At 42.6% G+C, this 72,089-nt stretch overlaps 1 protein-coding gene and 1 long non-coding RNA gene across 3 annotated transcripts; one reads left to right on the forward strand and one right to left on the reverse strand.

Moving 5' to 3' along the window:
- Window positions 1-5,437: 5,437 nt before the first annotated feature.
- LOC142358897 (uncharacterized) lies at window positions 5,438-10,360 on the reverse strand. The gene is made up of 3 exons (XR_012761933.1): window positions 10,180-10,360; window positions 8,928-9,045; window positions 5,438-8,624 (listed from the first exon to the last, which is right to left on the reverse strand). It is a non-coding gene; the product is annotated as an uncharacterized LOC142358897 (long non-coding RNA).
- On the forward strand, window positions 10,329-24,666 carry RIOK2 (RIO kinase 2). Of its 2 annotated transcripts, none has more exons than XM_075411444.1 (10): window positions 10,329-10,405; window positions 11,682-11,820; window positions 12,707-12,823; window positions 13,789-13,964; window positions 15,577-15,665; window positions 16,519-16,710; window positions 17,139-17,231; window positions 18,161-18,697; window positions 19,661-19,757; window positions 24,342-24,666. In XM_075411444.1, the coding sequence occupies exons 2-10, from the start codon at window positions 11,688-11,690 to the stop codon at window positions 24,501-24,503; spliced, it is 1,596 nt and encodes a 531-aa protein (XP_075267559.1). In that variant the 5' UTR covers window positions 10,329-10,405; window positions 11,682-11,687; the 3' UTR covers window positions 24,504-24,666. The 2 variants fall into 2 exon arrangements, with proteins under 2 accessions (XP_075267559.1, XP_009940338.1); XM_009942036.2 differs by lacking the exon at window positions 10,329-10,405 and adding an exon at window positions 10,703-10,880.
- Window positions 24,667-72,089: the final 47,423 nt, after the last annotated feature.

Raw genomic sequence — 72,089 nt, forward strand, 5'->3', positions numbered from 1 at the left:
GGTCTTAGTGGTCTCACAGCTGCCCCCGAAGGCAAGTGCTTAACTTCCTTGCCTACTTGACATAGGTGGGTTTCAAGAGCTGAAACACTGCCTCCAAAGGGTTTTGCTGGTTTTCCACACTCCCTTATCAAGATGAGGGAGCTCCCAAAGCACAATGCCTGATTTAGGAGTTTGCTTAATTCGTGCGTCTTTGTGTCTGGTTCTCAAGACAGATGTTTGAGACAATTCCCTCCCCCGGCCTGGGGATGTTTGTGACAACTGTCCAACTCGGCCTGGGGCTGCACAGTTGGCACATCTGGAAAAAAATTATTGCATCATATTTCATGATGATAAAATGTTGTAAAGTGAAAATGAACTTCAGGACATAATTATTCCAAAGTGTAGAGAAACATCACCAGAAACACGGGAGATACATATGCATGAAAGTAATAAACAAAATAGGATGTGACAGGCATGATTTGAGTGATACAAGAATTTTGACCTAACAAATGCTCTGCAAAAGCTTTTTAAAATTCAGATCTGTTATTCACTGAACTTCAATATACGCAGTTTCGAATTGTAAATCACCCATAGCACAGACGGCACATGAAGTGTCAGAATAAGCAAGCCACTACCACATTCCTCCAGAGACTGATGACATCTAGTTGCCTTTGACACAACCCCAGCATCCTTCTCTCTAAATTGGAGAGATATGGATTTGACGGGTGGACTGCTTGGTGGATGAGGAATTGTTTGGATGGTCACATCCAGAGGGTAGTGGTCAACAACTTCATGTCCAGATGGAGACTGGTGACAAGTGGTGTCCCCCAGGTGTCTGTATTGGGACCAATACTGTTTAATATTGTCATCAATAACACAGACAGTGGGATCAAGTGCACCTTCATCAAGTTTGCCAACAACACCAAGCTGAGTGGTGAGCTTGACACACCTGAGGGACAGGATGCCATGCAGACATCCGGACAAGCTCAAGAAGTGGGCCATGTGAAATTCACGAGGTTCAAAAAGGCCAAGTGCAGGGTCCTGCACCAGAGTCGGGGCAAGCTCCTGTATCAATACAGGTGGGAGGATGAAGGGATTGAGGGCAGCCCTGCTGAGAAGGACTTGGGGGTACTGACAGATGAAAAGCTGGACATGAGCCGACAGTGTGTGCTCGCAGCCCAGAAGGCCAACCGCACCCTGGGCTGCACCACAAGCAGTGTGGCCAGCAGGTTGAGTGAGGTGATTCTGCCCCCCTGCTCTGCTCTGCTCTGGTGAGACCCCACCTGGAGTCCTGTGCCCAGCTCTAGAGTCCTTAGCACAGGAAAGACATGGAGCCGGTCCACAGGAGGGCCACAAAAATCACCCAAGGGCTGGAACATCTCTCCTACGAGGAAGGCTGAGAGAGTTGGGGCTGTCAGTCTGCATAAGGGAAGGTCCAAGGACATCTTATTACAGCCTTTCAGTACCTCAAGGGAGCTTGTAAGAAAGATGGAGAGAGACTTTTTAGCAGGGACTGTAGCAATAAGACAAGGGGTAAAAATTTTAAACTAAAAGAGGGCAGATTTAGACTAGATACAAAGAAGAAATTTTTTTACAGTGAGGGTAGTGAAACACTGGAACACATTGCCCAGCAAGGTGGTAGATGCCACATCCCTGGAAACATTCAAAGTCAGGTTGGACAGAGCTCTGAGCAACTTGATCTAGCTGAAGAGTCCTTGCAGAGTGGATGGGGGTTGGATTAGAAGACCTTTAAAGGTCCCTTCCAATCCAAACTGTTCTATGATTCTATGATCCTTCTGCCTCCTGCAAAAAGTCTCACTTATGTGTTGGCTTGCTTTCATCTGATCTGTGAATTTCTTCTGTCTTATGCAACTTGTGCCAATGACAATATCTTCAGTATTTTTTTTGGAAAATGCCAGGCATACCTTCACAGTACTGTGTAAAAACAAAAGGACACAAACCCCAGCCTCTGTCCATAGTGTTATTCTCTGTAGAGTCTGGGAACGAACAAATGAAGATTAAAGATTCAGAGACAGGCTACTATTATTTCTACCTTTGTGTTATAGCAACCACTTGCATGTTGTGGTCAAAGTTTGCCATATAAGATGCTACAATAGATCAAAGATAGAGTGGGTGCTGCAAGTATATTATATTAATCTTGGACTTAAGCTACATTTTTAAAGAGCAAAGATCTTTGTCTCTTTCCAAACTCTTTCCAAAGAGTTGTATGAAGTAAAAAATATCAATAGAAACCTTTCTCTGTTCAATGTTCAGAAAACATTTTGACAAAGTGCAGAAAGATGCTCAACAGAATGGAAGTACAAATGTAGAAATAACATTTTCTTATTTTTGACTTGGAAATTCTGACCACTTATTGCAATTTAAAATTTTCTACATTTTCATAGCAAACATGTAAGACTGTCACAGGTTGGTTGGTCAGATTTCTTTCTGATCCACAGTAATGCAAGATTCTGTGTATCAGTTGCCTAAGGAAACGGATTTAAAAATTTAAATACTAATTTTATGCATTTATCATTCACATAATCTAATGAGGAATCTACTATAATAAATTTTGAAAGAGTAATTGGGTAAAATTATTCTCCTGTCAACAGAATAGCTACAGTTCACAAATGGTGAGTCTTTTGAAATACAGTGGTAAGCAGAGACAGAGAAATGGTAATATCAAGTGGACTGTCACCAACAATAACTGTTACAATATGACAAAGTATTTGTTTTGTATCTGCAATTATGTTATTTTGCAATTTTTTCTATGAGATTTAAACAATCTAAACAGTATATTAGTATCCGTACTTTTCTCTGGAGGTCTGTGTGGAAATTTTGAACAACCCACTCAGATCCAAAGTCAGGAATACAGATCTCTGTAGATGTCTTTCTACGAGTCATTTGCAAACATGATTCCCTAAAGTAAAATGACTTAATGGTGAGTTCTCATATCCTTGATAATGTTTTTATTTCTAGACTGGAAGGTAACACCACCACTATCAGGATGCTGAGTGATTCCCTAATGCAGGAACGTGAAAGACTACTTCAGAAGGGCACTTCCATACTTGCAGACATATAAGCTCTCCAGTCCAGACGCATCTTGGGGTATAAAAAAAATTTAACTGGATATAAATTTTACTCCCCAAGGAAGCACAGGAGAAACTGTCAAACACTCCTTCAACCAACAATTCACTGAGCTCCAATGCTCCATAATTCTCAGTGGAATTCTGTATTTTAATGAGGATTATTAGAGCAAATAATCCTAGCACCCATTTCCAAGTATATTAAGGACAAGATGATTGGAAGTAATCAGCATGGACTTACAAAAGGGTAATCATGCTTGAACAGACAGCCTCATACAATGAGATGACTGACTCATTGGATAAGAGAAAGCAGTGGATGTTGTTTATCTGCACTTTGGCAAGACTTTTGACACTATTGCTCATAACATCCTCACAGACAGACTGATGAAGTACAGGCTGCATATTGAACAGTGGGGTGGATCAAAAAACAGCTAAGATGCTGGACGTAAAGGACTATAATTAGCAGCACAAAGTCCATCTGCGGGTCCTGCAGTAGTGGTGTACCCCATACTGGGGCAATACTGTTTAATAACTTCATTAATGACATGGATTCTGGGACAGAGTGCACCCTCCACAAGTTTGCAGATGCTATAACCAGACGGGTGTGCTGCCATCCAGAGTGAGCTCAATATGCTGGAGAAATGTGCAAACAGAAACCTCACGAAGCTCAACAAAGGGAAATGCCCTTTATTCTTGCCTCTGTGGACAAACACCACCATGCACTAGTGTCGCATTAAAGGCGGGTAAGGGGAGTCTGATAAGCGGCAAAAGGAAAGCCCTCCACTTGAGTCACGAGGTTCAGAGCAGACTTCCTTGCATTCTAAACTCAGATAGGAGTCTAGGTGCGGCTGGATCAACTCCTAGTCCCACACTTGGTCAACAGTTTATGTCTAAATGTTTAAGTGTGTAGCCACTTCTCAGATTCAACTTGCCTGTCAGAGCCCCTCCAAGGACTTCCACTGAAACAGTTTTGCAAAGTTGAAACAATAGGTAACTTGTTCAAGCAACAGGTATCACAGATTTGGGACTGCTGTTGATAAATGCACTGTCTACAAAAAGTGAGCTCAAGGTAATGGTTTAGCGCTTTAGTCAACAATGTGTTCCTGGGGATACGTCTGACAAAGTCAGAGGCGTGACTCTTACCAAAAAGGCGTCCCTTCTTGGGAGGGTAAGAGAGGTTCAGGCTTATCAACCTGTCCGTCAGGTAAAGTTCTCGCTTGGCTCCTCCTCCCAAAGAGAGTTTTCAAGTGCCAGTTTTTATATGTTTTAAAATCTTTTTGTGAGGTGGGACTAGGTCAATTATTATGTGTCGATTGGCTTTTGGCATGGAATGTTGTGTCCTCAGAAGCCGTACTCAGCACTTTGACACACCTATGGAGCAGGCATCTTGGTATGCGCTTCCAGGGGTCATCTGTTCTTTATCCAAAGCAATCTCTGGCTGCACAGCTTCCACTGTGCCCCACAGATCACTTGGTTTATCGTGATGGGCTATCCCCCCCTACTTTTGTCTGATAAGATAAGCACAAGCTAATTGCTCCCTTCATTAACTCTTTGGCTCTTGACACCTGAGTCCAAGCATGTCTTTCATTTGGCATTGACAAGTCCAGCAAGACCATCAATAACATTATCGGGAACTTTCACTCCACATAATGTATTGCTTCTTTGTGTGTACTAATTTTTCTAATTTAAAATCTACCTGCTTCCTTTGCAGTAACCTTATACTTTGTCTTCTGACGGTGTTCTCTAAAGAAAAATGTTTCTTCACTGAAACAGTGGTCAGACATTGCAATAGGCTGCCCAGGGAGGTGGTTGAGTCACCATCCCTGGAGGTGTTTAAAAAAACGTGTAGATGTGGCACTTCGAGATATGGTTTAGTAGGCATGCTGGTATTGGGCTGATGGTTGGACTTGATGATCTTACAGGTCTTTTCCAACCTATGACTCTCTGATTTTCTACCAGTCATTAACAGTAATGCAAACAACCCAAGACCACCTTCTTTGTAACACAGAGTACTAATATCCATCCTAGAACATAATACTTCTTCGCTATTTCCTCTTTTGCCATTTCTTTACCATCCCAGTAATTATTCTCAGAAGAGATCTTTCCCAGTTAAAGGACTGACCACCCTTGGGCCACTGCACCACTTCCCTTTCTCAAGATCAGATACATTACAAATGAAAGTACTGCCTCCACCTATAAATAAGGAATCTGACTGAAGAACGTAAAGTGTTCATTGGTTGTTTCAAGGCACATAAAGCATATTATTTCAAATTGTCTTGAAGCAACTGGACATAAGTAGGGACTTTCTTCCAAAACTTTTTCAGGAAAAAAAAAGCTTCCATGCTGTCAAACTCACATTAATACATCTCTTATCAATCATTCTTTTTATTTCTGTATCTATATTATGGTACCAATGTTTACTGTTCTGTAGTTTTATATGATACTGCTTCTCACCCAAATGCAAAGATACATTAGGTTTTTAATAAATCTTCAAAGTGTCCACTTCTTCAGAACACTGGAACAACACGACACCAAAACCAGTGCATCAGTGTTTTGAGCTTCAGTGCTTTCATTCTCAGTGCTTTCCTTTCTCACATCCTATTTCCATCATATGACCTTTTGGAAGTCAGTATTCTCACAGAAATACGCAGTTCTTCTTTCAAGTTATCTTGCTGAGAACGACAGAACAAAAAAATTCCATGTGGAAATTTAAATCTCCCTTTCACTTGAGTATCTGGGTTCCTCAGTGCAGCTGTATTTCTAAATCCTTAATTTCTCGATGTTTCCCCTTTTGAAATCAAGAGCATTAAAGACTTATTCCAGTTTATCCATTAAAGTCAAAACACATCAACACAGGACGATAAGATCTAAAGGTATTCTGCTTTTGTGTAACATTCTCCTTTATCACCAAAATAAGGTTAGTCATTGAAAAGAAATTAATTAGTGAAGATACTGGTCAAATGTCAGTATCTAGGCTCTAGCACTATTAACTAGCATTTTTTCCCCCATAATCCCTGTCCAGAAATCTGAAATGTTCAATATTACTAGAGTGCACAGCATTATTTTTTTTCCTTTGATGCTTCTAGGGAGATGTAGTTTCCAAAAACTACCCTGTCAGAACTTTCTTACTCTCCTTTCCAGACTCCACTGAACCCAGAGTATCATATTATGACCACACATTTTAGCTTTATTTCTGTTTTCCTCAAACATCACCTTACATTTCTGTAATTACTGATGTTAGTTAACCTATAAAATGGGGGTTCACACAGTTAAAAGTTTTCTAACTTGTTATTAGATTTCCTGAAATACCACACAAATATTTCAGTAGTGGCCTGTTGACCACAACTGATCAACAACAAAATTCATTCTTTAGCAGAATGACTATTGTAGTTACTACTATCATCAGTATTTTTAATTTCCTTTCCCTTTGCCATTTCTCCTATTACTCTTATTACTTCACCCTTTACCATTTTCTCATTTCTTTTATTTTTCTCTTATGTGCTCAAGTGGAGTTAAAAGATGACGTCTTCTTCCAAAGTCTCATTTTTTACTTCTTTGTTTACTGTCTTTCCAATCTCAATTCACAGGTGACAGTTATTTTCAATAGAGTATACCTATGAAGAAGAGTTATTTTTTCTGTGAATGCCACTCAGTGGTCAAGCATCCTAAAATAATTTTTAAGAGGATTAAAATAATTCCACCCATATAATCCCAGACCCCTTACTACCCTAAGGATCTTTCCTAATCTTGGGTAACTACAAATCAGAGAAGATAACTATCAGTTGTCCCAAGCATCAATTTGAGTATATAAAATATATGCATGTGTAGTGACCCACTGTTACTACCTTACCTTCTCCCCTACATGCATACGCACAGGCACACTCTTACACAATTCTCTTTTTAAAATGAGGTTGTGCCAGGAAAAGGAGAACTGCATTCTAAAGATGGGAAATTCTGATTCTCAAGTATTTTAAGACAGTGATGCTTAATTTCTCTCATATACAATTATTATAATTTTCAGTCCCAGGCAAATTTTTCAGCTAATGAAAGGAATGCCAATGACAAAAGACAGACACAACTTTCACACTTTTCAGTTTTTACCTTTCTGTAATTAAAATTAATTAAAAAAATTAAAAGTTGATATACAAAATTATTTAACTTTGTTAAATCTAGTATAAGCCTCCCAAATTATTATTTTTTTAAATGTAGCTTTCAAATGCTTTCAACAAAGCATTAAGGATAACACAATTTTGTTACTTTAAAATTAGTCAAGGTGATTCTCAAGACATTCTGTATTGTTCTTACGTACAAATTGAAAAGCAGGAATTTTGAGCCTCATATTAAAATACTTAATTACAGGATGAAATCATACTTAGTAACTATATCTGTGGGTTATCACAATGCAAATATATATTTAAAGTTATTATTACATCATATAAAATGCACTGGTTTATTACAATATATGACAATCCATATTACAAAAGATCAGGATCTAGGTAAAACAAAAGGAAAAGGCATGAAACTGCTTATATGACTTATATCACTTCAGGGCCTCAAGCAACCAAGGCCCTGAACCTGTGCTAAAGCCCTCAATGCAACTGACTTTCGGGACATGGTTCAGTAGGCATGGTGGTGTTGGGCTGATGGTTGGACCTGATGATCTTAGAGGTCTTTTCCAACTTTCATGATTCTATGACTTAAAAGGCTTCTGAGGTCTGTCACAATTGGATCTCACTCCAAACCATTTCGTTCTTAACATTCACCTTCCCAGGCTTTAGTCTTCTTGAGTGCTACAATTAGCAACAGCACCTACAGCTTGGGCATCCCAGCTCAATGTCATGCGCGGCCAGCACGTCGAGAGAGGTTCTCCTTCCCCTCTACTCTGCCCTAGTGAGGCCCCATCTGGAGTACTCTGTCCAGTTCTGGGCTCCCCAGTTCAAAAAAGATGAGGAGCTTCTGGAGAGAGTCCAGCAGAGGGCTACAAAGATGATTAGCGGACCGGAGCATCCCTCCTACAAGGAAAGACTGAGGGAGCTGGGCTTATTTAGCCTGGAGAAGGCTGAGAGGGGACCTTATAAATGCCTATAAATATCTTAAGGGTGGGTGTCAAGAGGATGGGGCCAGACTCTTTTCAGTGGTGCCCAGCAACAGGGCAAGGGGCAACGGGCACAAACTGAAACACAGGAAGTTCCAGCTGAACACGAGGAAGAACTTCTTTAGTGTGAGGGTGATGGAGCACTGAAACAGGTTGCCCATGGAGGTTGTGGATTCTCCTTCTCTGGAGATTTTCAAGACCCGCCTGGACGAGGTCCTGTATAGCCTGCTCTAGGTGACCTTGCTGTCGCAGAAGGGTTGGACTAGATGACACACAGAGGTCCCTTCCAACCCCGACCATTCTGTGACTCTGTAATTTTGTGATCAAGCAGTGAACACACACTCTTCCCATCCTGCTTTGGAATATTTTGCATAATAATTCTGGTAGACACGCACAGTTTGGGGACATCTTTCTGAAGAATCATTGAAGATCTTCATGCGACAAAAGATTCCATAGACAGTATTCTGCGGTAAAATAATTTAAAATCACTTCAGCTGATAAATACAATTAGGAAAATTAAATGCATCTGAACTGTTACATCAAGTTTGTAATAAATAAAATATCCATTTCACTTATTTATTATGGCCTTCTACCATTTTTAACATTCTATACGCTGTAAAAAGTATTGAAAATGAGAAAAATAGGCACTTTTTTTAAACTGTTATCAAAACACTACCCATGAGATATACAATCCAAAGGAGCTTAAATTGGCATCATATCTTCACAAAATGAATGCTGAAGGATTATGATTCCATATCTATACTTACAATCTTTTTTGCCTGAGGTCTGGAGAAAAAGTAATGATAATAGAGCTTTGGACTTTGAATATAATCCATTGTTACTGATGGGCAAGGAAAAATTCCTCTCATTTCCTCCAGCCCACCACTGGAAATAAAGGAAATATTTAATATTATTCAAGGTGAAAATCATTACAACCCTTTATGAAAGCCAGTGTGCCTTTAAAATATCTAAAACATGTTGCTGTGCTTATTTCAAGCTATACTGTATATAGGCTGGAGTAAGAAAAGCATCTGCAGAATTAAGCAACAGAGCACACAAATACATTTTCAGTGTACTATTTATTTACCACAAACACAAATAACTCATAATTCAATAGTTATAAAATGAACACAGAAGACCTACGTGAAGGAAAAATAATCAAGTGCATAAGACGGTAGCCAGAATCGGGACTTTAAACTGTAAATTTCCGGTGCAACCCCGGCAGCCGCCTCATTCTGCATGTGCCTAATCCCCACCTACAAACTCGGATTTTTTTTTGGATAACTGGACGAAAGTTCATATATTTTCAGTGTTGGAAACAAACAAGCCAAACGGTACTTTTACAAAAAAAACCTGTATGATATAGCTGACCTTTTCATTGTCTTGATCTAATGACCAACTATCCACAACAACAACATCATCTGCCTGAAAGAGGTTTTTGGGTTTTTTTATTAACTACTGCACATCTTATAGCAATGTTTAGGTTCTGAAAGTCTAAAAAAAAAAAAAATAGCATCAAGGATTTACTGGTTTAGATCAACAGAAAGACACCATTTCCACCAAAGACCTTAAGAAAGAAATTGGAAAAAAGAGTAGACAGAAAGTTCACCAGAAATATTTTCATTGTAAGTAGTTGTATTACAAAGCAATTGAGGAATGGGTGTCTAATTTTTCATCGCTGCTACAGGATAAAATTAATTAACCTCTCCCCGCTGCAGTCTAATACACAATGCAAAATACTTGCAAGCAATGCAGTAAAAGCATTTCCTCTCCCTGTCAGTAACTGTGAGTTTACACTACCGCCTCTTTGTCAAAGCGGTTGGGGAAGTGGGGGGAGAACCATCCCCACCTCCCCAGTGAACAAGCCTGAAGTTTTTTATCCCATCAGTATTTCTACTTCTTTCAGCCTGCTATCACATATGATAAAAAAAAAGAATTCACGGAAGGTGCTGCACGTCACCGCCCACGGTCGCAACACACCACCGCCCCCGGTCCGCGGCCTCAACCCCGGCCCCCTACCTCGCTCGGCGCGCGGCGATAAGGCGCAGGCGTAAAAAGACCTTCCCTCCGCACCCCCCGGTCCACAGGCGCTTCACGTTCCGGCCATGCCCGGGTTCTGCGCCGGCGCAGTCCAGGTTTGCGACCGCCCGAAGGGTAGACGGGAGCGTCTGGCGGGGGGGGGTGCTGGAGTCCCTCTGTAGTTCGAGCTCGCGGCGCCCCGCCGGTCTAACGGAGCACGGGTGGGGTGAGCTGGCTGCTTGGTTCGCGTGTCTCAAGAGGTTTCTTCTGGGGAGTCGGTCTTGGCAGATGCATATGCCGTCCAACTAACTCATTGGCATTAGGGAGAGAGGTCAAGCTAATCTCGCAGTATGGATTGTGCTGTTTCGATGTTCAGTCGATTAATGACTCGGTGACGAATGAAGTACACAAAGATCCGGGCGAGGAGATCAGTGCTTACGCAGCTGCCAGGACCCAAACATGCAGCAGCCGCGGCCCCGGAGGCGCTTGCCCCGGCAGTGTCGAGATCTCTGCGCATGCGTTGGAATGATGTCATGGTCATGGGACTTTTCCGCAGGGGTAGAGGGGCCTAGTTGTCCTGCCCTCCGAAACAAGCGGGCTCTTGGCGCTGCTAGCGTGCAGCGGCCGCAGCAGTCATGGGGAAGCTTAACGTGGTGATGCTGCGGTACCTCTGCAGGGAGCACTTCAGGGTCCTGACAGCGGTGAGCCGGTGGGGAGGCCTGGCTGGGGGGGACGGACGAGTAGGGGGAGGAGGGGAGGCCTGCCTAGTTTAGCCCAGCCCTGCGCACGGAGTTCCGCGTGGCTAGTTAGCTAAGTGGGGTGGCACAGGTTCTGCGCACGGATGGGAGGCTGGGTAGGTTGTGTCGCAAACAGCAGCGGAAAAAAGGTTGCAGGGGCACGGGGCCTGCTGCTGTTCTCGCTGCATCATGGTCCAGTGTTAGTGCTTCCTGGTGGGGAGGGCCTAGGTCGTGCCGTTGATCAGCCGGCAGCCGGAGGGATCGTTAGCTGCGGGGCGGTTGCTGGGGCTGCCCAGGTGGAGGCTGCCCAGTAAGGTATCGTTACTAGTTTATTCACAAATATTTATTGCTTTTGGAGCAAAGGTTTACCAAGTGTGTGGCATGCTGGCTTGGCTAGTTGCATGGTAAGCACAGGCTGCACTAGTTTGCTTATCTGGCTGCACTGACAGCAGGAGTACTAGTGGAAAGGCAAACTGAGCCATGAGTGGGAGAAAAGAGTCTGATTTCATAAATGTAAAACAGCTCCTTCATACGCTGAAGGACTGAAATCTAATCAGCCATCCATCATCTGTCCAGTACTGTAAAAGTTTCGAGGCTGAATTATGCAATGGATATCAAGGGGCAGGGGTGAATATTAAAAAGTCTGGTTAAGTCATTAAAAAAAAAAAGCATCTGTGAAAAGTTATTTTAGTTTCAAGTGGGACCTGGTACTATTTCTTTGCTGAACACAGGGGCTAACAAATCTGTTTTTATTTACTCTTTTAGGTGGAAATGGGCATGAAGAACCATGAAGTAGTTCCTGCTAGCTTAATTGCTTCCATTGCCAGCCTTAAACATGGTGGTTGTAATAAAATTTTGAGAGAGTTGGTGAAGCACAAACTTATAGCTTATGAACGAACTAAAAGTGAGTTTGATTTTTTTTTGTTGGGCTCCCTCTCTCATTCAGTCCCCAGTGCCTCACAGTGGTACTTGCAGAAGTACCACAGCTTGGCACATATGAGCATCCAAAGCGCTTGCTAGCCTTCCCTTCTCTTGGACCTACCCTGGGAATATGGATTTGTGCAGTACCAAAGGTTGTAGCTGACTGCTGAGCTGCCTGTGCAGAATAGAAATGATCAGTTAAGTTTCTTTTTTGCTCAGTCACGAAAGTCGTAAAAAAATAAAAGAATCATCAATTAAGGCAATATTCAAATGCATACAGGAATCAAACCAAATGAGTTGCAATCTTATAGTACATAAACTGGAGCAGAATGCAAAAGCCATGTATATTTCACTCCCTCAGTAACAGCTACTGAAGTGGTTTTTGTTCACTGTGAAGTAGTCGTTGTGCAGGCCTTTTCCCATTTCCTTAATCCGTTTGGTTGCATCTGGCTTTGCAAACATACAGTAGGAGTCTACAGGAAGTTCCAGTCCTTTTTGGCTCAGTTCTTCAGAGCACTAAGGGTCACTTTAGATCATCACAACAATCCCAGATCCGTGCTGTGTCTGCTATATGTTTATCTTCCAACATGCTACATGGGCTTTCCCAGGCTATTTAAAGTACTGCCATTGCGTCTATTAGAGATGGGCTAATGGCATGTCTGTCTTTTGCCCAGTTGCCATTTTTCATAAAACTTGGAGGAATTTAAACATTTTACCGTTCTGTCAAAGTGACCTGATAGTAGCCAATGGGCAAAATACTACTTGAGTGTTGTGTACTGTAAGCTGAAACAAGGCTAAGTTGAGATTTATTTTAAATGTAATGTATACATAATGAGAAATGAAATGTTTTCTATTTTATTTTTACCTAGCTGTCCAGGGATATCGGTTAACTAATGCAGGATATGATTACCTTGCTTTGAAAACTCTGTCTTCCCGACAAGTCATAAATTCTGTTGGAAACCAAATCGGTGTTGGCAAAGAATCAGGTAATTTAAAAAAAAAATATTAAAATAGGTTTTTTTAAGCAAACACAGCTGTAATGTTACAAATGTTTTGCTGGAAACTATGTAAGTTTTCCTCTGGATAGTCACATCAGTTAATCTGATAAACACCAAGATTTATGGGTCACTAGTCAAAATGCTATGTGAGGCTTCTGGCTGCATTTGGATATTTCTTCACAAGAGTGTCATTCTACTTTTGACCATTTTGTCTGATTCTTGGTTAGTCGGTTAAAAAGGTACTTTGCAGGCAGATGCTGTTTGTCTTGTGCTTTGTGAAGAGTTTTGAACCATTTTAACAGAAAGAGAATTTCAGCTTCTTCATCCCACTTAAAAATAAGGTAGTAAAGTAAAATAGGCTCAAAACTATTGGTGCGCAATCTTGGTTCCTCTTACGTTCATGGAGATTGTAATTTGACACAGCACATAACTTATGTAATTGAAGAATGAGAAGGGGCTTATTGGGGACAAATGGTAGAAATGAAATTTAGGCAGTTTGTTAACGCTGTTTAAATTAAGAAACTGGTCCCTTTGGTTGTCTGTCCGCTCAACAAAGAGAAGATGGCCCTTCCAGAGTGTGGTTAAGAACACCAGCACCTGCCCTAGATTTCTCTCAAGGATAGGTTGTATTTGTTCTTTTCGGTACAGATAGCCTGGGGGTGTTAACCTCAGTATAGGAACCGTAAAATCTCCTACTCTACAAGGTGTTTCAGATCACATTGATATTTCTTCGAATGGGATACCATGATCTCTTTAACAACAATTTTTTCTTGTTCAGATCTTTAATATACAATGTGTAAATTTGTCTGTCTTTACTCTCTGTAGTAGAACTTGCCATGCCAGAAACAGTGTGACAAGTGAACTAACAAAGTTATCACTGCACTTTTTAAATCAGATACTAGCTTGTTACATGTAATTTATTTCTTAGATCTATGCTATTTTGTGTCTTCTAGATATTTATATTGTTGCAAATGAAGAGGAGCAACAGTTTGCATTGAAACTGCATAGGCTTGGGAGAACTTCATTTCGCAGTCTGAAAAATAAACGTGACTACCACAAGCACAGACATAACGTGTCATGGCTGTATTTATCCCGGCTAGCAGCAATGAAGGAGTTTGCCTATATGAAGGTAGGTGGCCATTCACACAAGATTAGCAACAGTGTGATAAACTGGAAGATACTTTTCTGATTGTCTTTTGTTCAGTTCATATATGCAGTACTGATAGGTTTTACGCTTTTTTTTTTCTCCTAATGGACTTAAAGTATACATTTCAGAGAATTTTAGTGCTATATGTTTTGTATATTTTCCAAAGACAAAATGAAGCTTTTCTGTGGAAGTCATGTGGAACAGAAGCAGGTGTCGTGAAAGAATTTCACATGAACGTTGTTATCTATGGATAGATAATTTATAGATCACCAGTTCTGCTGTTTTTCCTCAAAAACTTACTGCATAAGCTTGCAAAAACACCTTAAAAAGGAAGGAAATTTACAGTTACTTGTCATAATTATTCTTTTTTTGTTGTTCAGGTGTCATTGTTTAAAATTAATTTCTTTATTTTTTTGATTCACCATGTTTTCAGTTGTTGCTGTGCTGATGAGGAAAGTATTTCAGTCCAGACAGGTGTTCTAATCTGAAAAGGCACACTTTATTCTATACTGTGGGAAAAGATTTCATTTCCAAGCATATATTGCTACTCTCAGAGTTCCAGTTTTTTTTGACCTGCTTTAAAAAAATGCAGACATGATTGAAAGTTGATAACAGAAAACTAATTATGTATTAAAAACTAGTTTTCCCTTCTCCTTTTGTGATGTTCAACAGTACTATATACATTTAATATTGTTTTCTTGTTTGTCTTGGAAAAAGCTTGATTGGTTCTGTTGGTAGCCTCTATAGAGAGAGAAGAACTATTACCGTCATTTAGAACCTCTGTATTGGTCTGGTTGGTCCAACTGGTAAAGCGTTATGTGGTCAGGACTTCTAGGAATAAAATTGTGAGGGTCAGTTCCCCTGGAAAGAGAGTTGGGGGAGGATTAATTGTGTGCTGAGAAGTGATAACAGTGTAATATTTAAGTAACAAAAGCTGTATTTATGTTGCTGCAACTTAGAACTGTCTTAGAAAAAATCACTGGTAACAAGAGGAGGAGTAAGAAGAGAATGAACCCATAAAGAAGTTGAGTGAATGACTAAATTTGCGTTAGAAAAGGCAAACATGAGACATTCAAAATATTATGACCTACCCTTGGTTAACCTTTAATGTGGTGTAATGCTGGTTATTAATATTTAAGAATGAACTTTTGTCTTACAGCAACTGCGCATTAACTGGTCAGGCAGAACTGCACTGGGAGCAACTTAGGGTGGAATGTTTTTCTAATGCCTGACTATCCTATTCGCTGTTGTCTGCTACTGATTACTTGGGCTAACAGACCAGATATCATTCTGCCATTTTTCTATTCTGTTGTGTTTTTCTTCCAAATGCACAATAGTTAAACTGTAGACAACATAGCAGTGCGCTTAGTGTCTAAACTTATGAATTTTATTTGTCTTTGCAGTGAAAGTTCAAATGGCTGTTATGCTGCCTTCCTTCTTAAGCATGTCACTTAATGTTTCCAGATAGCATTTGAGTAATGTATGCTGCTTCCACAGTAGTATTTATTGCTTATCTTAGATGGGAATTTGTCAAGATATGTAATGTTTTCTTAACTATTTAATTTTAATTTTTCAAAGTGTTTTCTCTTTCCAGGCTTTGCATGACAGAAAATTTCCTGTTCCAAAACCTGTAGACTACAACAGGCATGCAGTTGTTATGGAACTTATTGATGGCTATCCTTTGTAAGTACTGAAGCTTGAATTCTCTGTGTTATAGAAACCCTAACAATGTTAGGTTCAGTTGGGTAACATGGCTAAGGTTGTTCCTTGTCAGGTGAGTGAATTCTGACTTCACCATGCTGAATAATGCTCTCTAGCCCACACTCACTAGCATTCTGCTTAGTAGTAGTCTTGCTTTGCTTGTCTCTCTATTCAGAGGAAGTATTCTTTTTTTAGTCCAAAGAAACTGGTGAAATAGACTATTTTTTTAAGTAAGGCATACAGCAAAAGAGCAGTGTGACACAAGTTAGTACCACAACTGTCTTCTACATAGAAATTGCTTATTCTGTGTGTTATTGGATATATACTATGTTGAAAATAATATCCTTCACATTCTGAGATCCAGTTCATGATCTCTGGTAATTCAGGTAAGATTATAACTCAATGTTTTAGACCTTCCTGAGACTATAAGATTGCCTGAAACAGAAGTTTATGGATCCATTATTTAAATAATTCATTATGACAATGTTGGCTGATGGGAGACAATCAGCATAAGTTGGAATGAGATTCAGCAGGGGTATAAGTAGGCATTTTCTCCCACTGAAGACCATGAGACAGTGGCACAGGTGCTTGGGGAGGTTGCACAGTCTCTCTCCATCCCTAGAATTTTTCAAGCCTCAACTAGACAAAGCCGTGAGCAACCTGATCTGATCTCAGAGTTGACTCTGCTTTGAAGAGACTATTGGACTAGAGACCTGAGGGCCCTTTTAATTTGAATTACTCTGGCATTCTGTCAGAAGTATTTCATATATTTTGTCTGTATTTTTAAATTAAGTCTTTCAAGGTTCAGAATATTTTATTTTATTTAACTTTTCAGGTGCCAGGTGCGCCAGATGGAAGATCCTGCCTCTGTCTACAGTGAATTAATGGATCTGATTGTAAAACTTGCCAGTCATGGTTTAATTCATGGTGATTTCAATGAATTTAATCTCATACTGGATAATGATGACCATGTCACTATGATTGATTTCCCTCAGATGATATCAACATCACATGCAAATGCTGAATGGTAGGTTTAAATTTAAACATGTTTTCAAAGTAAATCTGACAAGTGCTGATGACAGCAAATAGTCAACCATGACTTGTTTCCATAAGCCTGTTCCTGATTTTTTTGTACCATCGTTGTCATGCAGCACAAATAACAATTCACAGTGATTGACAATGTTACCATAGTTTGATTTATGAGTGAGTAGAAATGTCTCTTTAGAATAAAGATGTAATTAGTTGCTTCTCAGAGACAATGATGTTGTTCAGTTAAGAAATGCGTAGAAATAAGCTGCATGCTGTTTGTCTCCATAGCCTTTTGTGTTGGGATTACTAATAGAAATAATTTTCAAATAAAATAAATACAAGACAAGAAATGTAGGGTAAAAGTTTGCAGTTGCAGTAGACTTCATTACCTTGATTTTGTGATTCTACAATTCTTATTTTTTACAGGTATTTTGACAGAGATGTTAACTGTATTAAGGAGTTCTTTAAGAAACGCTACAACTATGAGAGTGAGCTCTTCCCAGCATTCAAAGACATCAGGTATAAGCTGCCAGATTAATTTGAGTTCTCCTGTTTGTGGTATTTGTATTGGTTTTGTGAGAAAAATGGGTGCCTGTGACAGGTGCTTGTAGGAGAAAAAAAAATAGGCCCAATTGTATAATTTCGAATTGTGTGTTTGTCATTCCTAGTGTGTTTACTTCAACATACAATACAGTAAGTGGTTTCCAAAAGCTAAAGTGTGCTTTAAAATTATTTGTGGCCTTCTTTGTCTTTCCTCTTGCAGCTAAGGAAGAGGGATCAACCCAAAAGCTTGATCCAAGTGCTAAATACCTAGGAAATCTTAACAGTGATGCAGAATCAGTTTCTCCCACTTCTCAAAGCCTATTTGACAATTATAGTACATTGAGGATTAATTTGGGTTTCAATTTGCAATTTATTTTTAAAATGTTAGTAAAAATGGTGACTGCCTGTTCAAGCATTATTACGTTCGAAGTTTTTTTTCTAATGTGTTTTGTCCATTTTGAGAAGTAATTTTTGACTTATTTTAAGACTGAAGCGTTTGCAATGAAATATTTCATCCCGAGAGCTCTTCCAAATGGATGCCACACTTGAACCAGTTTCTGTGTGTCAGTATACTCTTTGTTCTTCTGTTTTCTTAAACATAATTGGAACTTAAAGCAAACTTGTATTCCTGTTAAAATAAAATAATTTCCCCATAAATAAACAAATGCCGGTTGTGGAGATGGAATCATCTTCTGTAGAAGTTTGCTTCTCTCAGGTCACGTTCTGTTAATACTTTACAGCTCAGCACTGTCATGTGGTGTTCTGTGTCTTTCAACAGAGTATATCCTCTTTGTTAATAGTATGAGTAATTACACTCTAGCTAGATTACTGTTTTTAATCTGAAATGTAGCATGTCAGTAGCTTGATGATTTGGCATATTAAAAGAAAATATACTTCTTTCACAGGAGAGAGTGTTCCCTTGATAGAGAGATAGCTGCCAGTGGCTATACAAAAGAAATGTTGGAAGATGGTGAGCTTCTTTGCCCACCAGGTTCTGATGAGGATGGTAATACAACAGAGGTGTCAGAATTTGTAGAAGATGCTGAGAATAAGGTCAACTTCTTCAGCAAAGATAAAGAAAACAGTGCAGACATCATGTATGCAGTGGAGGATTTCTCTGAAAGCAGAACCTCTAAGAACTTTATGTATAGCAATGAAGAGGCTGGTGCAACTGAAAGTAATGAAAATACACAGAGGCTGAATATGTCGAAGTTGAGTTCAGCTTTAGAAAAAATTGAAGGGCAAGCTGAGCTTTGGAAGTCCAGTGAAGAAGTGGAGAGTTCTACAATTGATTTTTTTAAGGGCAAAAGCAAAACTGAAAATGCTCCTGCAGGCGAAAATCAGACAGGTCAAGGAAGGTGCTGTAACGAGAAGGAGAATGAAGACAAATGCCCTGATCTGGTTCACTTGTCAACCTTAAATGAGAAATTCAGGCATTACAGGTAAAGATTCATATTTGCTATCTATCCTCCCATCCCCCCAGTAAGTGTAAATCTTTCAAGTAGCTCAAAAAGGGCTACTATTCAGCTACCCTTGTATAAATTGAAGATTAAAAATTCAACTCATTTTGAAATCATTGCAGTGAATATCTTTCCTATTGGTCTCATGACAGGTAACCTGTTGATTGATAATATATGTGCAATGCGTCATATGTAACGTGACAGATCAGTTGGCCAGCTGTGTAGTAGTATGTAATGAGAGAACAGGTCTTGGACTCAATTCGTAGACCAACCTATTTTCTGTGGTGTCATTTTTTTCCCTTTTTCTTTATTTCAGTTAATATTGGTAGTGAAATAGTTCTTGGTATTAAAATACTGCTTCTGAATAACTTTATGAATAAGTTTGTAAATTGAATGCTTTTTTTCAAAACCAAATTATTCTGCTGCTCACTCAGCTGAAGTTATCAAGAATAAACTCCTTGGAATGTATTATTCAAATATATTTACTGTGTGTTGTTCTACCTTTTAATTCCTTTCCTGATGTACGTAAAAATTACTGCTTACCTTCAGGCTAGCCACTTGTAAATGAATTTCTGACTCTGGGTTTGCAAGCCCACTGTGTACCTGGATGTACCATGGTCATGCTCCCCCTCATCTGCTTTCACTTTTTAGTGAAATGACTTGTCACAGTATTATGCAGAATCTGAATTTTTTTGTGTGTGTTCTGAAGCTTCTTTTCATGTGCTTGGTGTACATGCGACTATTGTGCAACAAATTCTTCTTTTCATAAAATTCCTGTTTTGAACAAGTGTTAATAGTTAAAATGTAAATGTCTTGTAGTACTTACGTGTTCCTCTGGGAGTTTTCAGATGGTATGTCAGTAAGTCAGAACTAAAACATGATGCTTATAAAGGCAAAGAATGTTTATCTTGCTAGTGGAATAAAATATTGATTTTTGTATTTTAGAAATAAAGAGAGTATTGTTCATATTCCGGAGAACAGAACAAGGACTGAAAGTATCACATCAGTCAGAAGTGTTGGGAGCTGTTCAACCATTCCAGCGGTAAATATTATTGTTATTATGTTATTGTCTAGTTTACTCTCAGATTTGCACATAGCTATTAGAACCTATTTGTAAAAATGTTATCTAGCATTAATTATCTTTGAAAAGACTCTTACCATGTGTCTCTCTGGTTTGCATTTCCATGCCCACAGAAAAATTGGACTGATACTTCTGTAATTGTTTACAGGAAATTATTTCCAGCACTTTACTTCCTCTGTTGCTCTTTGGTCTTTCACCAAAGCTCAACATTAACATTAACATGTCTCACTTCACCAGTAACAGGCTAATATATATTAGTGTATGTTAATACACTTAACATATAATCGGTGTATTCATTTCTGTTGCTAGCCACAATTAATATTTTTTTGTTTAAAAGTGGATGCTTAAGTCAAGATCTAATTTAGCCTTTTTTACCTCTCTCCCTAGAGAGTTCTTCACACTCTTTTCTGAAACATTTACATGAACTCTCTTTAATAGTGATTTCTTTGGCAGTATGAATTAATTTGACTTTCTGCATTATATAAATCAGAACATTTTACAGCAGAATTTAATATCTTTTTCTTCAACCCCAGAGTATACATTAGTCAGTATGGCTACCTCTGTTGCATTTTTCAAAAGTGCATTTTCATTTTAAAGGGAAGAAAATCCAATGTTCTTTATTAAAGTATTGTACAAAACAGGAAGAAACTTCTTTCAGCTGACAGCTGATCCATGAGGTATTTTTTTAGTTAGATCAGACTACATACTTGCCATTGTAAATATGGGTACCTCTGTTCAGTCATATTTTCATTTGCAGTGAGGAGCAGAAGCTCTGAATAATCTAGCTTGGGGAACACATTAGTGTAGTTTCAGCTCTTTCACAACATATACCGAAAGCAAATACCTACTTTTTCAATTTGTGTCAAAGCATTTCTGTTGCCTAATTGGAGCTTTAGTCCTAGAAGTACCATATCTGAAACAGCTAGTGTTGGCAAGAGTGATTTTTATGAGTTTTGTTTTTTTTTTTTTTTTTTTAGTTAGACTAGATCTTCCTCATTTACAGTCTTTTCAGTCTGCTACTTACTGCTTCAGCACTTTTCTAACAAAGGCTTTGCTACTGTCCTGTTAAATGATATGTTATTCTGTGAAGCAGCCTTGCCTGACACTAGTTATGATGGAATAGTTGGGTGCTTTACTCTTTCATGTTTGGATTTTGTTTGTTTTTTTTTTAAGATAAGCATTTTAGAGATACACCAATATGTGATAAAGTTACCTGTGTAAATAAATGTTAAGGAACAGAATGTTTGTATCTTGTCTAAGACATTTATACAGGTCTTCATGCGACGGAAAAAACCCCAACCTTGTCATCATCACAGTTCTTATTCTAGGGGATGGCAGTGTATCTTCTAAAGGAGACAGAGGATTAGGTTAAAAGTATGGGAAGTGAATGAGAGCTAAGATAACCTGCCATGAGTTCCCTAACTTGTGGGTCATGCAGTCTTTTTTGTTGGTTTTTTTTCACCTTGGTTTGCTAATTTAAGTGTGCAGAATTAAAAAAAATAAATCAGTGCTACTAAGTTCTGTAAAGGAAGCTACTTGAAATTGTACTCCTGTGCACCACTCGGTGGTAGCAGTGGTCATTATGTAGCTATAGAAACCTTTCTGAGTATTTAGAGGGTGTCTGTTTATTCTGTAGGCAGATACATAAAACGTGTTAAAAATATGTAAATAGCTTGTACGTACCGAATTTTCTGTTCTCAAAGAAAGATAAAAGCACTTCAGCAGAAAAGCTTTCAAGAGATTTAGTCACATAAAAACCTTTATGCTGCACCAGTTTACCTTGCATAATGCTTTCACTTAGATGCTTTTATGCTGAGTAAAATAACGTTTCTACCCATTGCTGAATCTTATTTTAACTTTGGAGTGTTAGAGCTAAAGAAATTATATGTATAATGAGCTATTTGTAACATAAGAAAATAATTACAAAACTAAAAATGCAAAATAATGACACTGCAGTAAGATCCACTGGGCTGCTTAGAGCTGATACCTGTTATTGCTGCTAGCATTTATCTGTTGTTTATGTAGCTTGCATTCTGTTCAGTGGAGAAAACATAGTAAAACATAAGCAGATTTTTAAATTGAGCATACAGTTGAGTTCATATAGGCATGTATAAACAGTGGCAGTAATAGTAGTAGGTACAGTTGGACACTATGCTAGAAAGATAAAGCATCATGAATTTTGGAAAATAAGCTGTTCCACATTAAGGTATCTTTCTGTGCTTGTACAAATCTTTCTATGCACTGATGTAATTTAATTAGAGGAAACAATGTGAGTGATCAAAAATTTAAACAATAAAAGGTAAATCCGTTTACTCTGAGGCATGGTATTTGCCTCAGAGTATTTCTCAGTGTTTGCTCACATTTGTGTTATGAAGATAGACGAGTGAGTCCACCATGTGCTGTAGTTGAGCAATAGAATTTGTTGAATTTGTGTTACGATTACATGTCAACCACTACTAGTATTCACCTTCAAAATGTCTTCTGACAAGTTTTGTATAAACTAGTCCTCTATCCTGGACGAGAGTGTGAGCAGTAGAGAAGCCTTCTTGCAGTATTCTGCCTATAGAAAACACAGAATTACAGATGCTTTACTGGCAAAAGAAAATCATCAATGCAACAGTTTAAATTAGTTCTGATAAGTTTTTCTTCAGCAATGTTTTTAAAGAGAATCTACATTTTTTATTTCCAAAGAGCTCATTGTTAAATACTGAGTGCTGCTATGTACCCAAGCAAAGAATGGCACATCACATGCAACTGGTTTTTACCCACATTTCCACAGTCAGTCTGCATGCAACGTAACTTAGGAAACTGCTGTTCAGGTGGTTCCCTAAATATTGCAGTATTCCTGCCGAAATCAGGGTTGAGTAACTGGATTCATTGACTACCTTGTATTTTGTTACTTTAGTTGTATTAGTCACAGCAATTCAAACAGCGTAACTTGTCAAAATTATGCTGTCTTGTTCCTGATTTACTCCCTACCAACTTACTACTTCATATGCCACAGTGAAGTTGAGTTGATAGTACAATCAACAAAGCACAAAAACGCGACTGAAATTGCGGTACATGTAAAGGAAGTGTAATCAGATGGATATTTTTCCTCTTGTCCAGCTATTTGGATGTCAGCAGATCTTTTATTAGGGGCGGATTTATTTCTTGATATGATTTTTTTAATGCTTTATTAATTAGAATAAAAACAAGACACTCTTTTGGTATTTCCAACAAGATATGATTCCATCATGATTAAATAGGTAGATGAAAATAGTTTTATTTCTCTTTCTTCCAAGACAAGATATGCAAGTATGCACTCAATATCAGTGCAGCAGCTTGAGCTGGGATCATTTTCTAAATGACAAAATCACAGCCACAATGTACTAAATGATGGCTTCGTTTTTATTATGGATAGCTATTGCCATCATAATGGAGAGCAGAACTCAGAATGAAAACATTAGTGTAAGTAACAGATGAAATTTCATAAAATTGCTGCAGTTTTAATGAAATAACAAGTCGCTGTTGCTGTTTCAGTACTTTTGCTGTAGAGGCATGAGGTGGTCCTGACCATGTGAATCTTAATAGGAGAATGCCTTACAACAGGGGAGAACTGGAGGAGGAATTGTAAATCACTCCTGACTGCCCATCTTTTTTAGCCGCACTTGTGGTAAAGAGTTATTGTTTACCATTGGAATCATAGTCAGAATGTTGTAATCCAAACTTTAGAAAAAACAGCATGCTAAAGAAAACAGGCACAAACCAAATAATTAGGGCAGGACATGAAATGTTCTATTAGTCCCTTTTTCTGGTAAAAAAAAGAAAAAAAAAACCCACAAACCCCAGATATTTGTCTAGTCTTCAAGTGTAGAATGTTGTCAGCTTTTACATTTTTGTAGAGGGCATGTGTTTTGCACTGAGAGGTGCTGGTCCTTTATGATCCCCATAAGAAAGACACTTAAATTCCTTAAGGTATGATTTAAAATGCTATTTATTACAGCTAAGACTGTCAGGAGAGGATAGCAGAGATAGTCCCTCACCCCTTTAGATGCTGGGAGTCTGAGGGTGTAGCATGGAACGGGACTCCAGCATACATGCAGCACACCATGCAGACCTTTTCCATAGCAGAGAATATCTCTTTTCAGTCAGTTGACCTGTTTTATGATTTTCTTATAAGGAAACAACTCTGTTCATCATTTCTACAGTCAAGCTGAAGTGATGTTCACATAAGAACTTCTTGCTGCACGTTTAGATAAAGGCAGGGCCACACAGGAGGCCTAGTTGCCAGTGCTGAGCAGGAGTTGGCTTAGTTTATCCTACTGCCGATACATTTGTGCAGCACAACACAAGCCTGAAGACAACTCTGCAGCTCAGTGAACAACAGCACAGACCTGGGCTTACTCCTGTTAACTGTTGTGTAAGGTCACTAACTTCTTGATGTGCAGAGGTCTTTGGTAAGGATCATGCCTGTTCATGTTGGTACTGGAAATGGTTGTGCCATGTCTTAGTACTAAATGGTCTTCAAAAAGTTCTCATACTGAATTGTTTGCTCATTTGTAGCAACTGGTGAAACAGAAGATAAAACGTCAACTGACCAAACATCAAAAGTCTGCTCTGAGGCAACGCCTGCAAAAAGGAGAGGCAAATATTTATACCAAACAACGTCGAGAAAATATGCACAACATTAAGTCAAGCTTGGATGCAGCTAGTTTCTGGCGATAATTTATTAAAGCTGTTATGGAACATGAGAAAACTTATAATACATACAATTGAAAGAATTGTGCTAGTAACCAATAATCATTTTAAGTAACAGAGCCATCCCTTCTATGAAACCAAATGTTTTTCTGGAAATTAATAAACCTTGTTCTGGTTCTTGTGATTCTGATCGGGGGATTTTGTTTTGGGTTTCTGGTTAAAACCGCTGAATGTAACTTAAAGTAAATAGTAATAATAGCCAGTAAATACTGGCTAAGATCATGTAACTCAATGATTTCCAACAGTATCTTGTTGAAAATCAGTTGCACTATGTTTGTGTAGATTAAGAATCCTCTGTTGGGCAGAGAATTCCTCTGTAAGAGGGAATGAAGGGAAATTTTTAAAACCGATTTTTGCAGTGACAGGAAATTTAAATGTAAAATGTTGCCCTCATAAGTAGATATTTCTTTGGTTTAATTAAAAAACACAGATATGAACCTGATAGCAGTTACTACTCTAAGATTTCTTTTGTACGTGTACAAGCATGGGCAATCCATATGAGGAATATGCATTCTTTGAAGCCAGTAATTCCCGTTTGTTTTTTCCTTCAGTCCAAGGTCTCACATATAAATCTTGCCCAGAAAAATACGTAGTAGTAAGTGTTGTACAGACCTGGCAAGCACTCAGATTTTTAATGTACCAATACCAGTTACCAATAAATTTAATTCCTTTATATCTAGTAACTTAGATAAAGTGATGAGGATTCTGGAACTCCCCTTTTCAAAAATATTACCATGACTTTTACTATGCTATATCCTTGGGGTCTGAAGACGTAGGAGAAAAACAAGTATACTGATTTTTTTTTAATTTATTTTAAGTAAGATATGTCTGTAATAAAATTAAATGGTATTTATATTTAAAAACACGTAATTAAGGAGAGAGGTGATTTGTGAACACTGAAGCAACTGAAGCAAGAGAGAGCAGTTTAAATTTTCCTTCGTTCTTTTTTTAACCTTCTATCCACTATACCTGTGATTGAGATGTGAGGTGGAGCCCTTCTTGGAAAAGACAACTTGGTAGAGTTTAAATTCTCAGTCTATAGTTTGGAAAACCTTAAATCTGTTATCTACCTGAGTAAAAGAAATGAGGAACTTTGGCTTTGGTATTTGGTTTTCTGCTCGCATGTCTGATATTATTTGCTCTTTGTCCTGTGTACCTGATATGCCTTATACCTTATTCGGGTTTTAAAGTGTTGAAGAATTGCAGCCTCTATCCTGTCTTACAGCACATTCTTGCTTTCAAAGTTTTAAATTTTTGTCTTCTCTCTGGATAAAAGCTAGTCTTAGCCAGCAGCTGTATATGGCCTCAAATTAAACCATTACAGGTCAGTGAAGAGATGCAGTAGAGAAGTGTTCTTTGTAGCATCACAGCTGCATGAAAGTCTGTTGACAGAACTGAGGAAGTCCAATTAAATATTACATGTAAGTGATTGCAATCAAGGTATGTAGGCCTGTTTCCTGATACAGGTAGAGCTGATTTTAGCAGGAGCAGAAAAGCAAACTTAAGTGAATTTAATTGTATTTCCATTTTAAAAACTAAGGGAAAAAAATCTTTTTATGTTTCTAGGCTCTTACCTGTTAAGAGACTGGTTCAGTGACAGCTTAAGAAGACCTGAGTTACCGTTATTTGGCTAAGATGTGCATGTTCTTTTTGGCTTCTAATTTAGGACTTTTCACATTGAATGAGTTCTTTCTAGTTTGCAACCTTAAATCTGTTTTGATAATGGGAAAAGAAAGGATGATGGAAATCTGCTGTTTATTTTCAGAATGTTCCTTTAAAACATCCATTAACTTTTAAAGGTATTCTAATAGATGGCTGTAAGTTATCATTTTTATTTACTCAGCGACATGAGACTCTTCTGAAACTGGAGTTAGTGACAGAGGAAGTAATCCTGAAAGTTACATATTAATATTCCTGGAATACCTTGATGCCTTGAAAAGCCGGAATTGAAGACTCAATAGTCGGCAGACTATTAAGCAGGTATTTATTATGGCGCCGGGCACACAGGGGATCTCTCCTCCAAACGTGTGCACCGAAGAGACACAGTTACCAGGTATTTATGCTATGTTAACATACATATTAATTACATTTCCAAGAAATGTTTATCATAGTAATGGCTTTTGAGAATTCATTAATATATGGTAATGTCTGTCGCACATGTTTGTTTGGCGTCTCTCGGCAGGGGTCTTCAGATTATCCTGCAGCCTCCTTATCTCTGTAGTTTGCATACCTGTTCTCCCAAGGCCCAGGCGCCTAAAGGGATTATTCAGGAGTCCCTTGTCTTGCAACCGTCGGAATTATTCACAAAGAACCAAGACTTGTTTCTGACCACCTGAAGTGATAACATCCCCCACATGTTACATTTGTTACATTTACAGTTATCAATCCCTCCTTTTCTTTTGAGGATTTGTAGCTAGAAAGCTATGAATCCTCACTATTCTATTTTGTAGGTATTATTTTCAAATTCCTTTAGTCTTTCACGCCAAGGCTCTGGGAAAAGTATTTTCCAGTTTCTATTTTGTGCCTAATCTTGTTCCTTTTCCAGTCACTGTATGTCTCAACTGAGCCCTGACAAAACCAAAGGAAACATTTGAGAGACATGCAAACAAGTATTCCCAGAACCACCAGTGTGATCATTCCCATGAATAATTGTTTCAACCATTCTAAACTGGGGAGCCAAGAGGTTAATTTATCCCATAAGTCTCGAAATCCCAAGGAAGTATCATCTAAAGATACTTCATGGAATACTCGTGTTTTCTCCCAGAGTGTGTTCAAATCTGCTTCTATCTGTCTGTCTTTATTGATATATGCACAGCAACTGGTATTGATGATCATACACACTCCCCCTTCCTTGGCAGTCAATAAACCTAATGCCATTCGGTTCTGTAGCACAACTTTACTAAGGGATGATATTTCTGTCTGTAAATTTTCCATAGTATTTATTGTTAGATTTTCCATCTTTTCTAAAACCGTGGAAATGTTTATTATGGCTTTTTCCAGTTCGCTTACTCCTAGCCATGGCAAGAACCATCTGACAAAGCTATGAAACTTTGTTCCCCTACTTACAAGTGGGTTGTCTTCCCGTTTGGCTTGTCTCCATGATGTTCTTAATATGCCTTTAGGTATTTGGGACTGATTATATATTCGGTCCTGGCTGACTAGATGACCTATGGTACGCATTCCCTTCCAACCCGCAGGGAGCTGCTTTCTGCTAATGCCATCACCACATAGCCACCAATACCCGTTGGGTAATTCACAGGGCCCGTCAGTGGCTGTGAGATTAGCTCTGTAAAATGTTCCGCGGTTTACCCAGCCAATTGGTACATTCCTAAAATAATCGCAGTTCGAGGGGCTATAGGTTTCTAATTGGGTTCTGTTACAAAAATCAATATATATATCGCGCCTGTCCCTTTCAAATCCCAAGTTCCTACTTCTACTGTAGTTTTGTTGATCCAATAATCATTCCACCCATCCCTGCAAGTACAATTTTTGTGTGTATGGAAGGGGGGTCGGCACGAACAAGTGTTGGATCTTGCTTTCCATAGGCAACTGATATTGCTGACCAATATCTGGGTGTTGTTATCTAATATCTGTAGGTCAAATCTTGGTCCAGTTATGTAGTTCGAGTTGTCGTGATCGCAGTATCCTCCGTCGTGCCTTCTCCAAAACTCGGGCCAAATATTATTATCACAATTCCAATGAGTGGATCCTACCCCGTATAAAGGGAGTCTCATGTCACCTTTTGGTAAGGCAGTACAAATCCAACAATCCTTAGCTCTCGTGGCATTCGCTATCATCTGAATTGCATTGTAATATAAGTTCTCTCTCCAAGCGTTCACTAAAAAGCCTAGGTTTAACAAAGTTACCGCCGCAATCGTAGTTTCAAACCGCCAGCCTTTTCGACCATCCATCCTGGTTTAGGAGCTTTCTTTACTTGGGAATAATGGATCCAGGCCGGTTGTTCTCTGATCTTGATTGCAGTGAAGGTAGTCAGCAATACCTGGTAAGGTCCATTCCACTTCTCTCTCAGTAGATCACCTGAAAAATTCTTAACACAAACCCAATCTCCAGGGCTAAATGGATGGATCGAGTGATATAACCCTTTAGCCCTGGTACCCAAAACATTTTTACTAATCCTTTCTAATTGTTTTCCTAAGGATATAACATAATTCTGTAGGTACTGATTTCCCAACTGGTTCAAATCTTCCCCCTGATATTTAGCCTAATATGGTCTCCCATATAATATCTCAAAAGGGCTCAAATTTTCTTTGGCCCTAGGCTTTACACGTATCCGAAGTAGTGCAATAGGCAATGCTTGGTACCAATATAGATTCGCTTCTTGGCATATTTTTGCTATCTGTTGTTTAATCATCTGGTTCATCTTTTCTACTTGCCCACTGGCTTGTGGTCTGTAGGGCGTATGTAACTGCCAATTGATTCCTAACATTATGCTGACCTGTTGCACTACCTCTGCAAAAAATGCGTCCACCTATCTGAGGAGATAATTGTCGGTACCCCAAATCGAGGTATTATTTCATTTAATAATACCTTAGTTACTTCCCTTGCTTTATTTGTTCTACAAGGGAATGCTTCTGGCCAACCTGAAAAGGTATCCGTAGGTACTAATAAGTACTTGTACCCTCCTTTTCTTGGAAGTTCAGAGAAATCAATTTGCCAATGGTCTCCCTGTATACTTCCCTTCCCAATACTTCCTAATTGTACCCGGTTACCTGTATTTGGGTTATTTTTTAAACATGTTTCACACTGTTGGGTTACTTGTCGAACTGTAGTATACAAATTTTTCCCTATTAATTTCTGATTTAAAAATTTATACAGGGAGTCCGCTCCCCAGTGTGTTCTATTGTGTTCTTCTTTAACCACCCCCCATATCTGTTTAGCAGGGATTATAATTCTGCCATCACTTAAGTAGGCCCACTCCTGGGATGGAACTTGGCCCCCTAATCCCTCTATTAACTCTGCATCAGCTTTAGAATACTCAACATTTTCTTGGTCACTCAGGTTTCTATTTCTATTATCTGGAATTAAGGCCAAAATCCCTTACATTCTCTGCTGCCTGTTTAGCTTCATAGTCAGCCAACCTGTTACCTCTTTCCTGGTCAGTGTTACCCTTCAGGTGTCCTCGGCAGTACACGATGGCAACTTTTGCTGGTAGTTGAACAGCTTCTAATAGTCTTCAAGTTCTCATGCTAGTTGATTTCCAAAGATCTTTGGGCTGTTCTTAAAACCCTGGGGTAACAACTGTCCAGGCAAGCTGGGTTTTTCTACCCGTGGTAGGATTTTCCAGCTCAAATGCAAATAAATTCAGACTTTCTTTGGCTAAAGGCAGACCGAAGAATGCATCGTTTAAATCCAATACCGTAAACCATACTTGTTTCCACATGGTGTACGTCCCTAAGAATTTTATTCACTTCTCTTAAATCCTATACTATCCGTACTATCCAATAAGTTCTGATTTTTGCTTTTTTTTTTTGTTTGTTTTTACTGGCAACACAGGAGTATTGTATTCTGATTCACACTCCACTAGTAGTCTATACTGTAAAAAGTTACCTTGTTTCCCCTCTTTTTCATTTTGTTTTTCTGTTGCTTAACTTCTAAGAGCTTTGCTTTTTTTTTTTTTTATTTCCTTCATTTAGAGCAGCAGCTAGCAAAGCAGCTTGTAACTTGATACCTTTCTGTTCTGATCACTTTACACAAGCCTTTGTAAAATCCAGAGGGGTTTTCCTTTGTGGGGTTTTTTTTTGTTTTTTTTTCAATACCACGTTAAACTTTTCATCTCCAATACTTTTTAATTGTCCACAAAACCGCATTGATAACTGTAAATGTAACAAATGTAACATGTAGGGGATGTTATCACTTCAGGTGGTCAGAAACAAGTCTTGGTTCTTTGTGAATACTGGGACGGTTGCAAGACAAGGGACTCCTGAATAATCCCTTTAGGCGCCTGGGCCTTGGGAGAACAGGTATGCAAACTACAGAGATAAGGAGGCTGCAGGATAATCTGAAGACCCCTGCCGAGAGACGCCAAACAAACATGTGCGACGGACATTACCATATATTAATGAATTCTTGGAAAAGCCATTACTATGATAAACATTTCTTGGAAATGTAATGAATATGTATGTTAACATAGCATAAATACCTGGTAACTGTGTCTCTTTGGTGCACACGTTTGGAGGAGAGATCCCCTGTGTGCCCGGCGCTGCAATAAAGAATACCTGCTTAATAGTCTGCCGACTATTGAGTCTTCAATTCCGGCTTTTCACGGCATCAGCATCAATTCTAACAACATATCATAATTCAATTAATTGTTTGTGAGGGCATCACCTCCCTCCGAAGCTCGTGTTACAATAAAATAACTATTCAACTTCTCCACCAATCGGTTAACACAAAACACACACACACACACAACCTAGAAGTGATCTTTTAAAATCCTTCTGTTCACAAACTGTGTCACCTAAGTACAACAATATATACAGGCAAACCACTTCATTTAACATGTTTATATACATAGAGCTCTTTCAAAACAATATATACAGTATATTGAATACATACCCCCAAACCAGAGTCCCTAAATGATCGATCAATGCCAAATAACTGGAGAACTTGTAACCCCACAATATGTACCAACTTGTAACTATTTTAAAACCAGTCCCCAAATTCCCAATTCAATTCCTAAATCATGCCGATTTTCTTTAAGCAAACCAAACCCCATACATTATTAAGATGTTGTCAAGTGAGGAGTTTCCCCCTACTTTTCCCAATGTTGCCATATAGATCCTGGGAGAGACTCTCAAAATCCCCCCCACGGGAAGACCCTGCACTGATACTTAAGAAATCACAAACCACGGCCCTGATGAATCAGAGTTCAAATATAACAGTCCCGAGTCAAAAACCAGAAATCAGCATGTAACCAAGGGGATGAAATCTGTTAACCATAAACATAAACCATGTTGCTAGTTATGTCCCTTGTATAGCCCCTGCCCATCTGGACGTTAGGTCCAGCAACAGAGAGTTTGGTTTCTAGGTAATTATCAATGTTAAAGAATAACGGTAAAGGGGGATTTTTAATAGGAATAGCATTACTATGGTTGCAGGTGTGTTTGTGGTTTTTATCTATTGTCCAAATTAACTGAAACAAAAAGTCCCATGTTTCCCACCTGAAATGTTAGCGGTCGCCTAGAGCCAGTCAAGGCCACCTAGCTACAGCGACATAGTTACAGCGACCTAGCTACGGGACAAGAGCCAGAAGAGGACTGTGCATGTGCAGAAGCTGGGGTCAACCAGCAGACACTGTGATGAAGAGGATGAGCCTTCATCCTGAGACCCCCGACAACCACCACTAGGAGGCACTGCGCAAGCGCGGGTGGGAGGAGTGTATGAAAATGAACTAATTTTACTATGAAAGGGATAAGTTATGTAACCTAATAAATATGTATATTTTGATCTATATAAACTATACGGAAAAGGTATGAGGTATGCACGCTTGGTGGAATTATCCCCCGTGCATCCAACGCTGCAATAAAGAATGCCTGCCTTTTAACACTACATTGGTGTTACGAGGTTTTATTCCCGGATTTTCGGTGACAAGCAGAACGTGCCAAACGTACATGGTGGGTTTTTTTTTTCTTTTTTTTTTCCCTCTTTTTTGGTTGGTTTTTTTTTTTTTTGACTTATTTGTCTTTCACACAGAGGCTTCATACACAGTCACACAAGCTTTCCAATGTGCTAGAATACATCCTAAGGGGCTTTTCTTTAAAATACCACTGCTTTGCTGTCCCCCATTTTACTTTGTTGATTCTGTACTTCTGTTAGTCTTTATCTTAACAATTTTAACCTGTCGTCCCCTTCCGTCCCGCTCTGACCACGTTCCAAAAATGTCACAATTAATATTCTGGTCATGAGAAAAGAGGTTCACCGTGCAAGGTTTTTTTTTGGTGGGTTTTGGTGTTTTTTTGGTTTTACGATGCCTGATGGGTATGTTAACAAGCCAGTATCCGAGATATCCGATATCCAAGTTCAATACCAACAAATCCATATCTCCAGAAGTACAACTTAAGCAGGTTTCCTAAGCGTACCAATACCGAATGTACATTATTACAGAAGTACAAAGCTTAACCCATGCTTGTACCAATGCACAACTACCAAAAGCACGTTATTACAGAAGTGCAAAGCACAACCTGTGCCTGTACCAACGCACCAATACCAAAAGCACGTTATTACAGAAGTGCAAAGCACAACCCGTGCTTGCACCAATGTACCAAGACGTACACCCTCAGGCACTAGTAGCCTGGTGTACAGTGCTCAGCGTAGGACGTCTCCTACGTCTTATGAGAACTCTCCAAATGACCGGTCTCACATACCAAAACAGAGAAAGAAAGGAAAAAAAAGAATACCTTTACTCGTTTAGATGGTCCTTGTCTGCTCCCGCAGTGATCCGAGTGAGGCGAGGAGTCCCTCCGGGAAATCCCGGGGGTACCCTAGGGAGTCCTGTTCTCAGCGGGCCCTGCAGCCGAGCAGAGCGGGTCCCATCTGGGGTGCCAGAAATGATGCCGTGAAAAGCCGGAGTTGAAGACTCAATAGTCGGCAGACTATTAAGCAGGTATTCTTTATTGCGGCGCCGGGCACACGGGGGATCTCTCCTCCAAACGTGTGCACCGAAGAGACACAGTTACTAGGTATTTATGCTATGTTAACATACATATTCATTACATTTCCAAGAAATGTTTATCATAGTAATGGCTTTTCCGAGAATTCATTAATATATGGTAATGTCCGTCGCACATGTTTGTTTGGCGTCTCTCGGCGGGGGTCTTCAGATTATCCTGCAGCCTCCTTATCTCTGTAGTTTGCATACCTGTTCTCCCAAGGCCCAGGCGCCTAAAGGGATTATTCGGGAGTCCCTTGTCTTGCAACCGTCCCAGTATTCACAAAGAACCAAGACTTGTTTCTGACCACCTGAGGTGATAACATCCCTTACATGTTACATTTGTTACATTTACAGTTATCAACCTAAAGTCATCAAAGGTCACAATGAAGTTGTTTTGGTTTCGGCAGCCGCCGGCAACAAAAGCGCCACGCGGCCGCCCCTCCCCCCGCCAGCGTGCGGAGGAGAATGGAAAGAAAGAGGCAGAAACTGGTGGGTCGGGATAAGGGCAGTTTAACAGAACAGCGAACAGAGGGAAAACAGGAACAACAACGATACAAATAAGGAGAAAACACAACCACGAACCGTACAACAGCCGCTCTCCCGAAACCGGACTGGCGCTGCGCCCGCCCAAGCCGCGAGTGCCTTCCCGCCGCACCGCCCCCCCCCAATGGAACCCCGCGTGACGTCACATGGTATGGAATACCGGGCTCTGTTTGGCCAGGTGGGGTCAGCCCCCACCCCCCGGCTGTGCCCCTTCCTGGAGTCCGGTGAAAATTAACCCTGTTCTGGCCTAACCCAGGACATTATCCACCCCTTATTCCATACCATCTACGTCATGCCCAGGTCCCCCATTGTCCAGTTGATCATCACCACTTCTCCTGTCTCCAGATATCATTCCTTTAGTCTATGGATCATCACTCTAAAGTGTCCATTGAGTTCATTTAATCCATGACTTCAGGCTCCATCTGTCGTTATGGTCTTCCGTGGCAGGGGAGGTGATGTGTGGTGATGGGCGGTCACTTGCTGCATTCGGAGCTCACGGCTGATGTATCTGGTGCGGCCCGTGCCCACAGTCTGCAGGAGATGTTGATCTTGATGAAGTTTCTGGATGCCAGTTGTTGAAAACCAGGTCCAGTTCCATCATCGCTGTGCTCTGCTAGGTTTTCATCGAAAAAGTCCATCCTTCTTTAATCTGGACGATTCTTACTATGCTACTACTGGTACAAAATATAACAATTATAACAGTGATAACAGACAGTGACAGGGTTATTTAACAACTAACTTTATACAATTTATTTATGGACTATTCTCGCCCAAAATTAAATCCCCATGAGGTACACATCGGACTTCCCCATCCTTCCGCATTACCCACCAGGTACACCCAGGTCCTTGAGCAAAGGCAATCCCGCGGACGGGCTTGCCTTTGCCCGAGGCAGGACTAACCCAAACCGTCTTCCCTAACATGTTCCGCATGTGCACTACAGGGACTTTATCCCCTTCTACAGGGCGCTGAGGTTTTGACTGGGCAGGACCAGCCCGGTTGGTGGACCCTCTGGTGTTAACCAACCAGGTGGCCTTTGCTAAATGGGTATCCCAATTTTTGAAAGTCCCACCCCCCATTGCCCTCAAAGTGGTTTTTAGCAGCCCATTGTAACGTTCGATCATTTCCAGAGGCTGGTGCATGGTAGGGGATGTGATACACCCACTCAATACCGTGTTCTTTGGCCCAGGTGTCTATGAGGCTGTTGCGAAAGTGAGTCCCGTTGTCTGACTCGATTCTTTCGGGAGTGCCATGTCGCCACAGGACTTGTTTTTCCAGGCCCAGGATGGTATTCCGGGCGGTGGCATGGGGCACAGGGTAGGTTTCCAGCCATCCGGTGGTGGCCTCCACCATTGTGAGCACATAGCGCTTGCCTTGGTGGGTTTGTGGCAGTGTGATGTAGTCAATCTGCCAAGCCTCCCCATATTTATATTTTAGCCATCGTCCTTCATACCACTGAGGCTTTACCCGCTTGGCTTGCTTGATTGCAGCGCATGTCTCACATTCATGGATAACCTGTGCAATAGTGTCCATGGTCAAGTCCACCCCTCGGTCACGAGCCCATCTGTATGTCGCGTCTCTTCCTTGGTGGCCCGAGGTGTCATGGGCCCACCGAGCTATAAAGAGTTCACCCTTATGTTGCCAGTCCAGATCCACCTGAGCCACTTCAATCTTAGCAGCCTGATCTACCTGGTGGTTGTTTTGATGTTCTTCAGTGGCCCGACTCTTAGGGACGTGGGCGTCCACATGACAGACTTTTACAGCCAACTGCTCTAGCCAAGCAGCAATATCTTGCCACAATGGGGCAGCCCAGATAGGTTTGCCTCTGCACTGCCAATTGTTCTTCTTCCATTGCTGCAGCCACCCCCACAAGGCATTGGCCACCATCCAAGAGTCAGTGTAAAGATAGAGCACTGGCCACTTCTCTCGACTGGCAATGTCTAAAGCCAGCTGGATGGCTTTCACCTCTGCAAACTGGCTTGACTCACCTTCTCCCTCGGCAGTTTCTGCGACTTGTCGTGTAGGGCTCCATACAGCAGCCTTCCACCTCCGCTGCTTCCCCACAATGCGACAGGACCCATCCGTGAACAGGGCATACTGTTTCTTATCTTCTGGCAGTTGGTTATACAGTGGGGCCTCTTCAGCATGTGTCACCTCCTCCTCTGGTGATGCTCCGAAATCTTTGCCTTCTGGCCAGTCCATGATTACCTCCAGAATTCCTGGGCGACTGTGGTTTCCCATTCGGGCGTGCTGGGTGATCAGCGCGACCCACTTACTCCACGTAGCATCGGTGGCATGATGCGTGGAGGGGACCCTCTCTTTGAACATCCAGCCCAGGACCGGCAACCGTGGAGCTAGGAGGAGCTGTGCTTCAGTGCCGACCACTTCTGAAGCAGCTCGAACGCCTTCATATGCTGCCAGAATCTCTTTTTCAGTGGGAGTATAGCGGGCCTCAGATCCTTTGTATCCCCGGCTCCAGAACCCCAGGGGTCGACCTCGAGTCTCCCCTGGTGCTTTCTGCCAGAGACTCCAGGTTGGGCCGTTCTCCCCGGCTGCGGTGTAGAGCACGTTTTTAACATCTTGCCCTGACTGGACTGGACCAAGGGCTACGGCATGGACTATCTCCCGTTTAATCTGTTCAAATGCCTGTCGTTGCTCAGGGCCCCATTCAAAATCATTCTTCTTCCGGGTCACGTGGTACAGAGGACTTACAATCTGGCTGTAATTTGGGATGTGCATCCTCCAAAAACCCACAACACCCAGGAAGGCCTGTGCTTCCTTTTTGCTGGTTGGTGGAGACATAGCTGCTATTTTGTTGATGACATCCATTGGGATTTGACGGCGCCCATCCTGCCATTTTATTCCCAAAAACTGGATCTCTTGCGCAGGTCCCTTGACTTTACTTCGCTTAATGGCGAAACCGGCTTTCAGAAGGATCTGAATTATTTTCTCCCCTTTCTCAAAAACTTCCTCCTCTGCTGTGTCGCCCCATATAATGATGTCGTCGATGTACTGCAGATGTTCTGGAGCTTCACCTTTTTCCAGTGCAGTCTGGATTAGTCCATGGCAAATGGTGGGACTGTGTTTCCACCCCTGGGGCAGTCGATTCCAGGTGTACTGGATGCCCCTCCAGGTGAAAGCAAACTGTGGCCTGCACTCTGCTGCCAAAGGGATGGAGAAGAATGCATTAGCGATGTCAATTGTAGCATACCACTTGGCTGCCTTTGACTCCACCTGATACTGAAGTTCTAGCAGGTCTGGCATGGCAGCACTCAGTGGTGGTGTGACTTCATTCAGGCCACGGTAGTCTATTGTCAGTCTCCACTCTCCAGTAGATTTTCTCACTGGCCATATGGGACTATTAAAGGGTGAGTGAGTTTTGCTGATCACTCCTTGACTCTCCAGCTGGCGAATCAGCTGATGAATGGGGAGAAGGGAGTCTCGGTTGGTACGATACTGTCGCCGGTGCACCGTTGTGGTCGCGATGGGTACCTGTTGTTCTTCAACCCTCAGCAACCCCGCAACGGAAGGATCCTCTGAGAGACCAGGCAAAATGGACAGCTGTTTAATTTCTTCCGTCTCCACAGCAGCTATGCCAAAAGCCCACCGATACCCCTTTGGGTCCTTGAAATAGCCTCTCCTAAGATAGTCTATCCCAAGGATGCACGGAGCCTCGGGGCCAGTTACAATGGGGTGCTTCTGCCAGTCCTGCCCAGTGAGGCTCACTTCAGCCTCCAGTACACTCAGCTCTTGGGACCCCCCTGTCACTCCCGAAATGCAAATGGACTCTGACCCTTTGAACTCTGATGGCATTAAAGTACACTGTGCACCAGTGTCCACTAGAGCTTTATACTCTTGTGGATCTGACGTGCCAGGCCACCGAATCCACACCGTCCAATAAACACGGTTGTCCCTTTCCTCCACCTGGCTAGAGGCAGGGCCCCTCTAATCCTCGTCAGAGAATTTGCTGCTCACCTGCTGTAAAAATGACTTGGAGGTCCCCTCCAGAGGATCGGAATCAAGGTCAAACTGTCTACGTGGTCTGGAGAGCTGGCTTCTGGAAACTGGAGTGGCATTTTTCCTAACAGAATCCCCTTTTGTGATTGTTTTACCCCGCAACTCACGTACTCGTGCCTCTAGACTTGAGGTGGGTTTTCCATCCCACTTCCTCATGTCCTCTCCGTGGTGACGCAGGTAGAACCACAGGGTGCCCCGCGGTGTGTAGCCTCTGTATTCCCTCTCCTGAGCAGAGAAACGCTTGCCCCTAATAGCTGAGATGCGGGCCCGCACAGGTGGGGAGTAGGACATGTTCTCTTTGAATTGCTGGAACTGCCGGGACAATTTATTCACAGCTGAGACAAGGGAGGAAGAGAGACTTTCCTCATATTGGCGGAGTCTGACAGCCACCTCATCCACTGTTGGTGCGTCTTTACCTTTCCAGTTTACAACTGCCAGTGAGTTGGCATGTGAGGAGGGTGCGCTCCGCACAAACTTCCTCCACATGGATTGTGAGCACTGGAGTTCATCTGCATCTGTGGGTACCTGCTCATCATCTGTGTCACAGTAAACCAGCTCCCGCACAGCTAATTCCCTCAAGTACTGAATACCCCTTTCCATATTGGCCCACTTGCCAGGATAGCATACAAAATCGTCACTGAAGGGGTACCTCTCCCTCACACCTGATAGAAGTCTCCTCCAGAGGCTGAGGACTTGTTCCTTTTTCCCAATGGCCTTGTCAATGCCCCCATCCCTGGCCAGGGATCCCAGCTGCTTGGCTTCCTTGCCCTCTAATTCCAAGCTGCTGGCCCCGTTATCCCAGCACCGCAGCAGCCAGGTGGCAATGTGCTCGCCTGGGTGGCGGCTGAAATCTTTCCGCATGTCTCGCAGCTCGCCCAGGGACAGGGACCGGGTGATGATCTCTGTCTTTATCTCCCGCGATGACCCTGGCTCATCGTCATCCCTCCCGGAGCGATCTGCTCTCTTTGCGTCTTTCTTTAATTTTACGGGGGCGACTGCAACCGGCACAGGTTGGTCATTGGGCTCAGTCACTGTGCCTGCTGCTGGAGCAGCAGCAGCTGCCGTGCCCGCCGGGGGAGCCGGGACCACACCAGTGGCTGCAGCAGCCGTGGTGCCGGTCGGGGGGGCTGTGACTGCCTGCTGGGCTGGAGGGGCTGCAGGGCCGGCTGGGGGGGCAGTGCCAGTCGCAGCGCCTGCTGCTTCGTTTCCCCCCCTTTCCCCTTTAGGGCACTGAACAGTGTTGAGCATGGCTCGGTAGGCGTGGGCCAGACCCCAGCACGTTGCTGTGATCTGTGTCTCTCTGGAGTTCCCAGGGTGGCAGCACACTTTTTGCAGATATTTTACTAGTTTTTCCGGATTCTGTACTTGCTCAGGGGTGAGTTTAAAAAACATCGGGGGTATCCACTGCCCTAGGTACTTGCCCATGCTGTCCCACACACCCAGCCACTCACAGCTATCCGGCCCCGGTCTCTGCACGATGTTCTTAACGACTTGTTTAACCCTAAACAAAAGCTGAAACCCATTCAGGAGGCAAAACAAAAGGAGAGTGCTGGCCTGAGCATCCCACGGGTACTCGAAATTCTCAAAAGCCGTTAGGACCAGCCTGAGGGAGACAGGGTGGGCGAAAGAGTGGGGGAAGGTATCCCCTTCGGTTTTCCCCACAGACGACTGGGTTTGATTATTCACAAATTCTAAGACATAGGACCCGAGGTACGGAAATGACCGCAGTGCCGCATGCAAATACAAGCCTAATTTCATACACAGTGATGCTGTCATGTCATAAGTCGACATCGTACAGTGCAGTAAAATCATAATCCTGATCCTTTTCCCCGCGATGATGAACAGCACCACAGGGAACAAGTACAGCAAGTACGGATTCAAAAACCACAGCCATCTGATGAAAGACAGAAACATTTTTACCGGCGACTATTTTAACACAGAAAAATGCGTATAACAAAATTTAACAAAATGTAAGAAAGCAGTTTTAACACCCGCTGCTCAGCCCTGCCGTTATCCCCGCCCCACGTCTGGGCGCCAATTTAATGTTTTGGTTTCGGCAGCCGCCGGCAACAAAAGCGCCACGCGGCCGCCCCTCCCCCCGCCGGCGTGCGGAGGAGAATGGAAAGAAAGAGGCAGAAACTGGTGGGTCGGGATAAGGGCAGTTTAACAGAACAGCAAACAGAGGGAAAACAGGAACAACAACGATACAAATAAGGAGAAAACACAACCACGAACCGTACAACAGCCGCTCTCCCGAAACCGGACCGGCGCTGCGCCCGCCCAAGCTGCGAGTGCCTTCCCGCCGCACCGCCCCCCCCCCCCGGAACCCCGCGTGATGTCACATGGTATGGAATACCGGGCTCTGTTTGGCCAGGTGGGGTCAGCCCCCACCCCCCGGCTGTGCCCCTTCCTGGATTCCGGTGAAAATTAACCCTGTTCTGGCCAAACCCAGGACAGAAGTTTACACATCCAATGAACTTCAGAGTACTTCACTTGAGTGTATGCATGTGAAACAAAGTATGAACTTAGGAAAATGCAGGGGTTAAGACAATAGTGTTACTGACTATTTGGAGTTCACATATTCAGCAGGAAGGAATGTGTGGGTGTGGCAGCATGCCACAACAAGTCACAAAGCAAGCAGAAACAGCAGCAGAAGCACTTTAATGGTTAATCATAACATTTTTGTATCCCTTTGTCCCCCACCCCCAGAGTCTCATTGGTGAGGGTCTTTTGGCCTGTAGCTCCTTTGTTCTTCTGATAGGTCATTATGCGTCCATTCACACGACCTTCACACTTACCAAAGAGCTGGATTTTCCCATCCTGTTTCTTCATTCCTTTCCTCCTGTTTTTCAACCACAGGTGCACAAAATAATTAGCTCATAGATATGGCTCTATTCCATCAAGACCCTCAAGGCCGCCCGCGGCCCAGCTGACTCCCACATCTCCCCCTTTTTGTTTTTCTACCAAAAATGCAGTGTTTACCATGCTCTGTAGGGCCCTTTGCCAACAGGATAGAAAACACTACAGGATAGCAAACACGGAATGATGAGAAGGAGGCCACAGATAACACACAACAGAATTAATCCAATCTTCATCAAACCTTTAAGCCAACCACTAATTCCCCAATCACTATAAAGACTTTCTATCCAACCCCATCCATCATCAATCTGCAGCTTTTTAACTTCCTCTTTCAGTCATTGAAGGCTACAAGGAATAGATTCCGAGTGATCAGAGAGATTCATACAACACATACTGTCAAATTTTTCACATGCCCTTGTGCTAAAAGTAAAAAATCAATTGCTGCACGATTTTGTAAAGTCGCATGTCTAACCAAATCAACATCTAAAAGCAAACTACTTAAGGCCTGAGAAGTAGCATTAGTCTTCTTGGTTAGCCAACATCCCAGTTTCTTCTGGGTAGCTAGAGCCTGAGAGGCTGCAATCCCGGGAGTTAAAAATGATGCAGTGATTATTTCACCACTATTCCAAAATGTGATATTGCCTTTGCAATCTGAGGTAAAAAGCATGAATTGCTCTTTTCCCTCGGTATCGTGTATTTGGGTGGTCAATATCATGATCTGATTTGGTGTTAAAATCGTTAATCTCCCTAGACTAGAGGGACCTCCCTTTATATGGGATGGGATGGCCAGCCAAGCACGATCCCCACAAATGATAAATACTCTATGGGGTAAAGCAAGTGGTTGATTAGTTGATTTAGATATGTTGCTTGTGGTATAGTTGCACCAAGCGCTTGCACTGCGATATATAACGTTCGATGTATTAACGCTCCATGCATGTGTTTGATTTCTCCCTGTATAGTTAAAAAACAAACAAAAGTCCATTCATATGGAGTCAAGTAACTCTTTCTCCTGAGGCTTTAACTGGGCCAATGGCAGTTGAACAGTCCATAGGTCCCACTTATCAGTGACCGTGCCGTTGTTTGGGGGGACCACACTGGTCAGTGCTGGCGGTATGGGCCATGCATCCAAAGGGACACCAACAAGGCATGTTGAAAAAGGGGTTTTCTGGAGATGAAATGGACAGGCAAATTGAATCTTGTCCTGTTAGATTTGCTAGCATGCCCCACACATTCGTTTTTGGTTGCAGTGGCACCCATATTGCTTCTATAACCAAATCAAGCTTAAGAGGATTGTTACCATTTCCATCCTATATACTAATCTGTGTTACAGCAAAAATGACGGATTGAATAGATCTCACTTATGGTATTGATTCTTTTACAGCGAATGCACAATGGTGTTAAGGTACGATTCAGATAAATGCATTAATTACCATTAAAATAAATCAAATACCTTTTACAAAATATACCATGTGGAATAATATATCCACAACAGCACTTACAGACTAAACATATAGACACCTGTGGCCTACTGAGGCCTGATACATAACTCCTTACAGTCTCAAAGTAATCACTTCCCGTCAAACAGTGTGTTATTACTCACAGTGTCTTCTGATGCTTTTTTTTTTTTGTAGTTGCCTGTTGCTTGTCTAGCACCAGCTTAATGCACTTTGCTGGGAACCATTTAGGTCCTACATCTGTGGAAACACAAGCATACCCGCGTGCCCACATTAATAGTTCCCATGGGCCTGTCCAAGCTCCTGATGGGAAATCCTGTGCCAGCACCTTTGCCTGAGGCCCTATATCAGCACTCTGTAAAGACAGAAAATGAGTTAGGATGGGAGGCGATTCTCGAGACGCTGGAAGTGTTAGGTGGTTCCAGGTGAACACGGCTTTGTGCAAACGGTCATGTACCCGGACGTTAGTTCCTGGGAAATTTCTATCCCAATCAGGCAGCTATTTACACGAGGTTCTCTGTTCTGCTTCTGTCCAGTCTGTAGCCATATCACACGCCAGGTCAGCCGATGAGGTTGCTGATCACGCGCTGTCCATGCGCTGGCTGGCAGTACACAACCGCTGCTTTTTAACTCCTGATCATGTACTCGGCTACTTCAGCACATCCACAAGTCCTGTTTACTTCAGCATTTTTCTCTTCTGTTTATTACAGCAATCTGCTTTTGACCTGTTCCTCTACATCTCCCCCGTTTTTATTTAATGAATTTACAGCAAGCGCTACATTGACATGCGTAAGCATCACTGTTGGCTTTATGGTCAAGTAACAGCCCCGCTTCAGTGCAACACTAAAAACAAACAGAAGAACACAAATGCTAATGAAAAGACATAGAGATGTGAAGGGCATACCATAACCTGTCGGGTGTAAAGAAGGGTCAGATTAGCCTGAGAATGGTACACATTGATGGCAAATCTGTTATCTAACATATGGGCGTAGACTGATTTACTTGCATCCAATTTTCTTTCTGTGTGGATGGTGGGATCCAAGCACCGCCTGACCACAACATATCATTATTGCCAATTGGAGGGGATGCATCCCCCTATGCCAGGTGTCGAAATAATGGCGGATCAATTATATGAGTTCAGTAAATTTGCTTTTGGGTGATAGGTATACTCATCACACATACAAACATCCATAACATTTAGTATTGGCTATCCATATTCATCATCTAAGTTAAGATCAATGTATCTAGAACTATGACTCATTAACTATATAGGCTAAAATTAATGCACATAAAAGCATAAATCTGCACACAACACCACATCTATTCCCTGTTGCATCAAATGCTTCCAAAGTCCCGATAAATCAGAGTCCAAATACAACAGTCCAAAGTCAAAAACCAGAAATAGTCAATACCTGCAGAACTTACCAAACCGGAAGACACAAAAGCAGTTACCTAGTCCAGGCAAATCCGTTGGATGACAGAAACCAAATAAATCCATCAGATCACAGAAATACAAACATTATGATAACAAACACATAAAATCACATATTATAGTCGCGACCACACACAGAGGCATACCAAGTTTTCAACATAAATCCAAATATTACAAAGACTTATGAACAGACAAGGACTTACAATAATATTCAACATTTAACAGACAAATTCCCAAGCCTTGGTTTCAGGAAGAGTACTCTCTTTTCAATTCTGTTTTAGAAAGGGTACTTTCCCTTCTCCCCAGGGATATAGCCCAATGCTGTGAAGCTTTCACTACGACTAGCAGGCAGGCAACAAGAAATAATACTGGAAGAATGGCTTTACCTTATTAATGGTCCCTGCTCAGAACTTTTTGGTCCAGGGATCAGAGGTTCTCCCCGAGAATCCCTCGGTGCTGGCTGGAGGTCCTGCGATCCCTCGGACCATTGATGTTCAAGAACAGGGTCCTACCTGGGTACCCAAAGTCTATTACCAGAAAGCAGCAAAATAATTCACTCTCCAAGACTTAACCCCGGAGCCCTAGAAAGCAGGCACTCTCGAGAACTCATTAGCATATATTAATGTCATAATCAGCTAGAGCAGTTTGCAGCGATAAGGATTCTCTATTTAATACTACAAATTCATCTGTAGCCAGCAGCAGGTAAATAGCATCAGGATCACGTCCTGTCAGTTGCTGACAGCAATTCCGACCTTGTGCTATTAAGGACACTATCATGTCTACCTTTGTGGTTAATGTTTTCATGGGCATATGAGACAAAAAGATCCATTCCAGAGTTTTCAACTGCTGCTCATTAGCACACCACCGACCTAAAAGAGCATAGGGCTGGGAAAAAACCCCACATAAAATATATGCAAATTTATTGGTAAATTGACATTAATTCTGGAGGTAAAGGCAGTTGCAATTTTATCCAAAACTTTTTGTAAAACAGTTTTCCCTTCTGGCGTCAATCTTCAGGAAGATAATAAGTCTGAGTCCCTTTTAACAAGGTAAACAGAGGGGACAACTTTTCAGCCATAATGCCCAAAAGGGGTCATACCCAATTAATTGTTCCTAATAATTTTTGTAAATCATGAAGAGTGGTGACCTGATCAACAATACACGATGGTTGTAGGAACACTTGTGAAGTAAAAAGTTTCCATTCTAGATACTTCCACGGCTGCTCTGTCTGCACCTTTACTGGGGCTATCTGTAACCTGAAGATCTTTAATGACGATTCTAATTTAGTGAAAGCAGTGAGCAGCACATTTTGTGTCTCAGAAACAAGGAGAATGTCATCCATATAGTGATATAAGTAAATCTGTTTAAAAGATGGCCGTACTTCTTTTAGTGCTGCATCGATGACTATGTGGCAAATCGTGGGGCTATTCATCGTGCCTTGTGGCAGAACAACCTGACGGTATCGCTGCATAGGTTTGCTGTTGTTAACTGAAGGCACAGAAAATGCAAAATGAGCACAATCATCAGGGTGTAAAAAAAAAAAACGTAAAAAACCTGTCCTTTAAATCAATAACAAAAAGATGCCAATCTTCTGGAATCATAGTTGGGTTAGGGACACCAGGCTGTAGCTGCTCCATTGGGCTCATCACTGCATTTATAGCCTGCAGATCCTGTAATAATCTCCATTTACCAGACTTTTTTGCATGGACAAATGTAGGGGTGTTCCGCGGGCTAGTGGATGGCGCTAGGTGACCTAATGCCAGCTGCTTGTCCACAAGGAGTTCTACCGCGGTAACTGAACTGTACACACTTTTTCTAACCAAGGGCTTGGATGTAAGGAAAACGGTTCTCGCCGCGCCGCTTCTGTGTCAGGCCGGGCCGGGCGGGCGCGCCGGGGCCGGGGGGGCCGCGCCGCGCCGCCCGTTGCCACGCGCGGGGAGCCCGCCGGCGGGAAGGGGCGGCGCGCGGCAGGCGCGGCCCGGGGGGAGGGCCCAGACCCCAGCAGTGTCCAGTTCGCTGACCCGCCCGGTGCGGTGACCGCTGGGGCTGCGGCCAGACCCGGCCCGGCGCTGCGGGCTGTGCTGTGTCGGAGGGGTTGCACGGCTTTACGCTGGCATTCACCCTGATCTGATCTCAGGTCGGGTACGCCGGGTGCTGTAGAGGGACCCTGTTGTACACTGTCGGAGTGCGCTGTCTGCACCCCTCTTCCCGTTTCTCTGAATTAAAAGGATCGTCAGGTTCTGGCAGATTTACTTCCCGCATTTCTCGCGTTGGGTTAGGAATTTTCATTGTATGTAGGGTTAAATATTTCAAAAGACTCCAGCTAGGTCTGTTCCGGCTTTGGAGATAATGGAGAAGGAGTAGCAGCCGCTTGCAAGATAGTTTCTGCGGGTTTTAGAGCATTTAAAGTGGTATGCACTGTTTTCCAAGTAATGATTTCCTCAGGGATTTTAAGGTGCAAGACTTTGTTCTTTCAAAATTCTCTGTAAAATCTTTTGATGGAGCTTTTGCTCCTTTGTAGCTGACTGTCCCATCCTTCAGCGAGCCGAGGGGGGACAGACCCGATTCCCGCTCAGGGTCTGTTGGACCCAGCCCCACCTCACGACTCCGGCCCCTGGTGAAGACGGTTTGTGCGATACCCTTGCAATCATGTGGTGTGAGCTCAGGGGGTAAAAATTGAGCGTAATAGTGACTGAGCATACAGGGATCCTAAGCTATGTTGCATACCTGTCAAACGCAATTCCTTGATGACTCCCCACTGAAAAGGTTCCCATTCTGCTGCTGCACCGTCGGCTTGATAAACCGGAGAAGCAGCTGTTCTCCCTCTCGTTGCCTTAGCTGTTTCAACATCACCGTCGTCCCAAGCCTGTTGGCATAGGTGTTTCCAGAACTTAGCTGGATCAGGACCAGCGATAGTTACAAGCACTGGGGAGACACTAAACAACTCAGTAACAACAGAAGACTCGGGTGCCCTGGCCCTATTAATACAACGTGTACGTCCTGTCCCAGTACCCCCCGTATCAGACAAGTCAATCACTGGAGGCTCAGGTAATGTGGAATGACAAGACTCAGGGAGAGGTATTGATGCAGCATCGACTGATTCTCCTGCAGTCTGTTGAGCCCCTTCAGTAGGGGGGGAGTTGTGGTGCCGTGGGGTACGAGGAAGGTAGAAGGCGACACTGGCTGAGGAGAAGTCTCAGGGTCCGTAGCACTTGCAGCAGCAGCTTTTGCTTTTTCATCCACCCGCAGCTGAGCTAGTGAGTCTTTAACCAGTCGCCACATCATCAGATACTGGGTTGCAACCTGATCCCCTTCAGAAGCAGCCTCAGGTTTTTTCCTGCTTCCTCCCATGTCTCTGTATCAAAGGCAGTTATAGCAGTAGCAGGCAGCTCATTACGCTTACACCATAGCAAAAGCGTGCGCACAGCTCGTTCTTCATACTTAATGCCGCACTTTTTGAGTATACACATTCGTATATTCAGGACAGACCTTTCTTCTACAGAAATGTATGTGCGCACATTCCCAACGGCTCACCTCTTCAGGTGTCGAAATTGCCGGCCGGCTGTGGACTCTCCTCGTCTGTCAACAGCTTTGTTGGGCTCTGCTGTTACCACTCACCGTCCGCGGTCAGTGCCTCAGTGAGACAGTCTCACGTCGGGGTCACCATTTGTGGCAGCATGCCACAATAAGTTACAGCAGTCACAAAGCAAGCAAAAGCAAGCAGAAGCAGAAACAGCAGCAGAAGCACTTTAATGGTTGATCATAACATTTTTATATCCCCTTGTCCCCCACCCCCAGAGTCTCATTGGCGAGAGTCTTTTGGCATGTAGCTCCTTTGTTCTTCTGATTGGTCGTCATGTGTCTGTTCACAGGACCTTCACGCTTATCAAAGAGTTGGATTTTCCCATCCTGTTTCTTCATTCCTTTCCTCCTGTTTTTCAGCCACAGGTGCACAAAATAATTAGCTCGTAGATATGGCTCTATTCCATCAAGACAGTCAAGGCTTCCCACGGCCCAGCTGATTCCCACATGTGGGTTATAAAAAAATTGGTTTAAAATGTATTTTAATAAGTATGCATAAAGTAATGCTAGGTTATTAATTTCTAACCAAACAGGATTTGAAAATTAGTAAGGAGCAGAGAAGCATTGTGCTATGGCTTCACCAAGGGCAAGTCCTGCCTGACCAACCTAGTGGCTTTCTATGATGGTGTAACAACAAGAGTGGACAAGGGAAAACCAATGGACGTCATCTATCTGGATTTTTGTAAAGCCTTTGACACGGTCCCCCACAACATCCTTCTCTCTAAATTGGAGAGCCATGGATTTGATGGGTAGACTGTTTGGTGGATAAAGAATTGGTTGGATGGTCGCAGCCAAAGGGTAGTGGTCAATGGCTCAATGTCTGGATGGACACCAGTGACGAGTGGCGTCCCTCAGGGGTCCATACTGGGACCGGTGCTGTTCAATATATTTATCAATGACATGGACAGCGACATCATGTGTACCCTCAGCAAGTTTGCAGATGACACCAAGCTGAGTGGTACGGTTGATACACCAGAAGGACGGGATGCCATCCAGAGAGACCTGGACAAGCTGGAGAGGTGGGCCTGTGTGAACCTCATGAGGTTCAACAAGGCCAAGTGCAAGGTGCTACACCTGGGTCGGGGTAATCCCTGCTATCAATACAGGCTGGGGGATGAAAGGATCGAGAGCAGCTCTGCTGAGAGGGACTTGGGGGGACTGATAGATGAAAGGCTGGACATGAGCCGGCAATGTGCGCTGGCAGCCCAGAGGGCCAACCGTGTCCTGGGCTGCATCAAGAGAAGCGTGGCCAGCAGGTCGAGGGAGATGATTCTGCCCCTCTCCTCTGCTCTGGTGAGACCTCACCTGGAGTACTGTGTTCAGCTCTGGAGCCCTCAGCACAAGAAGGACATGGAACTGTAGGAGCGGGTCCAAAGGAGGGCTACAAAAATGATCCGAGGGCTGGAGCACCTCTCCTATGAGAAAAGGCTGAGAGAGTTGGGCTTGTTTAGCCTGGAGAAGAGAAGGCTGTAGGGAGACCTGATTGCAGCCTTTCAGTACTTAAAGGGAGCCTATAGGAAAGATGGGGGCAATCTTTTTAGTAGAGACAGCAGTGACAGGACGAGGGGTAATGGTTTTAAACTAAAACAGGGTAGATTTAGGCTCGATATAAGGAAGAAATTCTTTACAATGAGGGTGGTGAAACATTGGAACGGCTTGCCCAGAAGGTAGTGGAGGCCCAATCCCTGGAAACATTCAAGACCAGGTTGGACAGGGTTCTGAGCAACCTGATCTAGTTAGTGGTGTCCCTGCTCGCTGCGGGGGGGTTGGACTAGATGACCTGTAGGGGTCCCTTTCGACCCAAAACTTCCTATGATTCTATGATTCTAAATACATGCAAGAGTATGTGTTAACACTTCTAAGTGATACAGGTACAAGGATGTGTAGCAATTTTCCACTGCTGAATCCTAGAAAACTGTTTCTTCGTTTGGGAACATGGAAAAAAAATTGTACAGTAACCAAAGAACACATCTTTACTTTTGGATTTTTTCCAAGTCAGGAAGACTACAGGAACTGATACAAAAGTATTCTGTACCAGCAAAGTAACTCCAGTTGATGTAGCTTATGGCTGCCACAAACTTCTGTCTGAAGGAAAAAGCATGCTACTCCTGTGTAACAGCAGTGTGTTTGCATTTGTACTTCAGGGTTTTGTCAGCACATCTTTGTCTGTCTTTTGGTTGGAATGCCTCTTCAGCCCCCTGAACAATGCACAGGTCCTGTTGACTTGTACAGAAATAGTTTAATTGACTGGCATTTTAATACACTTACTGTACATGGAATTGGAAGCTACATTCCAGGAAAATAGTTTCATATTGGGTTAATCTAATACATCATAGGTTTAATTTTGTCTTCTTTTTCGTTTTCCACTTGCCATTGATATCAAAGTTATGTTCCTGTTACACAATTGAAAGAGAAAGAAAAACACACTTTTTAGTTAATTCACTGTTTAAACAAAAGTCCACCTGCTACTTTCATGGTAACAAGTTTGAAACAACTTTACATCTCTTTTCATCACATTTTTGATCTCTCCCTAGTATTTCAGTCTTGGGGAGAAAGGGGATCTCTGTGTTCATTTGCCAGAAACCAGAGTGATCTTTGCTTCAGGACATCATCAATATCCTGATGAAACAACTTTTTCACTCTTTGTCTACTTAGTCTGCAGGTGGGTGTGTGTAACAGAAAGAAACAATAGGGATGGCATGCCTGTCTGTCTGCCTTTACAGCTGAATACCTCTGTGTACAGCAAACATAAGCAAACCCAGGAGGTCGACCCTCTAACGGATCTTGGAGGTAGAAGTAGTGTCTGATTGACACACATTGGGAGATTCTTTAGGAATCCAGTGCATTAATGAACTGCAAAAATTCAGTATGGGACTCAACTATTTCAAGTATGAGGACAGTTTGTGGGTGCTTTCTGGAAAAGCAGACCCAAGATGGACAGAATCTTGGAATCTTTGCAACTTTAATTTCCCGAGTTCCTCTCCAGAGAGACCCTGCCCTAGTGTTTAAGGAGTGTAAGTACCAAAGAAAATTATCTGAGTTCCTTAATAATTCATTTGCTTTATTTAATTCAAATGTTTGCTACAGTCAAGATATTAAGATACTGAAGCAATTAAATGGCTTGTATTTGCATGCATATCACAAACTGTAATACTATTTTAGCTCCATATCACTACCTGATGTAGTGTTGCTTGTTGTTTTTTAAATTTGCATTTCAGAAGATTGATTCAGATTTTTTTCTTAGAATACTTAATTACATTCTTAGTAGCATTCATCTTGTGGTAAAAACTTTTACTACTTGACAGCCCTGGAAAATTTTATGTCACTTCCCTTTCTTTTTCTGGTAGTTTGTCCTGTCCAATTTTTAATGCATTTTTATGTAAAACTCCAAATTATCAAAATTTTAATGCTTATATTTACACAGATGCAGTGTAATACGCTGTGTCTTCAGCGTAAGATGTTTTCCTACAGGTAATGGAAAGCGGGGGAGAGAGGTTGGTGGTTTTTCTTTTTGCTTTTCTATCAGACTTGAGCATAAATGCACATTTTTTTTAAAAGCATGCCAAAAGTTTCGCTTAGTAATTATACATAGTTTTCTGACCTTACAATCTGTATGTACCTGTATGTTATGAAACATTAGTTTGGAAGTTCTTTTCAGTATAAAAAAACGGTATAATAAACTGGTTGGATGCATCTCTCAAAACAAATGGAGTCCAATGTGACCCACATATCATGGAAATAAGAGTATATAAACATGATTTATATTTAAGTAGGGCTATACATGAAATGTTTCATTAATAATGTTTTACAAAAACAGTTCCACAGATTTCACATGGTGGTGACTAGAAAATAAAACCAAAAATTCTTTTCTATGAATTCTACAAAAATAGAGTAGAATTCCTTTGCTTTTACAACTTCCTCCAGAGAAGAGTGGGATCTCTTAATTTTGTGCCCCTAAATCCAGTCGCACTAAAACTGTCAAATAAACTGCTAAGTCTTCTGACTGCCATCTAAATCAATCAGCTGTGTAAAGTGCAGACAACACTGGGATAATGATTGAAAATTCTTTAAGGCATTGTTTTTCCCTTAACATTTAAATCTAATTTTAATCTATTGTGAGACCTAAGGCACAGTGCAGAGGCATTTATTTAAGGTCCATTCAGTTGTCAACAGCTATGCTGGAGTTAATAAGATCAGTCTCATGCAATCGACATCTTTCTTCTAACTTGCTGTGGAAAAAATAAAGTACATGGGTAGTAATGGACCTGGGGGGAAAGCCTGTGTACAGGTGTATTAAACATCTCTACTCACTAAATTCCCATACTCTTATTCACACTGAAAAGTCACAGACTGCACAAGTAGTTCCCTTGGGATCAGTAGGAATATTCATTAAGAAAGATGCTACTCTCATGTGACTGTCACGTAAGGATCCATCCCAAAACCTGAGAGTTCGACATCTGTTTCTGAAGCCACTCCACAGGTTGTTTTTATGCTGCTGAGTAGATTTGCATTACCATTGCAGTCTCAGGAACTTCCAGTAAAGTCTGTATACATGCATCACAAGTCCAAATAATTTGATGGGGGGAGAGAGGAAGGCAAGAGGATAATCTGGAGGAAGAAGGATGTTCTCTTTCATAAGTTATTGCTGTTAACTATTTTCTGCAAATCTTCTGACAACGGGTGTTTCTTTGAAAGTGTGTGTATAAACTGCTTGGACAATACAGTTGCGACAACCCACCAATCTAAGGGGAAAGACAATTAAAAATGAAAAGTGTAAGTGGCTTGGAGTACTGTTTTTCTTTAGATTTCCTGAAGTATGAAAAGAAATTTAGGGACATTCTGATACAGGTTTAACCTACACAGGCTTGAAATTATCGCGAGCACATGCCACTAATATCTGACTGGTGAAAAATGTTCGTAGTGCTTTGTCTATAAAGTCAGATGAGAATTTACATAAATTCTTTTTATCTTCAGCAAAAAGTGAAGTCTAACAAGGTTTAGTTGGACAAGTCCATCTCATTTAATTTTTTTTTTAATGTGTGCAGGTATTAGTCTGTAAAGCAGGTCTCTCATGGTTCCATGTCCACAGCACATTTGTTTCAGACTTTGCCAACAATAACCATATAAGAATGAAAAACCATCCAACATCTACTTTGCTGTGCTAACAGCTACCTTTTTACACAATGGGAGCTGAATCAGTTTAGTATGTAGATCAGACTGAATTTTGATAAGAGAGAAAGAACAAACATCTCAGAGCAAATAGTCTGCTTGCTACCACTCAGTATCACATACAACTTTTGTTCCCATTGCAACTAAAGGGGCTCAGCTTACTCTGACCCAAAGGCATGGTCTGTTGGAAATGCCTTGATTAGAGGGCTTACCCCAGCAGCAGGCAGAGGCAGGAGTTTCAGAAGTTCCTGCCTCGCTAGGTGAATCTGGCAGGAGCAAGAAGTTTTGATACAGAAAACAGAGAGATGAGTAGATAGTAGCCTTGCCTATTAAGACTTTTGTTCTTACTATCTGTGCTAAACCTGTGTATTGGAACTGATTATATTCTGTACTGGAGATTCCAACTAGCACTAGGTAAAAAACAATTTTTGTCGGAGTTAACAGATTAGGGATCTGTTTTTCTCTGAAAAATCTGTAATCTATTACTTTTGACAAGATCTTGGTATTTACCAGCAGAAGTGGCCTTCTGTAGAAAGTAAGCAAGTTCTGCAACTAGCTAGGAAAATTTAGCCACACTTCTGGTTTTGGAGATTTGCACATGCTTATTGGAGACAATCTATAGGTGTGATATTTCTTTTTCTCAACAGTTGTTTGTGTGCTGACAGGAACTGGGCCTTGAGTAGTATCGCTGTGCTGCTGTGAAGCGTGTCTGGAGTTGCAGTGGCCCTCACATACTGGCATGGCCACACCTGCTAACACAGGAATGAGGAGGGCGAGCCTGCAGTATTCATAGACAGCACACAGGCCAGTTGTTAGGCTCGAGCAGGAGGCATGTCAGGCTGTCTACTAATAGGTGGGACAGAAAACATCAGACTGAGACAGCTAATCTGCAGAAAGGCAGTAGGGGGCAGCCCCAGAGAGAAGGGAACAGCCAAAGACCTGGAGGATGGAAGAGGGTAGTCAGGCTAGAACAACGACCCCAGCATTCAACTCTTGCAACTGCAAGAGCTATGATTATGTTTTTTTGCATTTCCCTTAACCACGTTCATTGTGTGTCTTCTGTCTGAGATAATGCAGAGGTCATAAAGATAACACATTGTACCACATTAGCTCCTATTTAGCCATAGAGCTAGTCTAACTTGTGCACTGCCAGAAAAAAAAAGAGTTCTGATAGCAGGGAAGGAATGAAACGTATCAGTGTGTAATTAATTACTATGTAATTAAATTGTTTTTCTTCTGCAAATTAAATTCATCATCCTTCCCCATGCATACTAGGATGCATTAGTATATTGTAACTTCAGTTCTTTTTTATTTTATGTTCTTTGAGGAAAAGTGTGGATACCCAAGCACGGAAGGAAACTGAACTCATTAATTCTATAAGTAGTCCAGCTAAAGGCTAAAGTACAAAGGGTTGCTTTTCTTTTCATCTTTCCCTTAGATCTCAGAGCATGTAAGGCATCACGTGACATTCTGCCTCATTTGTATATCTCATAATATTGTCTATTAACTAGAAAGTAGATTACTGTTGCATTTCCAACAGGTAAATTATTTTTGTATATTGAAGAAATGGAAAATAACCACTTTACCTAATGTGCAATTGTCTGAGTACACCACTGTGGAATATACTACAGAAAAGGTTTACAGAAAAAGTATTAAGACTGATCTGATGTGATGTGCAAGCAAGTCTGTAGGACACCTAAATATATGTCAGAACCTAATTCTGTTAAACACTGCAATAAAATTAGATTCTCTGCCTGAAAACATTTACAGTATATGTACTATGCTACACTTAAACCAAATTTTCTAAAATGTATCGGAAAGTATAAAAAAAAGTACGTCCAGATCCAATAGTAGATGATGTACTGTGCGGAAAGATTTTCTTTTTTCTCCAAATATAGGCTGATTGTACTAGTTATCCCTTCTCTTATTTTCCGGTTTTTATGCCAAAGATGAGGTAGGGATTAAAAAACCTGCAAGAATTAAATAGCATCCCATATTGTCATTTGGATAGGCAGGAAAAGTAACTATGTATATTCCTAATCCAACAACACCTAAGTCAGTGCAGAGGTTATTAACCCAAAGATTTTTGAAAGAGACACTTCATAATCTTAGGAAATAGTAACAAAACTGCAAGGTTTCTTTTAAGTTTTAAGATATTTCTGTTGGGTTTGTTTGGGTTTATTAGCTGCAAGTGGGGTTTTTTTGTATTCTAGTTTTTGAGAAATGCCCTGCTTGAAGCTACAAGAAAATATGAAAGTGTTAGCAAAAAGTATATTCACAATGAAAAGGGAAGAGATAGTCTTCATATTTGTCCTCAGCAATACCATGCATAGAAGACAAGAGAGTGTGAAATTCAAGATGAAGGATAGAGAATTACATGGTGTGGTGAGTTGACCTTGGCTGGCTGCCAGGTGAACAGCAAGGTGCTCTCTCACTCCTCCTCCTCAAGAAGACATGGGGAGAAAACACAATGAAAAGCTTGTGAGTTAATATAAGGACATGGAGATCACTCACCAATTACCATCACAGGCAAAACAGACTCATCTTGGGGAAATAAGTATAATTTTTTTGTTAATTAATAACAAAGGAGGCTGGTGAGAAATAAAAACAAAACTAAAACCACCCCTCTTCTTCCAGGCTCAGCTTCGCTCCTGACGCTAGTACCTCATCCCCTCCAAGCAGCAAAATGAAATGGGGAACAGGAGTTCAGTCAGTGATGCTCTGTTTGTGCTGCTCCTCCATTATCAATTTCTCTTGCTTTCGCGTGGGGTCCCATAGTCTTCTCCACAGGCTGCAGGGGATTCTATACTCCAGTACCTGGACAATCTGGTCCCCTTGCTCTTCACTGACCTTGATTTCCAATTCAAATTTATACCTTCCTTGATACCCAGTTGATACCTTCCTTGACACAGAAGCAAGTAAGCAGGCTGAACTGATGACTTCTGTAAGGAGTCCAATTAGAGGCTGAAGTGAAATGAGAGAGATTGCTGGCTGTCTTCTTCCCTTTGCAGCCCTTTCATAGACCAGGAACAAGGAGGGTCTGTAACCACGGTGATGGAATTAGTTAATCATAAAGCACGAACAATGCTGCTATGTCCCTTGTACAGCCCTGCCCATCTGGACATTAGGTCTGGGAACAGAGGGTTTAGTCCCTAGGTAATCATTAATGTTAAACAGTAATGGTGAAGGGTGATTTTTAATAGAAATAGCGTTAGCAAATAGTTGCAGGTGTATTTGTGGTACCTGTCTATTGTGTGAATTAACTGAAGCAAAAAGTCATACATCTCCCCCCAAAGAAGTTAGTGTTAATTAAAACTAGCAGGTACCTAGAACTGGTCAAGACGACCCGTGCCGCAGGGACAAGAGCCCGAAGAGGACTGAGTTTGCGCAGAAACTGTGATGAAGAGGATAAGCCTTCATCTTAGGACCCCCGACGACCACCACTAGGAGGCACTGCGCAAGTGCGGGTGGGAGGAGTGTATGAAAATGGACTGATTTGACTATGAAAGAAAGGGCTTATGTAATCAGATGAATATGTATATTTTGATCTATATAAACTGCACGGAAAGGGTATGGGGTATGCACGTTCGGCGGAATTATCCCCCGTGCATCCGACGTCGCAATAAAGAATGCCTGCCTTTTAACACTACATTGGTGTTACGAGGTTTTATTCCCGGATTTTCGGTGACAGGTCCACACTTGCCTTGCCATCTTACCAGCCCAGAACACTCTTTCTCACATTCTTTCTAGAGCCGAGCTCCAAAAATCCAAACGTCTGGAGATTCCTCTCACTCTGAAAGTGTGTCCTAGTTTCATCCAGGATAGGTTAATTTTCACAAGCAGCCAGGAGGGGACACAGACAGGACGGCTGACCCAAACTGGCCAAACAAACGGGGTATTTGATACCATGTGACATCATGCTTGGTTCTGAGTGGGGCAGCTGGCCGGGGAGGAAGGGAATCGTGGTTCTGTAGCGCTGGGCATCAGGCGGTGAGAGTTGCTCCATGCATCCCACTGTTTGTTTTGTGTATTCTTCTCATCAGTATTATTGTTGTTACAGTTCGTTTCCTTTGCAGTTCTGTTAAACTGCCCTTATCCCAACCCACAAGTTTTGCCTTTTACTTTCCATTCTCCTCCCCACCCCAGCATGGGAAGGGGCAATAGAGCAACCTTGTAGTCCTTTGTTGCCAGCTGAGCCCAAACTGAGACAAGGTGCCCGCAATGAAAATTGTGGCAGGCCTGTTAAAGGTCCAGACAATATGAGGTTAAATGTATCAAATGTTTGTCTAAGGTGTTATTGTGAAATTCAAGGTCTGTGTGTGTAGGATACAGAATCACAAACGCAGAGGCTGAGTGTTGTGCTTATCTTGTGCGGATAAGCACTGGACCTGAGCAAAGGTTTTGCTCATCCTGGCACCTGGCAGTCTGGCCCTGAATCAACTGAGCGACACCTGGGGTGAGGTGGAGGTCTCAGAGTCCTGCGCTACTCTGGTAAACCTAAGCAGACTACCTTTAATTGCCTCCGTACCCAACTCCGTTTATACTGGAACAAGCCAAGAGTCTTCACATAGAAGAGGTCAGAGGTAACTGTGACAGGGGGAGATCATGACCACCAACTCAATTCAAGACTGAAAAGATTTGCCCCCCACCTGTAAAAAGCATGTATGCTAATTTACATGGAAAGGAAGGCAACAGAAAAAGTGGCTACCAGCAAATAATTAATAAGCATGAGAAGGGAGAAATTCAACTAAAGGGAGGAGTCTAGCTACCTATAAAACTGAAAAACTGGCTGTAAAGTTGATGCCCACAAGTACCTGGAGCCCCAGCCTCCGTTGTCCAGGCCCAGGACTGATGATATCTTTTTACTTCTCCCTCTTCCTCTTTTCATCGCTATCTTTTGTTTTCTGTTTCCCTTATGATCTTTTCCTTCTCCTTTGAAACTACAAAAGCACAGCTGATCATAATCATACCACCGTAGTTTCCTTAAGATAATTGTGCCTCAGTAGTTTCCTTGTCATAATCATGCCATAGGTTTCTTTGTCATAACGGTGAATAAAAATTCTAACATGTTACAGAATCTCTGGTGTCATTTCACCTTAATCCAAATGAGGTGATTGGCATATCTGAGTCACGCTCGTTAATAGATTGGAACATTTAAGAACTCTCACTATTAGGGTGTGACTAAAGGTGAACACTGAGCCCCAGTCTCTCTGGGCGTGTGATAGTGGTGCCAAGGAAAGACAGGGGCCAGCAACAGCTTTCAATGCTAGGAGCTCCTTGTGGGACCTCTATCTGGAAGATTTCAGTTCTGGAGCTGGGTTTTGGCAGATATCCAGGAGGAACAGAGATCATGTGTTGCAGCCCTCAGATGGATGTAATCGATGGCCTTGCTGGACTTGTCAATGCAAGACAAAAGACATGCTTGGACTGAGGCGTCAAGAGCTGAAGAGTTAACAAAGGGAGAAATTGACTTGCACTTATCTTAGACAGAAATCAGGGGGGAGAGCCCATCACTGTAAACCAAGTGATCTGTGGAGTGCTGTGGAGGACGCGCAGCCAGAGATTACTTTGGATCAAGAACAGATGGCCCCCAGAAGCGCATACGAAGATGCCCACTCCATAGGCGTGTCAAAGTGCTGAATCCCGCTTCTGACAACCTGACATTCCATGCCAAGAGCCAATCGACACATAATAATTGACTTAGTTCCACCTTGCCAAAAGATTTCCAAACATACAAAAATTGGCACTTGAAAACTCTCTTTGAGAGGAGGAGCCAAATGAGAACTTTACCTGACGGATGAGTTGAAGGGCCTGAACCTCTCTTCCCCCCCCAAGAATAGACGCCTTTTTGGTAAGAGTCGCGCCTCTGACTTTGTGACATGTATCCCTGGGAACACATTGTTGACTAAAGTGCTAAACAATTACCTTGAGCTCAACTTTTGTAGACAGTTCATTTATCAACGGCAATTCCGAATCTGTGATACCTGTTGCTTGAATAAAGTATTTTTAATAAAATTATAATTTAGTTTTAAAGCTATTGTTTCAACTTTGCGAAACTGTTTCAGTGGAAGTCCTTGGAAGGGCTCTGACAGGCAAGTTGAATCTGAGAAGTGGCTACACACTTAAACCTTTAGACATAAACCATTGACCAAGCCTGGGACTAGGCGTAGATCCAGCCACACCTAGACTCTCCTCTGAGAGGGAGTTTAGAATGCAAGGGCGTCTTCTCTGAACCTCGTGACTCAACGGGAGGGCTCTCCTTTTGTTGCTTATCAGAGTCCGTTACCCCCTTTAACGTGACAGTGGAAAGGAAAGAGCAGAGCCCCAGTCGCTGTGAAACTGTCAAAGGGGTGCCAAGAGGAGATGAGGGACAGCAATAGCAATCAATGCAAGCACCTTGGTGGCAGGAGCTATCTTGATAGATTTGCAGTTCTGGAGTTGGGCTGCAACATCTTCCAGGAGAGATGCAGATCATGTATTGGAACTTTTAGTGGGCAAGGCAAACACGGAGCCCCAATCACTGTGGGCCTGAGAAAGCAGTGTCAAGGGAAGATGGGAGTAAGCAAGAGGTTTCAAGGCTAGCACCTTCTGTGTGGGAGCTCTCTCTGCACATTTACACTTTGGAAGCTGGGCTCCGGCAGGCATCTGGTAGAGAACCAGATCCTATGTTTGAATTTGTAAGTGGCAAGCCAAACACGGACCACCAGTTGTTGTGAGCCAGTGAAAGCAGTGTCAAGGGAAGATGAGTACAGGCATGAGGTTTCAAAGCCATCAACTTTTCTTCTGCGAGCTCTCTCTGCACATTTGCAATTCTGGAGCTCGGCTGTGAAAGTCATCTAGGAGAGACCCAGAGCATACATTTGAACTTTGAGGTGGCAAGGCAAACACAGAGCTCCAGTTGCTGCGGGCCTGTGCAAGCAGTGCCAAGTGTAGATGGGAGCCAACAACATCTTTAAAGGCTAGAACCTTTTCTGTAGGAGCTATCTCAAGAAGTTTTTATACTCTCTGAGCAGGGCTGCGGCAGGCATCTGGGAGGGATCCAGATGCTATATTTGAACTTTGAGGTGGCAAGGCAAGTGCAGAGCCCCAGTCCTTGTGGACCTCTCTAAGCAGTGCCATGGGCAGATGAGGGCCAGCAAGAGCTTTCAAGGCTAGCACCTTCTCTGTGGGAGCTACCTCGAGACATTTGAACTTGAGGAGGTGGACTACAGCAGGCATCCAGGAAAGACTCAAAGCCCATGTTTCATCTTTGACGTGGCAAGGCAAGTGCAGAGCCCCGGTCTTGTAGGCCTGTGAAAGTAGCACTGTTGGAAGACAAAGGCCAGCAGGATCTTTCAAGCCTAGCACCTTCTCTATGTCAGCTACCTTGAGACATTTGCGATTTTGTAAGTGGGCTTGGGCAGGCATCCGGGAGAGACTGAGATGTTATGTTTGAACATGGAGGCGGCAAGGCAAGCACAGAGCCACAGTCTTTGTGGGCCTGTGCAAGTAGTGCCAAAGGCAAATGAGGGCCATCAAGAGCTCTCAAGGCTAGCACATGTTACATGGGAGCTATCTCGAGAAATTTCCACTTTTTGCACTGGACTCCAGCAGGTGTCCGGGGTATAACACCAAGCACATCTGAACTTTGAGGTGGCAAGGCAAGCACGAAGACCGAGTCCTTTTGCACATGTGAAAGCAATGCCACGGGCAGAAGAGGGTGAGCAAGAGCTTTCAAAGCTAGCACCTTCTGCGTGGGAGTGATCTCGAGATGTTTACATTTTATATGCTGTGCTCTGGCAGGTGTCTGGGGCAGACCCATATGCCATGTTTGAACTTTCAGATGGCAAGGCACTTGCAGAGTCCAGTCTTTGTGGGCCAGTGAAAGGAGTGCCAAGGGTAGATGAAGGTGAGCAGGAGCTTTCAAGGCTAGGACCTTCTGTGTGGGAGCTATCTCGAGGTGTTTGCACATTCCGACCAGAGCTGCTTGTCCAGGACCAAGTAGAGACTATGTTAGAACTTTGGGATTGCAAGGCAAGCGTGGAGCCCCAGTCTTTCTGGGCCACTGAAAGCAGTGCCAAGGGCAGATGAGTGCCAGCAAGAACTTTCAAGGCTAGCACCTTCTATGTTGTATCTGTCTCAAGATGTTTGGGTTTTATGTGCTGGGCTCTTGCAGACATCCCTTAGAGACCACCGAGCCTGTGTTTGAACTCTGAGGTGCCAAAGCATGCACAGAACCCCACTGATTGTTGGCCTGTGAAAGCAGAGCTAAGGGCAGATGGGGGCCAGCAGCATCTGTCATGGCTAGCACCTTCTGTGTGGGAGTTATCTTGAGACATTTGCACTTTGGGAGCTGGACTCCAGAAGGTGTCTGGGACAGGTCACAGAGCCTATGTTTGAAGTTTGAGGTGGTAAGGCAAGCGCAGAACCATAGTCTTTTTCTGCCTGTGACAGCAGTGCCACGGGCAGTTGAAGACTGGAAGAGCTTTCAAGGCTAGCACCTTCTGTATGGGAGCTATCTTGAGACGTTTGCACTTTGGGAGGTGGCCTATGACAGGCGTCCGGGAGAGACCCAAATGGTATGTTTGATGTTTGAGGTGGCAAGGGAAGAGCGGACACCCAGTCTTTTGGGCCCTGTTACGGCAGTGCTAAGGGAGTGAGAAGGCAAGAAACATCTTTCAAGGTTAGCTCCTTCTGTGGGCGAGTTATGTGGAGATGTTTGTAATCTGAAAGCTAGGCTCCAGCAGGACTCTGGGAGAGACCCAGATGGTATTTTTGAACTTTGAGGTGGCAAGGCAAGCATGGAGTGCCCGCCTTTGTGTTCCTATGCAAGCAGTGCGAAGGGCAGAAGATGGCCAGCAACATCTTTCAGTGCTGGTTCATTCTGTGTGGGAGCTATGTCGATGCGTTTACACTTTGGGAGGTGGCTTACAACAGGTGTCTAGGACAGAGAACCAAGCTTATATCTGAAGTTTGAGGTGGCAGGGCAAGAACAGAGTCCCAGTTTTTCAAGGCCTTATAATAATTACCTATAACTGCATTACAAAGCAGGCTGAGTTGTCACAATACACTAGGTCCATATGTTTTTAATATCCCCAGTGATTCCCTATAATTCCTTATTTCCATTCCTCTCATACATGCTCATAATCTCCAACCTTTTAGTGTAGCATAGAACCTTCATTCCCAACCCATCAAAGTCCTCTGTCCCTGGACTGGTTTTTTATTCCTTTCTTTTAGCCTCATTGTTGAATCAGGATTTCCTCTTCTTTAGTTGATTAACTGTTTTGAGTGGTGTCTTGGGTTTGGCCAGGACAGGGTTAATTTTCACCAGAATCCAGGAAGGGACACAGCCAGGCAGGCTGACCCCACCTGCTGAAACAAAGCAGGGTATTGCATACCATGTGCTGTCATGCTGGGTTCCGGTGGGGGGGAGCGGGGCAGCGGGAATGCACTCGCGGCTCGGAAGTGCACTGCGGCAGTGGTCATGGAGAGAGGCTCTGTTGTGTGGTCCGTTTTGTTTTGTGTATTCCCCTTATCTGTATCGTTGTTGTTACTGTTCCCTTTGTTTGCTGTTCTGTTAAACTGCCCTTATCCCGACCCACCGGTTCCTGCCTGTTTCTTTCCATTCTCCTCCGCACCCCGGTGGGGGGAGGGGCGGCTGCATGGCGCTTTTGTTGCCGGCGGCAGCCAAACCATAACATTAAATTTGGCGCCCAAGCGTGGGGCGGGGATAATGGCAGGGCTGAGCAGCATGTGTTGAAACAGCTTTCTTAGATTTTTGTTAATTTTTTTTGTTATACGCATTTACTGTGTTAGTTAAATAGTCGCCGGTAAAAAATGTTTCTGTCTGTGATCAGATGGTTGTGGTATTTGAATCCTTATTTGCTGTATCTGTTCCTTGCCATGCTGTTCATTACCTCAGGAAAAAGGACCAGGATGATGATTTTGCTTTACTGGATGATATCGACTTATGATACGATAACATCACTGTGCATGAAATTAGGCTTGTATTTGCATGCGGCACTGCGGTCATTTCCATACCTTGGATCCTATGTCTTAGAATTTGTTAATAATCGAACCCAATCTGTGGGGAAAACCGGAGGGGATACCTTCCCCCACTCTTTCGCCCCCCTCTCTCCTTCAGGCTAGTCCTAACAGCTTTTGAGAATTTCAAGTACCCGTGGGATGTTCAGACCAGCACTCTCCTATTGTTCTGCCTCCTGAATGGGTTTCAGGTTTTGTTTAGGGTTAAACAAGCAGTTAAGAACATCGTGCAGAGACCTGCCCCGGGGCTGGATAGCTGTGAGTGGCTGGGTGTGTGGGACAGCATGGGCAGGTGTCTAGGGCAGTGGGCACCCCCGGTGTGTTTTAAACTCACCCCTGAACAAGTGCAGGATCCGGACAAACTAGTAAAATATCTGCAAAAAGTGTGCTGCCACCCTGGGAACTCCAGAGAGACACAGATCACCACAATGTGCTGGGGTCTGGCCCATACCTACCAGGCTTCCCGGTTCAACACTGTTCAGTGCCCTAAAGGGGAAAGGGGTGGGAACGAAGAGGCAGGCACTGTGACTGGCGCTGTCCGCCAGCTGGCCCTGCAGCTCCTCCAGCCCAGTAGGCAGTCACAGCCCACCCGTCCGGCACCACGGCTGCCACTGCCACGGCCGCAGGGGCGGTCCCGGTTGCCCTGGTGGGCACAGCAGCAGCTCCAGCCCCAGCTCCAGCAGCAGGCATCACGGCTGAGCCCAATGACCAACCTGTGCCAGTAGCAGTTGCCCCCGTAAAACTAAAGAAAGATGCAAAGAGAGCAGATCGCTCCAGGAGGAACGACGATGAGCCAGGGTCATTGCGGGAGATAGAGACAGAGATCATCACCCGGTCCCTGTCCCTGGGCGAGCTGCGAGACATGCGGAAAGATTTCAGCCGCCACCCAGGAGAGCACATTGCCACCTGGCTGCTGCGGTGCTGGGATAATGGGGCCAGTAGCTTGGAATTAGAGGGCAAGGAAGCCAAGCAGCTGGGATCCCTGGCCAGGGATGGGGGCATTGACAAGGCCATTGGGAAAAAGGAACAAGTCCTCAGCCTCTGGAGGAGACTTCTGTCAGGCGTGAGGGAGAGGTACCCGTTCAGTGACGATTTTGTATGTTATCCTGGCAAGTGGACCAATACGGAAAGGGGTATTCAGTACTTGAGGGAATTAGCTGTGCGGCAGCTGGTCTACTATAACACAGATGATGAACAGGTACCCACAGACCCAGATGAAGTCCAGTGCACACAATCCATATGGAGGAAGTTTGTGCAAAGCATACCATCCTCATATGCCAACTCGCTGGCAGTAGTAGACTGGAAAGGTGAAGAGGCACCAACAGTGGATGAGGTGGCTGTCAGACTCTGGCAATATGGGGAAAGTCTCTCTTCCTCCCTTGTCTCAGCTGTGGGGAAACTGGCCCGGGAGGTCTGGCAAATCAAAGAGAATATATCCTACTCCCCACCTGTGCGGGCCAGCACCTCAGCTATTAGGGGCAAGATTTTCTCTGCTCAGGAGAGAGAATACAGAGACTACACACCCCGGGCCACCCTGTGGTTTTACCTGTGTGACCATGGAGAGGACATGAGGAAGTGGGATGGAAAACCCACCTCAAGTCTAGAGGCATGAGTGTGTGTGTTGTGAGGTAAAACAGTCACCAAAGGGGATTCTGTTAGGAAAAATGCCACTCCAGTTTCCAGCAGCCAGCTCTCCAGACCAGGTAGACAGTTTGATCTTGATTCCGATCCTCTGGAGGGGACCTCCAAGTCATTTTTAAAGCAAGTGAGCAGCAAATTCTCTGACGAGGATTAGAGGGGCCCTGCCTCTAGCCAGGTGGAGGAAAGGGACAACCGTGTTTATTGGACGGTGTGGATTCGGTGGCCTGGCACGTCAGATCCACAAGAGTATAAAGCTCTAGTGGACACTGGTGCACAGTGTACTTTAATGCCATCAGAGTTCAAAGGGTCAGAGTCCATTTGCATTTCGGGAGTGACAGGGGGGTCCCAAGAGCTGAGTGTACTGGAGGCTGAAGTGAGCCTCACTGGGAAGGAGTGGCAGAAGCACCCCATTGTAACTGGCCCCGAGGCTCCGTGTATCCTTGGGACAGACTATCTTAGGAGAGGCTATTTCAAGGACCCAAAGGGATATCGGTGGGCTTTTGGCATAGCTGCTTTAGAGACGGAAGAAATTAAACAGCTGTCCATTTTGCCTGGTCTCTCGGAGGATCCTTCCGTTGTGGGGTTGCTGAGGGTTGAAGAACAACAGGTGCCAATCGCAACCACAACGGTGCACCGGCGACAGTATTGTACCAACCGAGACTCCCTTGTCCCCCATTCATCAGCTGATCCGCCAGCTGGAGAGTCAAGGAGTGATCAGCAAAAGTCGCTCACCCTTTAATAGTCCCATATGGCCAGTGAGAAAATCTGCTGGAGAGTGGAGACTGACAATAGACTACTATGGCCTGAATGAAGTCACACCGCCACTGAGTGCTGCCATGCCAGACATGCTAGAACTCCAATATCAGGTGGAGTCAAAGGCAGCCAAGTGGTATGCTGCACTTGACATCGCTAATGCATTCTTCTCCATCCCTTTGGCAGCAGAGTGCAGGCCACAGTTTGCTTTCACCTGGAGGGGCATCCAGTACACCTGGAATCGACTGCCCCAGGGGTGGAAACACAGTCCCACCATTTGCCATGGACTAATCCAGACTGCACTGTGAAAGGTTGAAGCTCCAGAACATCTGCAGTACATCGATGACATCATTGTATGGGGTGACACAGAGGAGGAAGTTTTTGAGAAAGGGGAGAAAATAGTTCCGATCCTTCTGAAAGTCGGTTTTGCCATTAAGCGAAGTAAAGTCAAGGGACCTGCGCAAGAGATCCAGTTTTTGGGAATAAAGTGGCAGGATGGGCGCCGTCAAATCCCAATGGATGTCATCAACAAAATAGCAGCTATGTCTCCACCAACCAGCAAAAAGAAAGCACAGACCTTCCTGGGTGTTGTGGGTTTTTGGAGGATGTACATCCCAAATGACAGCCAGATTGTAAGTCCTCTGTACCACGCAACCCAGAAGAAGAATGATTTTGAATGGGGCCCTGAGCAACAACAGGCATTTGAACAAATTAAACGGGAGATACTTCACGCCGTAGCCCTTGGTCCAGTCAGGGCAAGATCTTAAAAACATGCTCTACACTGCAGCCGGGGAGCCCAATCTGGAGTCTCTGGCAGAAAGCACCAGGGGAGACTCGAGGTCCACCCCTGGGATTTTGGAGCCGGGGATACAAAGGATCCGAGGCCAGCTATATTCCCACTGAAAAAGAGATTCTGGCAGCATATGAATGCATTCGAGCTGCTTCAGAAGTGGTCGGCAGTGAAGCACAGCTCCTCCTAGCACCACAACTGCCGGTCCTGGGCTGGATGTTCAAAGAGAGGGTCCCCTCCACGCATCATGCCACCGATGCTACGTGGAGTAAGTGGGTCACCCTGATCACCCAGTGCGCCCGAATGGGAAACCCCAGTCGCCCAGAAATTCTGGAGGTAATCATGGACTGGCCAGAAGGCAAAGATTTTGGAGCACCGCCAGAGGAGGAGGTGACACGTGCTGAAGAGGCCCCACTGTATAACAAGCTGCCAGAAGGTAAGAAACAGTATGCCCTGTTCACGGATGGGTCCTGTCGCATTGTGGGGAAGCAGCGGAGGTGGAAGGCTGCTGTATGGAGCCCTACACGACAAGTCACGGCAACTGTCGAGGGAGAAGGTGAGTCAAGCCAGTTTGCAGAGGTGAAAGCCATCCAGCTGGCTTTAGACATTGCCAGTCGAGAGAAGTGGCCAGTGCTCTATCTTTACACCAACTCCTAGATGGTGGCCAATGCCTTGTAGGGGTGGCTGCAGCAATGGAAGAAGAACAATTGGCAGTGCAGAGGCAAACCTATCTGGGCTGCCCCACTGTGGCAAGATATTGCTGCCCGGCTAGAGCATTTGGTTGTAAAATCTGAATTAGGGTTATAGTAATTTGATGACACACTTGCTCAGCTTCCTTGTTATGTATTTCTAAAGAGGTGAGGTTATGCAGTATGACTTTTGATCTCTCAAGGTCTGGCAACAGGGGTAGATATACGATAGGCATGCAAACACAAATTCCACCTTAATAAGTGAAAATGCACTGAACAACTGTAATTCTGTAAGTACTGTTATTGTTAAGCATCTTTGCTACTAACAGAAGTAAAATAAAATTCTGTGTTAATACCATAGGAAAAAAAACCAGCTAATGTAAATTCATTATGTTTCCCTTTAGATCAGTTACATTAGAATGCAATAAAGCAGAGAGCACTGTAAGCTGCATCTTTTTCTGTTTCTTGAAAACTTGATTATTTTGGTTTATAAATGAAAGCCTTTATCCTTTATGCCCAGACTTTCTGTTATGTGTTTTCTATGTTACTATGTTGCTCTATGAAATGAAGAGAAATTTATCTGGAAATGTTTGAAGAAGTAGTGATATGCTTGAATAAAAGTGGAGGAGTACTTTCTAGGGGAATAAAGTCCTCTGTACAACAGTACAGAGAGACTTGGTTTTCAGCAAAGATGTGAAAATTGAGATAGATAGAATTAGTGTGTCTATGGATGGCCATGCAAGGTGGATCTTCTTAATTAAGAGTGGTGTTTCATGTATGAAAATGCACAAAGGTAAGTGCAGCAAAAGGTCCTCCCCATTCTCTATGTCAGGATAGTTTGACAGAGGGATGAATCAAATTGGTTTTTGTTTGTGGGGTAATCACAAAAAGAAAACACATCGTATGTCATTCAACCTCATTGTAAAAGAAGAGACTTGAAGCACACAGCTGCATGGTAGATTCTCACCACTTAATTCACCAATGAAATCACAGGACAGCAGGGTGTTGAGATTTTCTGATTCTCTTTCTATGTGCAGCTTTTCACACTCAGCCTGGGCAGCATATGTTCCATGTGAGTCCAGGGTCAGCTGGGGAGGTGCCCCCTGAAGGAACTGTGCAGACATGATATGCTTCCTCTTGTGTTGTGATGCTGTGCTGCTTGTTACACAAGTACCATCCATGCTTAGCGTATACTGGAAATAAGACTCAAAGATTTCAGTAAGATTTTTTAAGACCTGGGTGGTATAGTCTCCACTGTCTGAGACAGGAGCTGCACTGCTTTGGTAGATATTTAGATTGTGCTGCAGACTTTTCATGGAAGGTTTATCTTAACTGTTATTGCACTTTGTTTTCAAAAGCAGCTAAGGCAACCTAATAAATTCCTATTACTGCTTTGTTATGCTACATCTTCCTTTTGTCTGCTTACATTCACGGCTATGTACATGTCCTTTGTTTTGCCTGGTAAGATTCCTACCAGAACCTTCCATAAGCTACTGCACTTGATAACCCGGTAGAACATTCTGTGTTTGCACACATTCATTTGAAGGACTTAACTTCCTCATATTTAAGTGCAAAATCAGCTTGTAGAAGGTCAGACAAATGTCAGAGAGGGCAGAAGACAGATATATAGAAGAATTTGGGATCGTGGGGGAAGACGAGACTGAGAGGTGAAAGAATATGACCACTTTATAATGAGAGTGATGAATTTGTAGACTCTGAACTTCAGCCTTACAAGTGGTTAATATTTGTTTATCATGCAGCAGGAAGCTGCTCTATGGACCTGAATCCTAATGTGAGAACATTTTGTTGCACAGGGCCATCTCCAGGAAAGCAGGGCTCTGTCATCCGTAATGCATGACATCATATGGTATGGCATATCTCCTCTGGCCAGTTTGGGTGAGCTGTCCTAGCTGTGTCCCCTCCCAGCTTCCTGTGCACCTAGCAGCAGAAGAAGCTGAAAAGTCCTGGTCTAACAACAACTAAAAGCATCGGTATTTTATCAACATTATTTTCATCCCAAATTCAAAACACAGCACTACAGCAGCTACCAGCAAGAAAATTAACTATATCCCAGCAGAAACCAGGACACCATGAAGAAAAAAGGCAGCCATACTCTAAATGTACCTTTCCACTTTGCTTCTTTTCAGTCATTTTCAATGACATCTGAAAACAAAGTCAGTTCTCTGCAGTGAAGTATTTTGGACTGTTACTATAATCTTGTCAAGTTCTAGTAATTCATTTGCTTGTGTCTTTCAGATTTCCATAATAAGTGATTTTTTTATGGCTAGTTATTGTTGTGTGCATACATCCATGTTGATATTGTATTTTATTAAGCCTCAGAGAAGTATGTATATTTTTGGACACATTCCTATTTCAGCTTTGTGCATTTTACAGGTTAAGGGGAAACTCCGGTAGTGTAGAATGCTCCCATTTAGGAGATATTGAGGTTGAAAAAAATGCATGATGTGTCTGTTTCTTAGAAGATGGAGTCTAAGCTTTTAGTTTGCTGACAGCTAGCTTGCAGTGAGGCTTTGCTGGAAACTGTAGTGCTTTGCTGGTTTAACTGACATGGGACATAAAAATGAATAATTAATAAAGATAAATGCACATCTGACTATCTCTGATCTGTTCTTTGAAAATACATCCTGAAAACAACCATCCACCTTCCCTAGAGTGCTATGGTCAATTATTTATGGTGCTAGTAAACAAGCGCGTATAGTGCTTTGGGTTATAGTTGCACTGATAGTGGGTAGCTGTGCTAAAATATCTATTAATGCCTTGTGATTGCCACCATAACAGAGAGTAAATTCAAAGTGATCTCCTAGTACTTTCTGGATAAACTCATAATCTGGAGGGGGAGGGGGCTGTCATAAAATATGGTGATTATACTTATCCAGATCCTTCAGCCTAGCCAAGTTTTTCATACTTTATCGAGTAGCATGGCCTCAAAAATAAAAATTCACAGCAAAGTACTGGTCACATGTACTAGTATTTATTTATTTGTTTGTTGTGGTGGCTTGTATCTGTACAAAGCACTACTGTTCTACATGTCAAATGGCACACTAATTGTCCCTTCTTAATTCAAGAGAACGTGCAAGTTGAAAAGGAAGTGTCTCAATGAATTCAGTCAGTATCAAAATTCAGTCTGTATCAAAATTTTGTCCTGTTTCTAATAGTCTGATGTCTATAGTGATGACATGAAAGCATGTATACAAATTGTGTGTACAGACTCTTCCAACCAAACTGGTTTATCTGATAATTTTTCAAAGATTTCTAAAGCTGTTTGTAGTTTAGTTACAGATATCTTTAGTTACAGATATCTTTCTCAGTTTGGCTGATTGATCTTAACATAAAAGCATCCAGAATAACTATTACCTCTTCTCTATATCCATGTTGTTACGGTTTGGCTGCTGCCAGCAACAAAAGCGCCATGCAGCCGCCCCTCCCCCCGCCAGGCTGCGGAGGAGAATGGAAAGAAGCAGGCAGAAACCGGTGGGTCGGGATAAGGGCAGTTTAACAGAACAGCAAACAAAGGGAACAGTAACAACAACGATACAGATAAGGAGAATACACAACACAAACAGCACGACCCACAGCCGCCTTGCGTTCCCGAGCAGTGAGTGCATTCCCGCCACCCCGCTCCCCCGCCACCGGAACCCAGCATGACGGCACATGGTATGGAATACTCTGCTCTGTTTGGTCAGATTGGGTCAGCCCACCCGGCTGTGTCCTTTCCTGGATTCCGGTGAAAATTAACCCTGTCCTGGCTGAACCCAGGACAATGCTCAGTTTGAAACTTTGCTAACATTTGTGCTTTTCCCACATTAATATAGAAATATCTCAAATAGGTGAAGATGTTAGTAAACAAAATATTTTTTCTTCTGCCTAAGACTGAGCTCTGAATTGAAGGGGTGTTTAGTAATGCTGTAGTTTGTATTCAGACTGCCAATTATAGCAGGCTTATTTAGCTGTACTTTTGTACCAGTTAGGAGCTGTTTTAATTCAAGAGTTTTTTTGCAGAATCTGCAGATTTGCCATCTGTATAACCACAGGAGTAAGGATTGCTTGCTTAGTTGGCAGAAATAGTTTTACTGTTACTGTGTTTAATATCATGTTTACATGGAAACTTTGTGAGAAGTCACAAAGGCTCTTGAATGAAGTGGGGAAGAGGTTAGGAAAATAATCCTTTCATTTCCATGAAAAGAAAGGGTCATATAAATTAAGGAGTTATCTAAAAACTAAAGTTAGAATAATGCATCATGACAGTTACATTTTTAACTTTGAGGAAAATAATCACTTTCCTCTACACTAACTATAAACCTCCCTTTCCAATGTGATAATTATTTTCAGATGTGAAAATAAATATGACAAATTAGGTATATCCTCAGGTTTCTGTCTTTCAATGGAAAAACTAGAGAGACATTTCAGTTAAGAAGCCAAAATATATCTGGATGCTAGGTTAATATTATATATGAAACATGACCAGATCATATGCATTGAACTGTGGGGGTTGTACTGAAATGACAGCTGGATTTGTTCCCTACCTTCGTCACAATAAAAGAGTGATAAATAATAAATGAAGTTAGCAGGGCATGTGAACAATGAAGACCACATGAAAATGTGGTGGTTTTTTTTTTTTCATTTTCTAAGTTTACTAGGTTTTAAATATGCTGGAGAGAAGATTTCATTATGTGGCTGTGTACTCCTTGGAAAATTAATTCTATTGGCTACTTAAATTCAGCTGTTAAATACTGATTAAAAAAAAAAAAGCTGAACACACAACCTGTTCCAAGACACAGCGATTGTTTAGAATGAGAAACACTACAGAGAAGAACAATTCCCTTAAGACTCTGCAAAAGACTTGGCTTAGATGTTTGAACAGTAATTTTGGAAACTGTGTGTGTCTCTTTGGGTTATGCTAAGGTGAAAAAGGGAACTTTTAATGGCAGATTTAGAAGCAGAAAAAGGTAACCGCTGCAGATGAATGGTTGAAATCATCTTTCCGTATTTATTGAAGACAAATACCCTGTCCCTTCTAAAAGATAAGAAGGCCATCTTTTCTTTAAAAAAAAAATTAAATTTATTTTAGTAAGGCCATGTTGTTCTTCTTGTACAAAAAGCATCCCATAGTATTTGTTTCTCCCTTGCAATTTAAAAATTCTGAAGACTTCCAAATCCTTAACTTTCATCTTCTGAAGGGCATACGCATTTCTATTATTTGAGAAGAGATTATATGATAAGGTGTTGTACAAGTTTTACAAATTGGTCATGGATGAGGCTAACAAACCACATTAATAAAATAGGGATATAAAAACTGACGGTCGAAGAAATCTTTGTCCTCAAGAGTGAGCATAGAGGTTAATGAATGGTCAATAAGGAAACAGCAAACTGACCAGTTTGTTCGTGCAGAAGGATCATGATCCACTATGCTTCTGCTGGAGGTTTTGTTCTTTCAGGATAGCAGAGAGATTTTACATGATAGTTTTTTTCATTTCTTATGACTACTTAAGCTAGGTCATTCACATGGTCAAACAATTAGTCCATGCAAATGATGTAGTTGTTTTCATTACTTTTAGATTTTGTGGAACCTTGTGACAGGTAAAGCTGAAGTTATCAATAATATATTTTCATATTTACTGTTTGCACTTCCATTATGAGAAGTTGTACTTGAAGAAAGCCTAGATCATGCATAGGCTGCGGCAATGAAACTCTTTGCGTACCTTGAATATGTATGAACGCGTAGGAGCAAGAACATCATAGAGTAAATCTGGAGATTCATAAGAACAGATGGTGTACTGAAAGTACTTTTCACTCCTATAATGGGGAGGAAGCACAATGCAGAATAAGACTATATAGAGGGCAGTGGAAACACTGTTGAAGCAAAAAATGAAGGCGGCAGCAGCTTGAACACTGCTTAGGACAGTGTAAGACCAAA

Source organism: Opisthocomus hoazin, chromosome Z (genome assembly GCF_030867145.1).
Source record: "Opisthocomus hoazin isolate bOpiHoa1 chromosome Z, bOpiHoa1.hap1, whole genome shotgun sequence".
In the NCBI taxonomy this organism is placed as follows: domain Eukaryota; kingdom Metazoa; phylum Chordata; class Aves; order Opisthocomiformes; family Opisthocomidae; genus Opisthocomus; species Opisthocomus hoazin.

Excerpts from the sequence above, each read along its gene's own strand:
- RIOK2 (XM_009942036.2), top strand. The coding sequence starts at position 10,815 with ATGGGGAAGCTTAACGTGGTGATGCTGCGGTACCTCTGCAGGGAGCAC. Across the intron at positions 10,881-11,681 it reads ACTTCAGGGTCCTGACAGCG|GTGGAAATGGGCATGAAGAA; the intron begins GTGAGCCGGTGG and ends TTACTCTTTTAG. Across the intron at positions 13,965-15,576 it reads AGGAGTTTGCCTATATGAAG|GCTTTGCATGACAGAAAATT; the intron begins GTAGGTGGCCAT and ends TTCTCTTTCCAG.